Source organism: Pyxicephalus adspersus, chromosome 11, assembly GCF_032062135.1.
Source record: "Pyxicephalus adspersus chromosome 11, UCB_Pads_2.0, whole genome shotgun sequence".
NCBI lineage: Eukaryota > Metazoa > Chordata > Amphibia > Anura > Pyxicephalidae > Pyxicephalus > Pyxicephalus adspersus.
Window position 1 is genome coordinate 53,549,977 of NC_092868.1, and position 72,089 is coordinate 53,622,065.

The following is a 72,089-nucleotide window of genomic DNA, read 5'->3' on the forward strand; positions in this document are numbered from 1 at the left end:
CCTGGCTATGGGCATGTAAGCATTAGAACTGGACCATAAAGCAATTGAAACCTACCCCACCTCTTAGTTTGTAAGCTCTTTTGTCCTCTCCTCCTCCTGTGTCATTGTTTTTACATCTGTCATTTGAATCTCCTATTTAATGTACAGCGCTGCGTAATATGTTGGCGCTATATAAACACAGTATAATAATAAATTAATTGAAGGTGATCTGATTTATTATTAATAATAAACAGGATTTATAGAGCGCCCACATATTACTCAGCGATGTACATTGAATATGGGGTTGCAAATGTCAGCCAGGTGTAGACAGTGACACAGGAGGAGGAAAGGAATCTGCCCTGAATAGCTGAAAATCAAGGGGATCTGATCTGATACATCATGGTTTATTTTAGATCATGTAGAAGAATTGCTGTGTTTGCTTTGTTTACCTGAAGAAGAAATGGCAGCCAGATGCCCTGCAGGCAGAAGGCAGGCCAGTGACGATACCATGACTTAAAGAACATTTCAGTTTCAGATACCACGGACACCTTCAGAAGTCTTATGCAGTCCATAGCTTAACAGTCCACAGCTGTTCTGTTGGCAGAATAGGACCTATACAATAATAGGCAGAAAGCTTTAATGTTTGTGTACGGATCAGTGTATGTTATAAAAACTGAAATCGGCAATTAGTAACTAAATTCAAGGATGCCTCATAGCAGTGTTTTTCAACCAGGACTGCTCTAGAAGTTGCTAGGGGTTCCATGAGCAATGCGCAGCTTGTCACTCTCAGGCCAGTTTAACTGACACCAATGATCATTTATCTGTAAAGGTGACATTATTCCCACTGCCCAGCAGTGTAAAAGGATATCTTGCCGCTGACCACCACAATAATGTACTGTGATAAAGTAATTATAGAAGGGGTTTCCTGAAGACGTGAACTAAATTTCAAGGGTTACCCCATGTTAAAAAGGTTAAAAAAAGAATAAATTATTGTGAAAGTCAGGTTTTAATGAATCAATAACAATTGTTCCAAGTAAATGTATTTTTAGCAAACATTCTTACCTAGACATAGACTCTGCAAGCATTGTACACAGTTTCGCTGCCTTGAGTCCATATCTAAATCAAAATGTATATAAAATACATTGCAAACTACCAGAGTTTAGATATGGTAGTTAATTTAATTTTCTGTGTAATGTTTTGTTTTTTGTTTTTTTTTACTTTTGCTTTCACTTCCTGACCAAGGAATTCTTTATAGGAGCAGAATTGTCACACTTGGACAGGAAGTATGCTAGGAATGGGGAACATCTATCTTCTACTTTCGTCTTATTTATAACATATAAGGGGGGGCTTTTTGAAATTTCAGGGGTAACTTAGGTAGGGCTGATATGATTTTTTCACAGAAGTGAATTTTTAGTGGAGCAGGGAGTAATTTTTTTTGAACAGATATACCAGTCAGTATTACTTTAAAAATACCAAAAATGGAGAAATATAATTAGTACATTGACTTTACATATGCTTTTTCTGCTTTTGGATTAATAAACATACTCAAAAACAAGATATTTCAGTGACAGATATATTAAAATGCATTAAATATCTACATTGAATTGATAAAAATCAGAAAATTAGTGATAACAGTGCCCCTAGTGGACAAACTGATGTATAGAATGGTACAATGTTTTCCTTCATCATGACAGTAGCTCTCAAGCCCTGGTTCAGCCTTGCTGTACTGCTGAAGGTTTGCAATTGCTTTTCTGCATTTATAACAAACTGTTACCAGGGAGATCCGCAATACAACACAGAGAAACAGAGATGACGATGCATGCAGAATAACATTAAGGCTCTAACTCTCAAATGTCCTCCGGTAATCTGGACTAATTCTTTTGTACAGCTCATGCAGGGATACATTCACCCTAATGCTGCCATGCCCTGGGGTTTGCCCAAACACTGATCAGTCAGGAGTGTAATAGGATTATTTCAAAGCATGAGGCTGCAAGTTACATGACAGTCAGTACTTTGTATAACACTGACTTATATACAATTCCCTTAGCTCTTCTTCATTATTTCTATATATTCTATATAGGAGTACACATCACCTACACTAGTCTATGGACTAGGACTATGTCCTCTTCTAAACTTCTTCCATATGACCTATACTAGGTTATCTTCTTTATGACTAGTTTTCTACCTTGTGGTCAGATACATAGTTAATACACAGTAAAATATTGCTTTCATATGGCATATGCACCCAAATATCCACCACGTTTACTGATACAGGTAGTCCCCGGGTTACATACGAGATAGGGACTGTAGGTCTGTTCTTAAGTGGAATTTGTATGTAAGTGGGAACAGGTACATTATTTTAATAAATGCAATTAGGAGAGATGATTGGTGTCTCAACATATTATTAGGCAGCGTGGTGTCAGTTACTGTATAAAATTCTCACTGTGAGCTAATCACAATCAAAGCAAAAAAGAAAACTTTATAGAGCCTAGACATTCGTTAACTTCTGGAGCAAGCTGTGCTTTGATATGCAAAAATAAATAACTGCAGGGTTTGTCTTGGTGAAGAGTTACAAGTCTTTAAGATCACCCACAACCTCAACTGTGTTTAGCAAAAGATTTCTTCTGCAAATCATGCGAACTGCCCCCCTCCAGCTTTGTCCTGCACAGCAGAAAGCAGGGACGTCTTGTTTGTATCTAGGAGGCGTCCGTATGTCGGATGTCCTTAACCCGGAGACAACCCGTATCTTCTTCTTTATTCCTTAATTATGACCTGTACAAAATACACTATACTCCTTCTATATGGCCGATACCCAGTATTCAAAACTTCTTCCATATGACCCATATCCAACATTCTACACTCCTCCTCTATATGTCCTGAACCTTACATACAATGCTCCTTCCATATGGCCTGTACTCTACATTCTACACTCCATCCATATGCCCAGAACCAGATATGCTATGCTCTTTCCATAAAGCCTGTACCAAACATTCTATACTAGGGGTGGGCAAACTCAGGGTCCACAAAATTGACAGAGGGGCCAGGCCAATGGGAGAGTGGACGGGGCTATGCCATCATGATGCCACTGAACGTGACGTCATGATGACATAACCCCGTCCACTTTCCAATCGCGGATCTGAGCCTGCAATAGGAGAGTAGGCGGGTTGTGTGCAGTGGCACAGCCTGCCCACTCTTCCAACACAAGCTCAGATCCAGGGGACGTGTTCTGCGGCTCTGGCCGGTGCACCTCCCCCAGCGGGGTCCTTCTCCTGACCCTGCTCGCGGTGGAATTGGCCAGGGCTGGAGAAACATCCCTATTGGGCCCTATACGGCCCACAGGCCGTAGTTTGTAAATGCCTGTTCTATACTATACTATACTAATAAAAAATACTATATTCTACACAAGTCCATATGACTTGTATCCGACATACTAGACCCTTTCAATTTGTCCTGTATACATGCTATGCTCTGCACCCAAAAACAAACCTTTTTATGGCCTATACCTTACATTCAATATTCATTTCATATGTCTTGTATCCAACATTATATACTCCATCCACATGACCTGTATTCAATATTACATACTTCCATCTATATTTCCTGTACCTGACATTCTATACTCCTTTCATATGTCCTGTACCCAAAATTCTATATTGCTTCCATATGTCCTTCGCCTTATATTCTATACTCTTCCCAAATGTCATGTACTCAACATTCTTTGGAGCAAAGTTTCTCAGCCAGGGTTCCTGCAAAGGTTGCTGGGGGTTCCTTAATTATTGTGCTGTTTGTACCTCTCAGGTTAGTTTAGGTGACACCAATAATGTTTTTGGCTATCTCTAAGGGTGACATTCTTCCCAATGACCAGCAATACAAAAGGAATTCTTCTCACTTACTACCACACTAATATACTGTGAGCTGTGGATATAGTAAATATAGGAAGGTTTCCTCAAAGACATAAAAGTTATTTCAAGGGTTCCCCAATATTAAAAAGGTTGCAAAACACTAGAGTAGAGAATATTTAAAATCAGTGTTGACACTAAATAGATAAAAAATGGGAATAGTAATTATAGCAGGGGGTTCCCAGGACATGAAAATTAATTCAAGGGTTCCCTCCATGTTAAAAAAAAAAACTCAAGATAGACTGCTTTGGGACATATATATTTACTGTGCCCAATTTTACACAACCTGACCCTGCACTCAGTGTCCTTTGTATGCCTTTCCTAAACTCTGTTAATGTGAGCTACTTCTCCCACCTCTTAGATTGTAAGCTTTTTGGGGCAGGGTCCTCCCCTCCTCCTGTGTCACCGTCTGTATCTATCTTTCATTTGCATCCTCTATTTAATGTACAGCGCTACATATTATGTTGGAGCAATATAAATACTAATATTAATTTCTACCACTTCTATACTCCTTCCATATTCCCTGTGCCACATTATCCACAAACTACAATGTCGCCTTTCATATATAATGTACCTGATATTCTTACTACTACAATACATCCAGCACCTAACAGTCTATCGATCAACAGCATTATGTTATTTTATCTCCTCCAAATTTGACCTGAGACTGTATTAATGACATATGACTATGGTAGGGACATCAGATTGTGAGCTTTTTGAGGCACAGTTAGTGGCATGACTATGGACATTGTACAGCACTGCGTAATAAGTCGGCGCTATATAAATACTGTGTAGTAAAATTAATAATGTTACCTCTATTAATACATTCATATTACGTTATGTTGGTAATTTGAATGTCATCATCATGGGGTGCCCAAAGGGGAATGAGTTGTGTTATAGTCTGTAAAGAGTGACTGCACAGTGAAAAGAGAAGAAGAACGTTTATGAATTCACCCATCACTCTGTTGTTTTCTCCTATTAACAAGTTCCTTGGTAAAACATAAGTGTCTCACTAAATGGCAGCACTTTCTCCTGGTTCTGTTTCCTGTTCTAACCCAAATTCTGCTACACAGGTGACTGCATGAAAGCAGATACCAGATCAAATTCAGATACTTACATGGAAACATACGTAATGATGATTCAACGGACCTGATTTATTAAAGCTCTGCAAGGCTAGGGAGGATAGACTTTCAGCAGCGAAGCTGGATGATTCAGCAAACTGTAATGAATCTGGTCCAGGATTGAAAACAATTGCTAACAAATAGAAAATGACTTAAGAAATCCATTGCAGGTTTGCTGGATCACCTAGATTCACTGCTGAAAGTGTATTCTCTCCAGCCATGGAAATCTTTAAAAAATCAGGCCCAATGAGAGAGATTTCAGCTTTGCGTTGCTAGTAATTATGAAGCCATCTCCAGCAATTCAAAGCCTGCTCATTTCTTGTTTCTAACCATTTTATAAGGTCCCTGGCTGGGTCAAAAATTAAAGACCCCCAAATACATCATAAATATTGACTACATATAACAATATTTTAAGTATGAAAAGCGCTTTTGCTGCAGTTCTTGGTTACTTTGGATAGTCGCACACTATTAATCAGCTCATTATATTGTTCTAGAATCTCCCTACGCGGTGATCCTTTCACTGTGCCAAAGAGATAAAACGCAGACAGGGCTAAAATTCTCCAGACGAAACGCCAACAGATTTGCATGCAACACAGTAATCTTATATTGCAGCTACAAGCCGCTAAACAGGGATTACACTTCCCCCTGGTGTACAGGGACAGTTTAATTGCTTCTTAGAGATGGGATTTTGTACTTTTATTTGTACTGCCTTGTAATAAAATAAGCCCGTGTGAGATTTTCCGTTATCTATTTGTTTCATTGTCGGATGATGGTCAAAGCTAAATTAATCACAGATTTAAAAAAATAAAGCAACAGCTCAGCAACACAATTTATAGGAACTAAAAGGAAGAGGGAAGGTATGTTTACAACAGATGACTTCCAAAAGCACAGAGTACTATGAAAATTTCTGTTTTCATATAATTTTGATATATTTTCTAAACAACTGTACATATACAGACTAATAACCACTAGAGGGAGCATTTGTACAGCAAATGACATCCAAAATGCAAAGGTACAAATATACCGTGTTTCACCGAAAATAAGACCTACCCCGAAAGTAAGCCCTAGCATGCTAATCATGCAAAGGTGAAGCCCTCCCCCGAAAGTAAGACCTATTGTCGTCTTTGGAGGGTGGGGTAACGTGGTACACAAAGGGATACCAAGAGGAAAAAGAGAGCAGGAGATTTTCAAAGCACTGGTGCAAGGGGTGAAAAAATTGCAGGGTTAATTAACCTGTGACACTACAAACTAATAGGAGTTTGGTGGATTCTCTTTTCAAAGGGTCCTTGCTAGTATTTCATTCATTAGCCATACTTCTTTTTTTGTTTTTTTTTGCTTTTACTCTTAAATACTTTTATTGGTTACTGCTTGTGGTCAACCAAGCTTTGGAAGTTTTGATTCTGTAGTCTGCATGTTACTCTGTGAGTCATATGTTAATTGTCAGCACATTTTCTTGTTATGTTGCACTTGTTTGCTTATAAAGCTGTGTTTTTTTCATTAATCATTTTTGTCCATTCTTATTCATGATTTCTTGTACATAACAGAAAAAATCTGTGATTTTGACAGGTCACAGGTAGCGGAGGTTACAATGCTAAAGACTTTTTTTATACATGAATAAAAACAGATTTTGTACATGAATAAATATAGATTTTTTTTTTTGTACATGAAAAATAAGACGACTCCTGAAAATAAGCCCTAATGCGATTTTCGGAGGTAAAATAAATATAAGATCCTGTCTTATTTTTGGGGAAACACGGTAGCTTAAAACAGGGCTAAAAAAGTAATAATATTTATTTTATAATATTGTAGCTTACCAGTCCAAGGTTGAGGTGGCTACATTTTATCTATTTTTCAAGCTGGTTTCCACTTTGTCATCCTGCAAATAACACTTCCTTTCCTAGGGCTGCTACACCTATGGATGCCACACAGGTAGGACTTTAAATATATCTGCCTTTGTTCAGCTCTAATATATATTAGTTGATGCAATTAGTAGTTTACAAAAGATAGCATTGCAAGGGTTTTTTTGGCATTCCTAAAGGTTCTTTACCAAAAAAGGAAACTAATGCAGCCAGCCCATATAAGGTAAGCTGCAATATTTTATATATTTGTTTTAGATCCAGTTCAAAAGGAGATAATTCACACTTGAATTACTTATGAATTAGTTATGAATTGAATTAGTTATGGCATCCATGCCATAACTAAATCTATATTTGGCTCTGGAGCTAAATTAAATCATTGACATAAAGGAATAAGTAAATAACGCAGCATAAAGGGCATGTTCAGACTTACTGCTCCCAGGCATGTACTGGCAACCTCTAGACACCCAGGAGGGGTACCTGTTTGGCTTTTTCAGACATTAGTAAGCAGCTGCCAAAGCCTAGCACAGCAAGAAGTGTTTTGTTTTTCTTTTAAATAATTAAAACACCTAATAAGCGGAAACAAGCAAATCTAATTCATTGGAGGCAGCTGGGGTGGCACATCACCCTTTTACGCTACATGTAGGATCTGAAATGCCTGATGCTGCCACCACCTGAACAAATGTTTAAAAATTAGAACCATTCATTACAATATACCATTTATATAAGTATTTAACAGGGAAAAAAGAAAGCTAGATTCTTCTCTAATGTATGATTGCACGCTTTAAGCGAGCCATATTGTAAAAGATATTTGTGGTTTTAGAAAGAGAATAGACAAAGAAAGGCTTTTTGGCATGAATTTAAATGGTATTTACTTTAAGCAAATAAAATTGATATAAGTATAAGTACTTCTCTTTTATTTCAAGCTAATGTAAACAAGTATAGGAGTTGACATGTTAAAGTACCTTGGACTACTTTCTGTTTTAGCTGTAGTTTGTTCAAAGGAAAAAAACAATGTAATTTAAGCCTTGGCAGCATGGTGGATCAGAGATTAGCACTCTGGCCTATGCAGTGCTGGGTCCCTGGTTTAAATTTTGGCCAGGACATTATCTGCATGGAGTTTGCAGGTTCTCCCCGTGGCTGTGTGGGTTACCTCTGGGTACTCCGGTTTTCATCCCACATTCCAGAAACATGCAGTTAGGTTAATTGCCCCTACCCCTCCCCCAAAATTGACCTTGGACTGTGGTAATGACATATGACTATGGTAGGGATATTAGAGTGTGAGCTCCTTTGAGAGACAGCTAGTCACATGACTATGGACTTTTAACAGCGCTGCATAATATGTCAGCGCTATATAAATACTGTGCAATAATAATATTAGGCAACACAATGGAAAACCACATGAGTAGGTGCATGCTTCCATGCATGTACAAGCACAGCAGCCAGCTACTATTCCATGATCAGTGTCCCCCGAGCCCCTTTTAGTCAGATGCACCACCAGGCTGTTCTGAGTGGTTACTGATAAGTTGGGTGATTGTTGGGTAAAAATACAAAGATGATAAAATGGGACATACAGTACTAAGAGGGTGGGCATTAAAAAGTTGAAAAAAAAAATTGTACAACTGTTTCCATCACACTACATGGTACCTCGAAAGAGAATTAACAAATGACCCCCTATTGTTATGTAACTTCTAGTTTGGTCTATTTTACTGTAATACCATTAATGCGACAAGTATTGACCTATTTCAGGGTTTACCATAAAAACATGTGTAATTTTTATACTAGCGTTGCAAATGTTATATTGTCTATTTTGTTTTCTTTTATTCATGTTTGCTGGTTGTAAAATACAAAAGAAATGTCTAATTTATTTTTATACTGTTAACCTTTATAAAAATATATTTAAAAGAAAAACAGTTGAAAAAAGTATAGGGGGAGCAGTTGAAAGACAGAATTATAGGGGTTACTAGATTCTAATGGCAACAGCTGGGAAAACTAAATTTGTCACATGTTGCCTTTTTGATCACCTTGCCTGCAGCTTCTTCCCATCCAGCTTAAACATTTTTGGGGGAGAACACTGGATGATCACTGTTACCTCTTGAAAACTATTTACAAAGTTTCACTAAAAAATAATGGAGATAAGCTGCTCCGGGTTATATTCAGATGGAGTTTTATTAAAAAAAAAATGATCATCCATAGCATTAGTCTCCTATATCCGTAAGGCTACAAATACAGTTACCAAGCAACAAAGTGAACATAAAATCAACAATTGATTTTAAGTAAAAAGCTAGTGCCTATACACTCACCCAAAAAGCTGAACCCAATGTTAATGCATTAGCATGCAGTCATTTAGACAGTAAGTAAGCTTCTTCATTGTCTCCTATGTTAAATTTGGATAATGGTCCTACTCTGCATTACTCTGACTTCACAGACGCTGGCTATGCAAACTCAGTAGGCGTCCACCTGAATAAGGATTTAAAGAAAACATACAATGAAAAAAAAAGTTAAGGAAAATTGAAAATGAATTTCCTTTTAAAAATCCTTTACTTCAACTTTGCACCATAAATTTCCCAACCCATTGTTTTAAACTAGTGTTTACTTTTTTTACACTCTGTCCATAATTTACAGCCTCCTCTCTATGTTATGTTTTATTTTTATACTTCAGGTCATTGGCACAATAGCCTGGGTGCTTTTTTACTTAAGGGGTGGGCCATGGCACCCTGAAGTCTATATATTCTCAATCTTTACTGTTGAGTATATTACCAAACCAGAATAAGCAGTGTCAATGCATGTACAGAGCTAGAGGTGGAAATGGCAGGTGTTAGGCATTAAGATAATACCTGATGATCCTGCCATAAGGTTTCCTGTTTGGAGGTATCCTGTTATGGGGTGACAATACTCTACATTTCAAATGTGTTTTGTTGCCGCTAACATGTACCCATGGGGGAGACCGCAAGAGGCAGCATGACAACAGAGCATTATCAAGAATTTATAGTCAGGTACATGCAGTGCAGTCACAGTACTGGTGCTACATGTATCAAGGATCTTCACTTGCTGTAGTGGCAAATACAGCCAAATGACAAACAGATCATGTGCTTTGTGCATTAAAGTGGCCTTCTGACTCCAAAGCTTTCTGAGCTGATGAAATTAAGCACTGCACCACCCATTTACCTCCCTATTGGCCATTTTAACATCTCTGAAACCATCACAAGTACACCAACACATATTACTTAACTATATGGCCAAGGGCATCTTCTGGCCACAGGACAGTAGTATAATAGTCAGAAAAATCCACACAGACACACAGCAATGTTGTCAACATTTATTTTATTTCCAGAGTCCAGAACCTATCAAGGAGGTGAAATTCAATGGAAAACTGAAAATAAAAGAGGGGGCACACTCCTGTAATTTTTCTTTACAGGTTTCCCTGCCATTCCACATAAAGGTAGTCCAGGAATTCAAGTATGCTGTGGAGGGCAGTAATACAAAAGGGTTTTGTTAAAAAAATAATAAAGCAGAGAGAAGAAAGGAAAGAAAAAGAAAGGACGAGGACAGCTTGCCCTTGCCAGATTTCCTGGCACCAGTCACTTTGGTAAGGCTAGACACGGGTGCATACTGGAGATCTCTCCTTCCTGGTGCAGGACGAGGAGTAAAGCAAGGACAGCGAAGGGTGCAACCAACAAGTCACATACTATGTCTGAACATGTTTTTCAATATAAAATAGCTCCCATGGTGGATCTTCCAAAGCATCTTATCTTGCATGAATGTCAGCAGAAAAGAATAACTTATTTTTGCTGGAAAAGAAACTGTGTACTATCTTTAAAGTTGGAAGGACCCTCACTGGCTTCCTAAAACTCTTCATGTAGGCGAGATCCCTTTGTCCCACTCCGAGATCCCAGCTCCACCCCTTGAACATATGTTATTCTGCTTTATGTATTCTGACCTGTGCGTTCACACAGCTCAGGGTATTTATAAATTTAAAACTGCCAAACTAACTCTGGTTACAGGAATACCCATTTGGTAACCACTTCAGGCAGACTCACCCTTCAAATCAAAAATATATAATGTACATTAGATACATTATTATTATACACATAACATATGTTGTATATGAAACCAATATATAACATACATTACATTATAATATATATATATCTGTAGGAACAATAAAAAAACTTGGCTCTGGCCATCGCATTTCACTCCTCAGTCCCTGAATCTTATTAAGTGGTTAATAGAAGAGTGGCAGGAACTTTGTATTTCAATCATTCTCTATATCCTTTATTGTCAACACTGGTATCCAGGCAGGAAGAAAAGGGGGATTAAAAAAAGAAACAAAAAAACATAATAGCAGCAGAAGTAAAAAAAAAAAATATTTAAAAGACCCTCTGGAAGTTGGTACACTGGTACAGTTGGCTTGTCAAAGAACCTTGATTTCGTCTATGGACCACTCCACGTTTTGATGCAAAGGCGGTCTCCTCTTTCCGTCCAGTAATGCTGACCCTTAAGAAAATATAATCCCCTTGGTTTTTAAGTTTTTTTTCTTTTAGCTATCCATCCGATGAGCACATCAATGCTTGCAATATTTAAATATTTATGTACAAGGTTCCATCTTCAGCGGCATCTTCTAGTAATGCAAACATCACAGTTATGTGCTATGGTGTCACTGGTCATTGTTATGCTTCTCTCGCATCCACGCATGGATCCGCTCCTTCAGTTCTGGCACTGAGAAAACAGAAACAAGACCCGTTTTAAGAGACAGAATTTAGGTGGGTGGTAGAACAGATTCATTTTAAAGCTGAACTCCATCCTGGTTTTACAACTGAGAAATCACGAGACATTTACCTAGTATTTTTTTTCTTTCATTTATCAGCTGAAAAATATTAGTTCTACACACTGCAGGGAAGTACAAGACCCACAGAATGTTGAGTCTCGGCCAACTGAGGTGCCGATATAGTTTCCTCTTATCTGCTCACTTTATCAGGGCAAAAAAGTTTTTATTTTTTGGATGATTAACTTTTTGCTACCCTCTTTTTTTGAATGTCCTCTTTTTTCTAATTCACACTCTTTTCTGCATGAATGCAGGGCAAATGTAGTCCCTGCAGGACAGCAAACATCCCAGGACTGTAACCATAATAAGATAGATGCCCTCTTCTCCAGGCCTTGATGAAAGGTATAGGAAACGCTGTCTGTAAATGTCACAAGACAGCTAGCAGAAATTAAGGGTAACCAAGTAACAATTTTAACACTTAAGGTTATAATTGGCACTAAAAATATATAGTGTTAATAAGGTTTTTGTGAATTACCATACCCTTGTTACATTGCTTTTAAAAGTAATGTACAAGCAAACAGCCAGAGCAAACTTTGCAAAATAAAACGGACTCAGCTATTCATTAAAGATAGTAAAATTGAACTAAACTCTGCTGCAGTGATGTGAGGTCCCGAGCTCTGTTGCGTTTGACAACATATTTTACCTGGCTTCTTTGCTCAATTTGATTGGCTGCTCTGGGATACCCAAACTCCCATTTGAAATGTAGTTTATTCATCCTGGCACATACCAGTATAGATGCAGGGGACACCATGCAGTTTGCAATTCTTTAAAAACATGTATAGTTCCACCACTGTTAATAGGTACAGACATGTTCATTTGGATGCCCAACTACAAGCATTGCTGGGAGCTGTACCTGGTTCAAGCATATTCTCAGTTAGCGTCTGTCTGTTAAAGGGATCTGTGGAGGAGTTTAGGAGGTGTCTCAGAATAATCGACCTATCCATTATGGTTCCGGATGGTAGTCTCACTGGCTCCAACATCAACGTATCCATTAGTGGATCTGAAAGAGAAACAGGTAACATTAATTTAAAAAAAGGCTAGCAGATATTTACAATACAAGCATCTAGTCATGTACATAGACTTAAAAATCAAGAGGTACTGGATGCAGTCATGAGTCAGCACACCTGGGAATCATAGCAAACAGGAACTGGCAATAATAAAAAAAAAAAAAATACAACACAATGTAGGGATCTGCAATTTAAACTGTGTGAAATGCATCAAAGAAGGAGGACTCTTGGCAGGGGTTTCCACTATCCACTATGCATGTTCTGATTAATCATAAAATAATCTGTGCTTGATATTGTGTGGAGGGTGGATGTTTTTGTTTGCAGTACATATAGAAAAGGAACAACCCCAAATCACTATTGCACTGGACAGGACAGTTTTGTAAGGCTTTGTCATTCTTCTGTCAACCGTTTACACATTGCAGTGTTCTAACAGCCCCTTTTAGCCGGGGGCACCACCAGGCACTTTTCAGTAACCACCCCGCTGTTACTGCAGAGATGGGTCACAATACAGGGTGGCTGCAATCCAACTTCAATTCTTCCTACCCGGCGCAAAACAATTTCTGGGTCAAGCACCACATTGGCAGTAGACAGCTCGTATACGCGCACTCTGATCCATGTGGGCATTATATCCTGTCGGTGTATAACCTAATATTACAATATACTGGAGTCACATAAAACAATATCAGGGAAATGAAACCGAAATCTACATTGGCCAACCAAAGGGTGGGAGCATAATACTGTACTATACCTCGAAACTCATCTGGTGCATCACTATAATCGATCTCCGCCCGTGCATTTCGTGCAACAATTTCCTCCACCTTCTCAGCAAGCAGCTTGAATTTCTCAATGGCAATGGTAGATTTAATCCCAGCTTTTCTCATCTTGGAAATAACCTCTTCAAACAGTTCTTTGCTGTATGATCTCTGCAGGAGAAGAAATTAATTTTAATGAGTAGGGGAAGACACATTCCACCTTGCCACCAAGGTAAAACCTAAGCAAATTTAACTTCAGCTTTAATAAGTTATAAGTGTTATATACATGACAAAAATACATATTAGCTATCAGAAAATTCTGCAAAATATCAGCCACGGGGCTGCCAATCTAAGATAAAGCTTTAGCAAACAGTGTCAGGTGTCAAATAGTGAAAACATTTCAGTGTGAGAGCATTGGAGGGACAGCCAACAAACCTGGTCATCTGCTATAGCCTTTGCAAACCGTGCACAGTCTAAATGAAGGTAGATATCTGTGAGCTGGTCCAGGAGCTTCTTTGGTTCAAACCCGTATTTCTCTGGATTTTCCACCTTCAAGTCTCGACATTTGGGCCCACAAAGTTGCTGCAGGTTAAAGTTTAGCATTGCCGCTAACCGAGGTCCAAGTTCCTAGACAGGAGAAAAGCATATAATTACTAGGGATCCGTTATGAGATGACCAGATGCTTTTATTTGGACATTTGAACTTACGGGTCTCAGGAAAGGCTTCTGAACTTGCTTGGTAAGAATGTGAAACATGTCCACCGTTTCTGTGGCTAAAGCGAGATAGGAGCGAGAGACTCGCTCATCTTGAGTCAGTTGGGACTGGCGTGCTTGCTGTTGATCCTGCAACGATAGAAAATACACAGAACGTCTATTAAAAAATATATAAAGTAGTGCTTGTAGGGGATTTTCAAAAGAAACGAAAAAAGATTCACTAGAGAGGGATGAAAGGGAGGCATAAATTAAGTGCTATATGCCCAGAGATCGCTTTTCCACAAAACAGACATATGTGACACTTGAATTTCAGTCTGTATTTAGGTTTGCCTTAGATAAAAGCTAACGTTCAACTGATTGCTGGAAGCAGAAATTTAGTTGCCCAACGTCAAACTGGCCTGTATTTCCCATTAATGTTGAATTTTACTTTTAGCAATACTATACTTTAATATCAAAATGATGTACAAAACAGCCATCTCTTATTTGTGTAACTATTTCAACACAAAAAGCTCTAACCCGAGGGAGCTGATCCCAGTGTTCCTTGTTCCTCATCTCTTCCTGCACCTCATGGATGCGCTTTAGGGACTCCAGGCTCTCGTCCAGCAGGAACGTGGTGTCATTTATCAGCATGTTTATGTAACGCACAAACTGCTTCCCCGAGCTGTAAATACAAAAGGATTTTGATTTTATATGGTTATGGTACTAAAAAAAATGCACTCAAAATTGAAACATTGCATGTTAAACCCTTGCTTATTGCTTGATACAAGGTGTGTACAAATACAAGAGAGTAACTCTCTTCATGGGCAGCTCAGAAAAATGGGACAGGTAGGTGACCATCAAGTAGGCAAGAATAGCTAATGCAGAAGGGACTACTGACTTTCTGCAATAATACCTGCATGATTGTCTCTTATCTTTAGTTCCACTTTCAAACCAAAAACTTATATATAGGGGTACTAAGATCCTAAGGACTATAAAGTCCTCAGTGCTTTGGTGCCTTTAGTAGTATCACAGGAGAACATTATATATTCATTGTTTGGTTACTGTATGTATATATGTTCTTCATAACTTTAAATTCACATTATTAGTCATACTCTGTGGGTCACTTACTTGAATTCCTCCATAAAAGTGCCGTGGTGCCCTGGGTTCTGCCAGAGGCTTTTGAAAATGGTGCTTATATGGTAGCGGATGGTGAATTTGTCATAAAACTCGCTGGTTGCACCCGTGTGCTCAACATCTGCAAAAATAAACACAAACAGCACACTCAATAGGAAGGTTGAGCAGATCATAAGTGTCAGTATTCGGTAACTCATGCACACGAACAGATCTTGCCAATGGCAACTGATAAGCTGCAGGCCGAGAGAAGACCAAAAAAGTCAACACAGTGGAACTAAAAGAAAGAATCACTCTTGCAGAAGACAGAAGAATTATGGCATCATTACAAGGTCATGGCTCGCACACAGAGGCATCACATTACTGCCTGTTGGCTATCCTAGCGTGCTTTTTACTTATGCTGAGTTTGTTTCAAAAGCATTTTACCCACAGAGATTGATAAATATACAGCTGCAGAAATACATCACCATTACACACCTAGACTGCATGGCTGTGTTCAATGGGTACATTTTAAGGATTTATTTTGTTTACTTAAAAAAAAAAAAAAGTAACATTTTAGCTAAATATTGAAACCGGGCATAATAGCCCAATTTTGGCAAAGACTTTAGCATTAGATTTTAACTTCTGTCTTGAATTCTGTTGCAAAGAATACACTAATTTCCTGTCTTATATTAGCAAAGCAGAATCCTACACCCTATGTTCTCCTTTATAGCCGTGTATTAACATAATAATTTGCTATTTTCTTTATTGCATTCAAAGTAACATATGCACCATGTGTAATGGTTTAAAAACAAAAAAAGTCACATAGTAGTGAAGGCACCTAAAATATTCACACTTGAGGACAGGTTATGAAACGTACTTAAAGAATAATACATTTTGCTCTCCGGAGCAAAAATATTTCCTTACCGGTGTAGAACTTCATCAGTGAGGGCACAAGGAGTTTGAATGATAAAGGGTGGCCTTCAATCATTTCAAAGAATTTCTGGGTCCGATGCTGTATGGCAGGATTAGTGACAAACATAACCTCTACTAGCTTGGCCACAAGGTAAGGGTTTCGGATATAGTTCTGGTTGCATAGCAGCACCACCAGGAACGTTGCAATATCCTGTGTGCAGGATTCAAAGAGGACCTGAGGAGCGTATCTGGGGGGGAAAAAAAACATCAGCAAACACACTACAATAGCATCACTTTGTTTCTGAATTATCATTTCATGATAATAAACTCTTACTTCCAAAATTAAATATTTTTCTACAGATTTAAATTTTAAGTGTATATCACTATAGAGTATATCACTCTAGCCCCTAGAAAGTGAACTTCACACCCTTGTACTCAAGACTAGATTGAGTGAAGCTCAGAAAAAGCACAGCAGTCCACATGGTTCAACCACTCATCACATTACTGTGTTCTTAATGTTGCAAAACCTTGGTAAAAGAGCCTGTTAGAAGCTGAAGATGGGAGAATAGTATATAAAGAATTGGCTAATTTGGGGATGTGGGGGATTTTGTATACACAGGTATTTTATACCTGTGGCTACAAAACATGTATGTGGTTGGCCCAAAATTAAAAAAAAAATCTGACCAAGGTTTTAAGCATTGAATACTTTACCCAAAAAAACATATGTACAGTACACTTAAACATATAACTATCTATTGCCCTGTCAGCATTACATTCACAATCATTATAACTGAAGCTCTTTGCTCATTTCCATCTTTAAAAAAAATTTAAATAAACATTGACTGTTAAATTGGATTATGGTGAATGACAAACTTACTCTATTTACTCTTACTAAAGAACTCGGATAAATTTGATGATATTTGGGAACCTTGGATTTCTTTCAACAGCATATAGCTGGCACATTATATAACATTGATTTTGGGCTTAGAGAACGGATTAGACTCTCCGTTTGCACTTCCACCCCCCCCCCCCTTTTTTTTTTCTCCTATCCTTACTGGTTTGTTTGTCTGTTGTTTCCCTTGTCTTATGTTCCATTCCCTTGTCCTATGTGTCTTGTTTATCTTGTCCTATGTTTAGGACACGAGTTTGGTTTCTGCACTGTTCTGCCAAAGATTGTTAATGTTATCTTTTTCCATTCCCAGTATATATGTACTGTTTCTTAATACGCAATATATTTAATGTATAAATGGAGGGAATGAATACTTATGGTTGGGCAATGCTGACTGTTCAATGTCCTAATGAACATGCATACATGATGTGTCCGTTACTTTTTCTAATAATACCGTTGTATTTGATTTGTTTTTCCATCTGAAAACTTTAATAAAAATATTGAAATATAAACATAATAAACATTGACTGACATTTTAGCAACCAAAAATGTTTACTTACTGCACAATAAAAAACAAGAACTCTGCTACGTCTTCTACATAGAACTCGGGCAGTGCAGCAAACATCTTAGGAATGTCTGGGTTTAAAGGCAGCGTTATACTGTCACCACAAAAAAAGCACAAATTCAGAATTAGTATTTGCAGTTTTCAAATATACCAACATAGAGAATTCCTTTGCTAACTTTCATTACATGAACATATCTCTACAAAATGATAGAAAGTGAAATTGTTGAAATAGCTTTAAACAGCCAGATATGTACCTTGGGTATGCAGGATCCATTATGCGTAAGAGGAGTTGAATAAGCATTCCATAAAAGCTGAGGCATCTTCTTAAGAAGTTTTCATCTAGTAGGCCAGCATCAGCACACGCCTTACATCGTACTAATTTCTGCAAAAAATAAAAAAAAAAAAATGTTTTTTTTTTTTTGTTTTTTTTACACACACAACAAAATTCTTTGCACCCCTGTCCATCCTTTACATTAACAAAAGGTTCTGCCCCACAAGATATGGCACCACTGACAAACACACGCTAAATAATTGTTGCCAGAGATGAACGATTATAAGGAAACCTAGCATGTGTCCATCCTGGGGTGGAGGAAGGAAAGATCTCTGTACTTTCTATAGAGGAGAAATCATCTCCAGAGAGAACAGGGATCATTTTAAGCAACAGGAAGCTAACGTTTGCCTATAATTCCAGTACATTTGGAAAATAATCCAATCACTGCAGATATCATATTTATATTGATATTACGTTCAACTGAACAAACCTTAAGTTGTGTTTTAAAACGTTTCAGCATTTCTCTGTGCCTTGCAGCCAAGGGGGAGTCCTTCCACTGACTCTCATTGTTCTTTAGCTCCTCCACTGTCCTGCAGTTGGTAAAAACAGAGGAATTAAGATTGGATGTAGGATGGCATACAAAACAAAAGAATCCTTTCACACTGAAGCCAGCCTGGTTTGCATTTTCCTTACAAAGCATATTATTCAGAATATCACAATATGGCCAAACTAAACCAGAACCTAACTCTATAAAGCATTTTTAAACTTTGATGGCAAAACTGCAAATATTTAGTTTAAAAATAAGCTTTAGCGAGATAAACACTGCCACTGTTAATTCCTTAAAAATTATAGTGGACAGACTTTACTCTAAAGTTTTCCATCATGGTGAGAGATATCAGCTGAAGAATCAGGTAACCAACAGTTTAAATCCAGCCCTCACCTCTGCTGCAGGTATTTTGCAGCAAATCTTCTTCAAAGTTCTCAACATTAGAAGTACACATTCACATATTTCTATCTGTAGGCCTACCTATCCCAGATCTATTGAACTGTTTTTATATTAGGAACATTAGGAAGATTAGGAACAGGCTGAACTGAGTCACTGGGTAAAGAGCAGGGTGAGTTAAGAAATTGAAACACTGATGGTAGGGAGGATCTGGATGCCAATTCTTATAAGGCAGAAATCACATTGCTGACAGAATGACTATTAATGACTGTTAGTGTTGACAGTGCTCTGTTAACCTTAAATGAATATGAGTTGCTTCACAGTACCTGCAGGTACCGGGATCACCTGAGAGAATATTGTAAAAGCTAATTTCATGCTTGCTAAAAATTCATAAATAACTAAATGTATGTAGTTTGTCCACAGGTTGATTTAAAAAGTTTATAGTCAAGCAAGCAGATGCCCCCAAATTGCTATCTGGAAACAACTTCATTTTTCCTGTAACCACAGAATTTGTCTTGAAATAATGCTTTCGTCTCAAAAATGCTTTAAATGTAAAACTCATCAAATTAAGAGCCATAAATGCCAAAATATATAATTCTACTTTACAGTCTAAGCTACCTGGGAAGTCCTCTCTACAAACTGAGCGGCGAAACTCTTGCTTAGGTGCAGGATGATGTTACCTACCTGTTCAGCTCACGGATTGCTCGGAGGCGACGGATATAGCGACGACAGCTTGGTAAGATAGCAAGGTGATGAGTGTGTAACGTCAAGAAAAAGCACTCTGTGGGAAACTTGGGATCGGAAAATGCAGATGGATCTTGATCTAGAAGTGTTTAAATGACAAGTTAAAAAAAAACTCTCACACTTCTTCTAGCATGTGAAAAAAACCATATACCATGTACCTTCCTTCAGGTAAAACAAATGTACCAATTGCCATATCTTTGAAATACTTAGGCATTCACTATTTTAAGTGCCTTAAATTAACTGTGCTTCCCTTAAAGTGTTTTCATTAAAAGTCTAAAACATGGATAACATTTTGTTACAGAATGATCAACTTAAAATAATTATGCCTTTACACCTTTATATGAAATAAAATGCTTTGGTGATTAACAAATACTATTTTAGGGTTACTAAAAAGATCTTAAGCACTTACTTTGCACAAGAAACTAGTATGAATCAAATGAGAACTCCAAATGCCACAGAGATGGTAATACTCTCTTTAACCCCTGTATATCACATATAGGAGCCCAACTTGAATTTATAGCTGGTTGGCAGATGTCCAACTAAAGCACAGAGCAGTCCCAACTTTCTACTACTATCCAACCACTAAACCAGCAGCTGGTAATTGCACTGTGCATGTGAGCTCAGTGTATGATAATAGGGTATACTAGGTATAGTGGCATAAACTGAATTAACTACCTGCGCTGTAGTTACATCATCCTGTGCAATCACAAGATGACTGAAAATCAGGAACCCGGAGAAGACCAGGTGAAGAAGGCAGCGCCCAAGGCAAAAGAACAAGGTGAATAATCATGGCTTTGTAAACACTCACTGAGATCGGCCATCCAGCTAGTCACCTCCTCCATAGAAGCTTTTATGCGGGTTTCATCATTGGGCAGCGCAATGCGACATCTAGGGTGGAAAATGTACATGGGGTCCACAGTCTCCAGCTTAATCTTGGTGCTGAGCTGCTGCAGCACCCACAGGAAGTTCAGCATGAAGCCATCAGTGGACACAAGACGGTCATCTGCCTGCAGAATACAATATGGGGTAGAACTAAGAATTCATACTTAAAGTTAGGTTCAAAGCAAAGTGGAGATGGAGTACACTGTACCTGAAGCTGAGCCTTTTTCATGTTGCCGGTAACAACTGCAGCCATGTAACTCAGGGCAGCCTCTCTAGTTTCACCATTTAACAAGATGCTGTGCAGAATCTTAAACAATTCTTGCTGGAAAAAAAAAATTACATGAAACAACAAGTGTTAAAACATTTTTTCTGATTAGCACAGAAAAGGGAGTATAAAAAGAAATAAGACTTAAAGGTTTCAGATTAAAAACTAAACAAGCATCCAAACCCTAAATTGGGACTTTTACCATCTGCCTATCCAAAACAAAAAGAAAAAAATAGGTAAAGATATATGTTTTTTAAAACAAAGTTTATTAATACTCCATAACATCTTTAACAATAAATGCAGGATATTTCAGCTCACCACTCTACATGGTTACATCAAGCATGTTTCTAGAGCCCATTGATGTAAACTAATGCAGAGAACATTTGGCTATAGGGTCCCTGGGCAGATGAATCTTACCCGCGCTGACTCCAAGTAATGCTGCAGAGACTGGCTGACCACTCTCGTATTCTCTAGAGTAATTGCTGGTCCGGAGAAGTATTTCTCCACAACTTTATTCTAAGGAGAAAAAAAAACTTTTTTTAGTTTAGAACAGCTAGGTAAGTCTGAATATAAACAGTGCAATTCTATTGTGATTTGCCAACCTAGTGTAACATTTGAGCAATGGATGGGCTGCCAAGTAGGAAAAAAAAAATTCATTTATAACATTGTAATTGTTTTATATCCAGGACAGATTTTTTTTTTTTTTTTTAGGAAAATATTACAAAGGCTATACATTGTTTTTTTTCCCCAACATATTAGATGTTTGAATCAATGAAAACATCTAATCTACTAGAAATATATTGAAAAATAGGGCATTACCGATCAATGTTGCAACACTAAACATGTAAAAAGTGTTTTTTACCCTATTCAGTTTCTTTCCACCTGTTTCCTGCTCCCTCTGACAGGCTAATAAAAATCAGCAGGGAGGGTTTCTAACAGCCAGCAGCCATGGAGAACATGCTGCCTATTATTGTCAATAGAGGGAGACGCACCAAGTCTTAGGTTGCATACACATGTTAAGACTTTTGTCGTTAAGAGGATCTTTCATGATCCTTTCCAACAACATAAAACTGAAAGATGCATGAAAAGGCGCTGTACATACAGCACTTTTGTGCTCTATGGAGAAGAGAAGGGGGGAACGAGCGAGCGGTACCCAGCTGTGCTCACTCTCCTTCACTTGTATTGCAGCCGTTGCAGTCGTCATGGATTCAACAAGACAGATCCATGAAAGACGTTGGACTAATGTCTTAATCAATTGAGGCTCTTGTTTTTACACTGCATATTATTTATCTTGATTGAAATCAAATTTAGAAAAAAAAAAAAAAGAAATGATTTAAAGTTACTACAAATGATTATATAGTGTTACTACAAGCAACCAACCCACCTAACAAACTGTTAAGAAAAGTCAGAAGGGGAAATCTGATAAGGTACTGGGGAAAACAAACATGTTCTTTTTCTTCTACATTATATCCAAGACCTAAAGTACCAGAACACTCAAAAATAACTTACATCGTCTTCTGCAAACACCGAAAGGCTGAAAAAAGATCCCAGGTAAGACAGACGCTGCAGTTCACGACCGCTGGCTGGACTTAGAGATTTAGGCAGCCAAAGTGGCAAAGATGATATCTGAAATTAACAAAACACATCAAAGTCTCACAATAGAATATCTGCATGGTATATAACGGTTTGGGATATGAAATGGAGGATCCAGCAAAAGGATATATAAACTACTGCATACAGATGTTACTCACTTATAGTCATTGGAACGGAACTTGGTAATTAAGTAAAGAACACAGTATGTAGCTGGTCTGCAGAGCTGTGCTCGTGCATTAGTGAAAGATGTACTGACAGTCTGCACACCAAGATTAAGGAGAACTGCTACTAGGGGCAAAGGATGAAGCCAAGAAGACCATTGTCCAGTACGGGGTACAATTATTGTAGTGTACCAGTCAGAGTCGGTCATAAGTGCAAACCATTGTTAAACAGTTAAGTCGATAAGTAAGGAATACCTGTATTGAGAAAAGTTTTTTTAATTGCTCAAAATTCACAATAAACTTATTAGTAGAAACAATAGAAGCAGAATAGCTTACCAAAGTGCATACAGGATGATTTTTCCCAAACTTAATCTCACAGAGCTCACCTAACGCCTGCAAAAAAAAAAAAGTGTTATTTGTGACAACGCACAATGGCCAAAACAAAGTACAGGTACTGAGTAAGTCCTCATTCCACTATAAGAGATTGTATTTCCATGTGTTATACTGCAATGCTCAGTCACTTGCATGTTGTCTATTGTGATGCTGACCCTATTCATTACACTGATTGGGAAAGAACAAAAAAGGACAAACTTCTGCTGCAGTGTGTTGACAAAACGCATTGTTGAGCAATGCAATTGCTAACATCAGACACTGCTTTCTGCAGAAAGTCCTTGTGTATTGCAGACTATGTGACCAGAACTGCATCGCACATAGTCAGAACGAGTAGTTTGTGCTACTTTTCTTATTAACTATCCAACTGTCTGAAGTTAGTGAAGTCAGAGTAAACAATCTCCAGTCCAGGAGAAAAGCCTGTACAACTTATTGTAAAACTAGATTTCAGCTGTAAGTGCATGGCGTATATCAATTTCCATTTTATTCCTATCATCATGATTGGAAAGTAGCCCAACAGGACAAACATTGACAAGGTCGAAATACAGAATGAATTACAAAAATAAATAAATAAAAATTTGTGGCTCAAACAACTTTTTATGCTGTACTGCTCAATGTGCAGCACTGACATGAAGCAATTTTCCCCAATATTTATAGGAAAGACAAACATTACACAATATAATAATGAATAGGACTTGGAAAGAACTATAAAATATGGGGGTGTAGTGTACACCAATATTCAAAATGATAAACAGTCCAACAGTGGTTGTCATCTTTTTCCTGTTCTAGTACTTTATTTTTCCAATTGATAGGATACAAAATTATGGTAGAGGGAAAGCAATGGATCATTTCACTATTTACTTATAGGTAGCAATCTTACCATTAGTGGATATTTGAAGTTATCACTGTCCAGAGAACAGTCTTTAGCAGCTAGAGCCAAACCATGCAGGACTGGAACGAAGATCTACGGAACAGATACAGGTTAATGTTTCTGCACAGAGAAATAAGTTCATAGGTACTCGGATAAAAAGATATATGTTTATAGATTTTACAACATTAGTACTCCACAGTATTAAAACAAAAACACTACCCCACCACACTACAAGGGTCAAATTACCTTTTTTTGCTTGGGTAGGGAGAGATAAAAAGGAGAAAGAAAAGAACCTAACTAGGCAGGCACGAAATCACATGGTCATGTCAAAGCACTGATCACATGAAGAATGAGACAGTCCAGCTTTTTGTTTTGCAAAACCCACTTAAAGCAGGTCAATGCACATGTCAATTAATTCTGACTGATCTCAGAACAGTCTCAAAACAAATGCCAATGACACTGATGAACTAAAACATAGAAAAGAAAAATGGTAAATATGCCTTATAATGGCTATGATCTCCTATTGCCTCACCTGCCTGAACACCTCGTCATCCTGATAGGTTGTCCTCACAAGTTCCTGCATAAAGCCGAACGGTAGATTCCTACAGAGCATGTATGGCACCAGGAGAGACGGCTGCTGTACAGACCTGTACCAAAGAGGGGAACAGTTTATCACAACTCCTGCCGAACACTTCACTAAAAGAAAAAAAGCTAAAATCAGCATTTACCTTGGCTGGGTGAGTGCTCCCTGCAACACTAGAGCAGCATGGCAGATACACTGAGACCGAATGTTGCTCAGCAGCTGACTCACATCTGGCTGGCTGCACATCTACAGGGAGAGAACAGAACTACATTAAAAACTCATAATTATCCCTGCTATAATCACAACTTGCTTTCACTGACGTCAGCAAAGAGTGTTTCCAATTGACACTAAACAGGTTTAAATAGACAAAAGCCTTACCTTGTGGTTTACCATTATTATATCACAGGACATCCCATTTTTTTCAACTGAATCTAATTTAGTTGAATTTTGTGTAAAACAGACCCCAAAGATGATGTTCTATTCCTTAAAGTTTAAGACAAAAACAAAAAAGTGTCCCCATTGACAGATTCCACCCATGTTTTGTTTTTCTGACAGCTATACAACTTTGAATTTCTTAACTAGGGACAATGGTCACAAAAACAAATAGAAGGTGTGCAACCCCTCAACAGGTACCTAAACAGCTAAATATCATTAAAATGTGCAGAACACTTGTTTGTCTCAGAATGGACTCTTACCTTTGGTGCTTTTCTCTCCTCTATTCCCACTCTGTCAAAGCATTCAATGAGGTAGTTAAGCATCTCTGTCTCTTTGCAGGCTTCAATTGTAAAGTGATCACCGCATGATTCCGTACTGCTAGTTCCACTAGAAGACATAGGACATATACAATCAGATAATACCAAACTCCCAGAATCCTCCATTCCGGTTCACAGTGAGCATTCAGTAAACACGAGTGATTACCACTCCTTTAGGCTGTTAGTGGCGTCATCAAAACACAGGCCGAAAAACAAACTGTTATAATCAATAGTAGTAGCACACTTCTAAAAGCAACTGGAAAAACTTTGTAACTGTAGGTTTATCACAATTCAAATCTGAAATATCACAAAGTCCATGTTAAAGAATTTAAAGTGAAAGGTTGAGTATGAAGTGCTCACTCGCAAAAATATATATTTATATCTACAAGTAAATGTGTTCGTTCTTTAAATGCAGTGTTTGAAAACCACACTCATTGACAATTATCCTTGGGGCACCTTCCCAATATAGCTTTGCACCGCTTTTGTAAAAATGCAATGAGCTGCATTAAGTGCATGGAGTGCATGCCAAGCTTATAAAGAAGCAGCGAATTGGAAAACTAGAAAGTTAGTTGCTGCGCACTGTGGTACAGTGCACAGGTAAGGTGTATTTGGAGTACCATTAAAATAAATGCCAACCCAGAGCAGCCATTACACATCTTGCTTGCTGTGTTGCTGCGAACATTTCCAAAACATAGGCTCAAAATCCTCTTGAAGAAAAAATTACCTACTTCTGTGCTGAAACAAATCAACTTTTTTACAACCGAGACAAATCTGAGAACACAGCATTTTACAATAGCACCCACAAAGCCCCATGTGATGCAAACGGGTTTTAAAAGCCTTAGCACAAGCTAAACAGAAATGCAGTATACTTTGGTTATGTAGAGGTATTGCAAAACCGAAAAGGTAAAGCAGCTTTTAATGTCAGGTCACCTACCCATCATTTAAAATGGCATATTAACTTTAAATTGTGCCTTTCTAGGAGGCAAGATGATACAAGCCTTTGTAAGTTCTTTTACCCACCACAGTTATATCATGGGTTAACAGTACCCGGAAATAGTTAAACCGAAGCTCAAGGAGAACAAAGAAGGAAAAAAAAAAAACAAAAACAAAAGCTACATTAGCAGTGGGTCTCCCTCAGTATCAGTATGTATGTACTCAGTATGTACTCCTCTTCTATCTCATTCTCCAGGTTGTGGGCATGTACATAGTGTCCTAAATGCAGGAATATTGGTCCTACATTGCAGGAGATGCTGTCAGTTTCAGCAAATTGAGTAGCTTTAGAGAAAAGGCATTTGGAGGGACCCATCACACAGAGGAGCCCCACAAGGGAATAAGGCACTTAAAAAGGTTCTTACATCCCCTAGACCTAAACAAGCGTTTAACATTTCAGTACAGAAGGTAAGCCCACTTCTAGGATATCTCCTTCCTTCCATACAGACATCAGATAGAAGTCAAATTTCTGTTACTGGAAATTATCTTTTTTAATTGTTTCCAATGTCAGGTGTACACAGCTCTGTTCTATGAGGAGGGGCGGAAGAAAGACGAACAAACAGCACCCCAATGTGCTCCCTCCCATAGAAAAGCACAGTCGTCAATCCCAATCGGTCATTTATCTATGCACCAGTGTATGTTTGTACATCCCACTAGATTTGTAGTAAGTAGTATTTGCAATAACAGCTACTGGCCACATTAGACTTCAGATTTCATCAGAAAACAGACCAATTGCTAGAAGTTCTGCCATACATACATATTTAGTCTAGGCATCTAGGAAATAAAACTTTTAATAGTAATTTGCGATTTTGGACAAAGCTTAGCTTTAGACAGCTGCATGCGAGTGTCAAAAAGTGTCAGCCAAGGGCTAACAATCCCTAAACAAACACAAACTCACAAGCAAATGGCCATTCTAGCACTTCACAAAAACCTGTAGGCTTACAGATTACTTTTAAATTGTTAAAGAAAATGCCACAATTTCCTGCCCAAACACAGCAACCAGTATCTGTGATTGTTAGTGAGTGCAAGGACACTCGAGCATGCCACACTGATCGGTACCTGGACCCAAACTGCACATTAGAAAAATCCTCTTCGTTGCTGTCATCGTCACTGCTGTCCTCGGCCTCCTCAGCATGGGAGGCGAAGAGGAGGGACAGCGGACTGTCGTACGCACTGGCATGATGTAAAAACATACAGTTAATGAGTGGCTGGGAGTACAGGGCATCCCAAAACAAACACTATGTTAAACTACATCACATGCTGCCGGTGCACACTAAAGGTTTTCCCTTGAGAGGTGGACAAATAATAGAAATTAGGAGCCAGTGCATAGTCACCAACAGAAAGCGCCTAAAACAGTAAGCAGTTGTGATTGTCTATGCATAATCACTACTGCTTCTAGAATATGCCCACCCAAAACAAATAAAGAACATGAAGAAATGCTGGTCTATTGGGAATGGAGGTAGTTTTGTGGTCAATATGTAGCAAAATTATATACTCTGATCTATTGAATGTACAGGTTGTATTTTCAGTTGTGCTAATCAATAGGCTCTGTAATTAGTGATGTTGTTAGTCTTTAGTGAACAAATAGGCTGCATCATTCCTGCCGTCACTGGTCTCCAGTGTATGTAGAGGCTGCTTTCTCAATGCTACTTGTTGTCATTTTCCTTTGTTTTAGGTGCAACCAGTATGCAGTGTAATTGAACCTTTAATGATAAAATAAAACAAATTTCATTAAAAAAGGGCAGATATACACTGTCGCTTTATAAAATCTATTTTAAAATGTAACTTTCACATAAATTTTACCATTTTTGTATGAGACAACAGCATGAATCCAGACCTAGGGGGAATCCCAAGGTACATTTTCTCATGTGACCCACACTGTAAGGAACCTGGAGCACCAATTTCCACTAGAATATTAAAACTCTAAACATTTAGAGTAGCGTTTCTCAACTAGGGTTCCTCCAGAGGTTTCTATGGGCCCCCTAATTCATGGGCACTTTGTGCCTCTCAAGTCAGTTATTTATATTTTTGGCTATTTGTAAGGGTGACATTCTTCCCAATAACCGTCAATGTAAGAAGAAAAATGTGAATACGGTAAGTATAAAAGGGGTTCCCTGAAGACCTGAAAATTTCCCGTATGGTATGAAGATTGATAAACACTGATTTAGGGGGTATAAGGCCATGTTCAGAGTGGCCATGAAGTTGCAATGCAGTTACCGATTCCTCATACCAGTGAACTGATGCCTTGGGGAAGATGCTACAAGTAATGTCTCCCCATTGCAGCCCTATTGAGAATGAATGGCTATGGCAATGAGCAGTACTAGTACCACACTGCTGCCAGCTGTCAATTCTGCAGAAACTGCAAAGTGAGCAACCGAATGGCTGACAAAGAGCCAGCCACCAGAAGCTATACAGAATCATTCAATCCTAAGCAGATCTGAACCTGTTGTAAAGGTATAGGGTCAGGATAGACATGACTTCTTGTCCCATGGATACAACATGAAGATAACTTGAACTGTTCCAGTTCCTAAAATTTTTGATTTTTTTGATGGTCACCTAGATACCAGGGGTGTAAATTTCACTATTGGAGACATGCACAAAGTAGAATAAAAAAACCTTACCTAGAACAAAAACAAAAGTTTAGATACATTGCTAAATACATATATTAAATACGTATTCATTAGCGAACCATGCAGAGGTTAACTTGTAATAGCTGCTAATTTCCACAAGGAGGCAGCCTTAGGGTTAGGAAATATACACGCAAAAAATCCTCAAGGAAGTCAGTAATGTAAGAATACAATAAGGTCATGCATGAGCAAACCGCATAGGAAAAAAATACCTAAGTGGTACCCGACTTTGTCTTGAGGACAGTCTAGGAGATAACAGTAGCCTCTGTCTGGGAGAGCTGCCAGGAATTGCACGTGGGCTGCTGGTAAAGGTTTGTGGGCTTGGTGAAAGATGCATGGGGGAAAGACCGACCATCCGAGGACTGGAAGGAATAGGCATTGGTCGTGAATGTGTTATTGTGTAAGGACGATAGCGCGGAGAAGAAGCGTGAATTACAGAAGGACCTCTCTGTGTCATGAATGGGCTAGGGGGCACAGTTCGCCCAGTGACGCTTGACGGAGTGGCCGAAACAGGAATGGTGGATGGAGCAGTCATACGTGCTCCAGAAGCCAGACTGGTGGTTAGAACCGGACTAGTACCATATAAACTGGATCAGAAAAAAAAATATCATCGAATAAGAGCACACATTAAAAAAAAAACTTTAATAAACTATTATGTTTACATTTAAGTACTAATTTTAGAATTAACTCATGACAATACTTCCCCACCAAGCAATATCTAAGGATTCATTTTTGTTTGTCATAATTGCCTTTTTTTTTCAGTTTGGGTGATGACCCCGCAGAAGTAGAACTATGATGAGACTTAAAGTAAATGCTCAGTCTTCCAATGTTGGAACTCATTAAAATAGGAAGACTGAGGACGTTTTGTTGCAGAAAAGCCAAAATCCCTTGGGACCTGCTTCACAAAGCTTTCAACTATTAATTATCTCAGCCAAGTTCTAGAAGTGCCCTTATTTTGCACAGGGTCATCACAGAGTTTAAACTATAGAACCAAGGCAGAATAGTCAAATGAGAAAAGAAGCATGGACTCTGATGCTGTACAACTCCAATGGTGGCTGTTTGCTATAGGTATTTGCTACAGGATCCTATGCACCCCTTATACCGAAACCATCACCCGACAAAAATTTCTTTGTAAAATAGCAACTAAAGAGAGACCTCTGGTCATTTTGTAGAGAATTCCTCTTACCGACTCCTTATAAAGAAAGTGAAAGTAACTTTACGCACAGGACAAAGAGCAGAACAAATCAACTGATGGGTAATAAAACTCTATTTATGAAAAAAAAAACAAAAAAAAAAAAAACACATTTTGGACATACATACACTAACACAAAACAGTATTAACAGTATAACACAAAACAGTAGTGACAGTGTTATACAGTATGTGTAAAGTGCTGTAGTCCATATAAACCTTTACTATAGCTAACGCATCAGAGAATGTGCTTGATTGGTTGCTATGGATTAACAGTGTTTTCTTTCAATTAGCGTTAAATGTACTTACCTGGATACAGAGCTGGCACCAAATGATCCTGAACTACAGAACATGGGACTGGTGCCAAGACTCGACCCCGAATTCAGCGTTAAAGTCTTTTCAGGTAGTCTTGTTGTGGCAATCGGCTGTGATGTAGCTGTCAGGCTAGCGAATGGGTTATCATCTTTTGACTGCGTGGACATCATCAAGACCTCCATTAAAATCTGTCCAATTAGGTCTTTAAAATTGGAAAAGACTACAGCAAAAGAGAAAAGAAGTCTTACAATCTCAGCTGCTAACCATTTGGTTGTCAGTTGTTTCAGATGTAATTGTTTTTGGAGATCTCAGCAAAAATTACCAAATGACATAGAAGTTTCGGACTAACAAATCATGTTTAAAAAAAATCACAGGAACTAAATACCTTCTTTAGGATTCTGTCTGAACTGAGCAGACAGACTTCTCAGAAAAATGACATCCCGATCGCGGTCCTTCCAAGATACCCGGAAAATTTTGCAGACCAGCTGCAGTGACTGCTCCTCGGATACCTCAGTGCCTGAAGACTGTTCCTACAAAAGATCAGAAACATTTACAATATATTCCATACAAAAACTAAATCCATGTATCAGGTCCATTTTAAATAAAGAAAAACAAACCCAGGAAAAACCAGACACAAAACACAGGGTTCATCCAGATAATTTCACTCCCCCTATCTAGTGGTTACGTGCCTAGACATTTATTCCAGAACTTATTACTGCCCCTTCTTCTGGTATCCTAGCAGCATGAATCCTTTAAATTTGCAGGCTAGAGGGATGTTCATTACTACAGACCAAACTTGGTTTATGAAAAACAGAATGAGTAATAAAGTGCTGGATAAGGATCAGGTAAGTGACAGCTAAGCATAGTGGCAGCAAACATCAAAGTAGATAACTGCTAAAACCAGGAACTAACGACCAAACCCAAAAAATGATTGTAGTCCCCTTCTGATCCAGTGAGTGACAGGCATAACTTCACTGCCAAGTCTAGGAATGTTAAATCACCTATATATTTTTGTAAGGTCCTATCTAATTTACAATTTACAGTTTTGTACAGACACCTATTTTTTTTTTTTTTTAGTTTTAGAACAGAATAAGTGAAATTGGAAGTCCACCAAAAGCATCACTCACATGTACACAAACAAAGACAAATATTAGGAAAAGCAGAATTTGTCAAATCACCTTGTCTGTCAGACTTTTCTCCCTGCGATCATTCTCATCCACCTCCATGTTCTCAATCCCTGAGTCCACATCTACCTGGGACATGCTGGTAAAAAAAAAAAAAAAAAAAAGCACATGATGTCACAACACAGAGTCCTGCCAAGACATTTTTCCTTTGTAAAGTCAGTGGTTGAGAGCCAGACAATCTTTACGGTAACAGAACTATTGACTCTTATGCAGTATGTTTTACGTTCATGATGCAAACATTGTGCCCTGGCTGGGTTAAACCTCCCCAGAGTTAACCACAAGTGTGACTCGGGGTAAAAGAAACAAGTTCAAAGCGGTCAGACTCGGGGTAGTTAAAGTAAAAAAAAACAAAAACAAACACTTACCGTATTTTTTGCCGTATAAGAGGCACTCTTCCCAAAACTGGGGGGGGGGAAGTTAGTGCATCCTATACGACAAATGTTTTCTAAAATAATTAAAATAATATACTCACCCGATACCTGATCCTGCGTGTGTCTCTGGCTGCATGCAGCGTCTGTCTCTTCTCTCCTCTGCCAGCATCGTGTCTTCTCCTGTCTGTAAAGCAAAGCGAAAGAAGCCGGCACAGCGCCACCTGCTGTTCCCTGTCCTAACTGCCGTACAGTGGAAAAGGGGGAATTTGAATGACACAGAGTGATCAGAAAGGGAATTTGAAAGGCACAGAGTGATCAGAAAGGGAATTTGAAAGGCACAGAGTGATCAGAAAGGGAATTTGAATGGCACATGAGTGATCAGAAGGGGAATACCGATATGAATGGCACATGAGTGATCAGAAGGGGAATAATCTTTCAGAATCTTTTTTTTTCTAGATTTTCCTTCTTTAAAATTGGGTGCGTCTTATATTCCGGAGCGTCTTATACGGCGAAAAATACGGTACCTGGTCCCATCAGTGTCTTCCAGCCGGCTCCTGCCATCCTCTGGCAGTGTCTTCTTCCTCGATCCGTCCCCCGGCGAGTGTGCTGACGTTCCCCAGAAGTTCCCGGTAACGTCAGCGCGTACAGCCGCCTTTAGGGGCACAGCAAGAATTTCAAATGATTTTGTATTGCATTCAATACAAAATAACTGTACATTGAATTTCCATGTCTAAAAGCGGTACATTGTCTTTCAAGAAAATTTATTTTACAGTATACCATAATTGTATGAGTATAATAAAGTTTGAAACACAAAATCATGTCAAAGTTCATCTTTTATCATTAAATTTATCAATAAATGTATTTTATTTTTTTTTAATTTATTTATTATTGTTACATGATTTTGTGTTTCAAACTGTATTACTCATACTATTGTATTATACTGTACAATACATTTTAATGAAAAACAATGTACCGCTTTTAGACATAAATCCAAACAGAAATGAACTGCCCAGGAGGTTAATCATGAACAAGTAATACCTACAAAAATAAAAAACCTTTGTCTGGTGTACAAAGCAGTCATATCTCTGCTTTCACAGATTTTAGCTGTGTTTAAGCTCTGGGCTACCCCATCCTCTGCCTCACATTTGGTCAACAAAGCTACACAACACAATTATCAGCCAAAATTATGGCTGGGGAATTTGTAGGGAAAATGTGCACGGTTTAATCTCTACTCTGATTTCCAATAAAAACGTGTTGGTTAGGTGGAGCGGCAGAGCATAATCTTTTTCGATAGGTTTCTAGTATACACCTTGTAATGTTTTATGTTAGTTCTAGATTACCCCCCACCCCATCTTTTTTTATACCACATCAACAAGTAAACACATTTCTTATTAATAATCCCAATAAAAATTACATGCTTGAAAAAAAATATGTGCGGTGTGTGAAATTTTCCACTACTCTTGCTACAAGGGATGTGATAAGGGGATGTACTTCAAAGAGGAGAAACAAGAAGGTTTGCTCACAGCAATGTCTGGCTTCTCACCATAACAGGATGTTTTGGCTGGAAATCTGAATACAAAAGGTTAAAGATTGCACTAATAAGAACTCAAAGAATGGGGATAAATATGTGACCATTGCATTCCTCTAAATTTTACATTTATACGGTTAGTGACATGTCTATGTTGTCTAGATAAAAAAATGTATCAATCTTTATATAAAAAAACATGAAACCATAGCACAGAAAGCATTTAAAAAATAATATTGCTCCATATACTCATGGCCTCTTTTCTCCTTAGCCGCTATGTTCAGACTCTTCAGCCAAAAGAAGATGCCTTGAAAAAGTTTCAGATCACTGACTGGAGGGCATGCAGGGCTCAGGGCTCTCTCCATACCCCCATGTAACATGCTGGGCATTTGAGCAGCCAATCACCAAGCAGCATCACTGCACATGTGGAAGGACAGCAAGTCACATGCTCCCCATTATAAGAATTGTTGGTTATTTTTGTAAGCTATCAACGCCGAGAGTGAAGGTAAGGCGAAAATATGCATGCAATTAAAAAAAGAGAAAAAAGTGCGTTACCTTTTCTCACATGCAACACTGTCAATGTCCATGCTCTGGGAACGTGACAGCGACTGAGACTGTGTTTCAAGGCTGTTCGAAGGGGAACTGCTGAGCGAACTGACCCCCTCACTGCTCTGGCTGCGATGGGCCACCCCTGCAAGAGACCAGAGCAAAACAAATAAAACATCCCAATGAACTGTACATTAATGCATATAAAGTTAATGCCAAAGATAATATTCATCAGTCACAATGCACAATAGAAATGAAGTCACTCTGCAATTTAAAATTAGTTTATGAGATGCTGAGAGTCCTGACATAAGCAAGAAAAATGACAGCTGCAATCGAATTAGATGGTATAGGTAACAGAAGTTCTTACTGCATTGATCCTGGGCCATTTTCTATAGCTGGCTGGAGATATCTTTTACTTTGTTAGCTTTCTACTGAGCAAGAAAGAAAAATAATTTCTGAGCAGCCCAGTGATTCACAGGGTACATGAGGACACCTAAACCTGACTGTCGCAATTGTCAACTCAAATTGATGTAAATTTGTTACAGCTGAAGTCAGAATTCACCCTATTACAGGCTGAAAGGAATTGAAAGCTCCGACCCGCAGACATGCACAGTACTGACACCTCAGCAGGGGAAGAGCACAGCTATGACTGGAGCTTCTACATTCTGGAATGATGGCAGATAGTTATATCAGACAGACACTGGTTAATGGCTGCTGGTGAGGTTGCTACACAACAAGCATCTTTTCTATTCTTATATGACAAAGCATGAAAAGATGTCCACTATTAAAACTGACTTTATAATTTAATAAAAAAAAAAGTTTTGAAATACAGCTGGTGAAAGCATCTGAATCCTTTTGTACCTCAGTCAAGCTCCACAGCATTGCAGAGTGCTCTTTAAACCTGTGAGAGCGTAGGAAGAACAGAGTGATGATCAGCTGCTCATCAATTGTCCATCCATAGGCTGGGATGGATCCTTGAAGAATTTTTGTTACTCAGCTGTAATATATTCTGCAGAGAGATCCTTAAGAACTACGTGGACAATGCTGCATGACTTCGGGTGCATTAGTTTGCCTCTGTATTCCTCATTATCTGAGAAAACATTATAGGTGCAGACAAATGCAGGGTTGTCCAGTTCAGAAAATCAGAATAGTATTTAAAGAAACCCCTTTGTTATTAAAGCTTATGCACTGTTTCTTCAAACTCAGATTTGGAGGAAGCTTCACATGTGCTCACTGTTCTCCTTGCAGTAGAGGAAGCTATAACTGAGGTCTTGTAAAGCAAGTAACCCCCTGCTTCTGTTTTTTTATTAATTTCTGGCAATCAGTGCTTTCTTCCAGCTTTCTCGCTGCTTCCTAAATTTTTACCCACCAGTCATCAAGCCACTAGTTATAATGAAGGTGCGTCTGATGGGGATAGGACACAAACACATTGCATAGCAAGCCAATAACGAGGAAAGAAATCTGCTGCAGGTAGCCCACAGATAATACTCCTGACTAGTAGAAAAGCCTTCAGAGTTCATGTACACTTCAGCAGGAACATGACACTAATGTTTGTGATGGCGATACCCAAATATCCAAAATTTAGATGCTAAACTACAACAAAAGCAAACAAATCTTCCTCACAAAACAATGCAGTCTATCACCTTCCTGTAGTTCTTTCCAAAGCACAATCGCCTGCCTGTAAATGCCAGCAGTTCACTTTCTGTATGTACACATTAGAAATGGCAGGGCACAGCAAGCAAAGCAAGCTGTTGAAGGGTATTGAGGAGCAACAGGAATAGACTTGCTGCTCTATAACTGTATGTAGAGAATCTCTGAGATAACAAATCTAGCCTTGTAATTGTATTCAACAGTTGCCTTTTAATAGTTTCTATGGCAACCATCATTTATTGAGGCCCGTCTCTCTTATGCAAAGACAAAGTTGTGCAGACACAAAAGCACACAAGTGCCGCCATATCGCACAGATTTCTGCTCACTACAAGCAATGCAAAGCTATCCGTAGATTCTGATGAATGCTTCTGTTATTTACCCCTAAACTCTGCAAAAATACTCTGAAAATGTTTTATTTGATGCTGTTTAGAATATCCCTCTGTGTAGGTTGTTAAAGGAGAAAAAGAACACACAAAATGTCACGTTTGCTTATAGAATGGCAGCCCATTGATAAATTGTGTTAGAGAATACTGATTGACTTAAAAGCAAAACTCTCACCATGCAGCGAAATTAGTATGCCGGAATTCTTTTACCAAATTAGGACTACAAGGTACTAAATGCAATACAATATTGATTTAAAATCCCCTTCTACTACACCTAAAAAAACATCACAAAAAATAGAAATAATTACAAGTGTTTTCCAATAATAATCAGGTGATTAATTTGTAGATTCTGAACCTCCACCTAGCTTTCAGAATGATTTGTATTCCATGTCCTATTATATTAACCACCCTGAAACATGACGTAAAGCCATTACTGCAACGCATGTACAAAGTTCAAAGCTGCAAAGAGGTGGGAGGAGGGGGTCAGTAGTCCTGGAATGCACCAAGTATTAAAAAAAAAAAAAAATATTTTAATAAAATAAAAAAGGAAACCTTTTATGACGCACCATTTTAGCCAGGTAAAAGTCATCAGTTATGGTTCATATATACTTTAAATACAGCCAATGATCATAGACGTGTTCAGCTTAGGACTTAAAACTGGGCCGACTGTTGTTACGACTACATTCCGAGAATAGCAGACGGATTTAAGCAAGAGTTGCATAAAAGCAGGTCGAAGGACCGGTCATGAACATACCACGGCAGCTCTGCAATGGGGATCAGCTGGTTCGTTTTGTAGGGTACATTTCTCATTAGGGAGCAGAATATTTGTCACCCGAGGACAGAAATTATTAGCTATTCTTTAAAAAAGAGAAACATGCACTTTTTTGTGTGTGTAGTGGTGCTCTAGGCAGCAATAAGAATGGAAAGGAACTACATTTAAAAAAAAAAAAAAACACAGCAATAGTTGAAGTGGCCCATAAAACACATCTATAGCCAAAACATTAAAGGCCCACCATATTTTTTTTATTGCTACTGGGAAGATATTTGTCTTACTGGAAATAGGAAACCTCAGTGGGAATTTTGGGTCACCCCATATCGATTTTCTTTCATTTCCTGTTGTGTCTCTAGAACAGAACATAAAGGAAATCTACCCAATCGTATAAAAAAAAAAAAAAAAAAGTTTTATTCAAAACTGAAAGGCTAAAGTCAGAATCTGCACATCATTACAGTCGCGTTTATTCTGGTTGAGATGCATGTATAAAAGAAGTATGTTTATAACAGGAGGACATTGAAGGCACCACCATGGTTTTTGGAAAGTTCACTTAGAGCAGAACTAAACCCTTTTTACACTCACCTATCCCGGTTCCATTTCGGGCTCGACCATCCTATTAGTTCTTTACTTCCCAATTTTGGTTTTTGGCCAACCTGATTGGTTAGGCCGGGATGACTTATGCAGACATGTGAGTTTAATCACATTTCAGTGATTTCGACAACTAAAACCAGGCAGTGTCAGTGTTTGATTGCATATGGGACATTGCCTGTCCATTAACTTATCCCAATTTTACTTTTAATGTGGAACTTTAGTTCCTAATGAAGATGTCAAGCTCTTGGTTAGGGTTCCCACCAAAACCCACACAGGCATTCAGCTTTAGGTACATAAGGTATCCCAAATATATACTAAGAAATGGCATTCATGGAGGCTCTGTAGTGTCCAAACTTCTTTACCATGCCAATGTGCGGACATTATTGATCCTACTTTCTGCTTATTTAAAAGAGCTGTGAAAACCCATTTATTTCAAACTTGCCTACTCATCTTCTTCTGTCTTTTGAAAACGTCACTACTTCCCACCACTACATACCTCCCATGCTATGGTGTGTTAATTCCCACACCTAATAGATTGTAAGCTCTTCAGGGCAGGGTCATCTCCTCCAGTGTCCCAGCCTGTATTAGTTTTGTCGTTTGCAACCCCTATTAAATGTTACATAAAGTTGGCGCTATATAAATCCTGTTTATTAATAATAATAATTATTATTATTTTATATTAGAACATCACACAGCACTTTTTTATTCACTGGTTCCTGATGTGTTTTAATTTGCTGGATATACATGTGCACAGGCATGGGGTCAGCTCATAGAAAAGTTTTTAAAAACGTTTTACTAGAGTTATATGTTGTAACCATTATGTATACAGCCTGAGCTTAGTGCAACTTATTGCTCCCAGAATAACACACAATGTTCCTGTTTGACACCCATTGCAGGTGATCCCAGTATGTCAGCTCATCTATATAATCATGTGACCACATGGAGCAAAGCACCAAGTTTAGACATAGAAGCAGCAGTCAGTAATGTAAACAGAACAGCTTGTCCCGGCAGGAGGCTGTGATGTGTTATCCTCGTGGCAGTGTTTTTCCAGCTCGCAAACAGCTTTGGAAGCCGAGCCCCTGGATGGCTCACATGTTCACGTGCTTTTATTGACGTGAGCTAATTTCAGTTTAGGTTTTTTTCTTCATCTTTTCCCCAGCCCAAACTGGTAGGGATTTCAGTCACATTATTTCAAGACTCCCCAGACCCGAGCAGGGGTATCAGGTGGGTGGTGGTGTTTTTTTTTGTATTGTTTTTAATGCCATATTACAGTGCAGTTTTATTTAGAATGGATCCATTTTTTTTTTTTTGCCCATAACATGTAACAACCCAATGTAACTCATTGCCATGGGTCAAAAAAATAAAAAAACACATTTTTTTTTTTTCCCCCAATCGAGTTGGTTTAAACTAGAAATATCATGGAATTAATGCCCGGTATACTGGCCTTGTTGCAATCTTTGGTCATCTTGATTGGCCAGGCTAAGATGGCATAACTACCATGCCATGCAGGCATTCATTCATTCAGTCCCGGCACTCGCAGCAGAAAGCCAGGATGTGCTCTACTAACATTGCGCTGACCATTCACTTTGACTGCTCGAGCAAGGAGGAAGGCCTTCGCGGAAGGAAAGCCTTTGCCTATCCCTTTCTACAAAGCCTTACCTGATCCAAAAGCCAGGCGTCAACATCTTTGCTTCTTTTCTTCCGCGTTCTTTTTCTCCTAAGTCACCCGATCTTGCACAGAGTAGGCACGAGATTGGGTGATGTGGATTGGGAAAAAACTTCCCGATCATACTGCACATGCGTGAGATTGGCAATTTTCCTATTAATGAAAGGGCTCCTTTTGCGCATGTCCAATATTCTTGGACATGCGCAGAAGGAGCAGCCAAGAGCCTCCCGCTCCGCGACACGTGGGTATCCTGGAAGGGTCTGCACTCACCTAGGCAATCAAGAAATAATACGACAGAGCTGATCCTTAAAAAAGAAAAAAATACTAACAAACAAAATGTTTACTTTAAATTAAAGGGTTGTCTACCCTTTTAGGCAAAGTAAAAATTCTGAGCTTAGGTACGCTTTAATTTGATTTTAGTTCTGCTTTAATTCAAGCCTTAAACGGTTTTGTCCTTGCACAAGGGCTGTATTGAAGAACATATTCCAACAAAAGATGTGTGAACCAACCCTCCAGGCTCAACCTCCCTTGGCAGCGGTTCCAGTAAACATTGGCAGAGGTGAAGGTTGCTTTAAATGAAAGCAAGAATAAAAATGTGAGGACACCATAAAGCAATATTCTGCTTCTTTGTAAACTGTGCTCACAATCTGCGAACTCCAAAAGGTAACAAACGTTTTGGCTCTAGATATATATTAAAGAAAATGGATTTCATTGTGCATAGGTAGCACAAACCCTAATAAAAAAAAAGGCATATTGTATAGGGGGATGCCTGGCACTGGCTTTGTTTATCTGTTGTTGTCACTCAAAGGTAATTGAGGCAAATTGTCAAACTAGTTATACGAGACACGATTGTGACATACAACACAAAAACAAGTCAGTCAGACATTCAAAAAAAGAGAAAATGATTATCATCATTTATTAAAGTAGCGACAACATATTACGCAGCCCCATACAAAGCACTTATACCACTTACTTTAAATAGAGAGAAATCAACATATACATTCTATCACACCTCTTAACATTTCATAAAAACACAAGCAAGTCGCAACCTTGTTCTAAGAATAACTGCCAGAGAGTACAGACCTGCCTGTGACTCAGCATTTTCCCCGCACAAATCCAAAGAACATTTGGGCTTTTTTAAAGGGGTAATTTCCTGTTTATTGAATCTCCTCTTTGAGAATACCACTTTTTACTGCCTCCAATGTTCACTCTTCGAAGGATCAGAGGATCAACTGCACTTTGCATTCCAATGACATTGCTGCTACCAGAAGTTTGTTAGACTTCTGTTCTATACAATACCGTGAAATCTTAAAATAGAAATGCAACACGAAGCATTGGTAAACATAGATCTACCATTGGACACTTTGAAAAAAATTACCAAAGTCTGCACATGGAGTTGAACTCCAGATAAAAAGTTTCATAGCTGAACGCACAAACAAGTAAAATAGTTTCATCTCAAGAAATTTGTCATCCAGTTCAGCTTTTTCTGTGATCCGATAACCCCTGGCAGACTTATTTAGGCATGTTGATAAAGTAAGATTACACAAAGCAATTAAGTACTGACTAGGTTAGCGTGCTGCTCCTTTGCTAGTGCCGTTTTGTGTACGGGAATTCATAAAGACAAGTTTCAGTATAAAGCAACCCTGACGTTCGGTTAACCAGGGAAAGTTGCTGATCTATTTTAGAATAGTCTATGAAAAGAACACACTATGTTCTTTTCACTTTAGGTTCTGAAGAGCCCTGTACTGGCTCTAAACATTATGCCCAGCACTGCAAATGATAGCAGGGAAGTGGAAAATTCAATCATGAATTACAAGAACATTTCACGCATTAAATGTGTAATGTTTACAGGGGGAGTATAAGCAGCATTTGCTATGTAGAACTTTATTTCAATTGTGTGGGTGTTTTCTTTGCTTGGAATTTAGTTTCTTTATTAATCATTTTATCAACAATTATAGCAATAAAAAACTTAAGGATAGGATAGAAACTTTGAAAAAAAAAAAAAAAACTCCTAATACAGGTCAGTGAAATGAGAAAATGGTGCAGCGAGTTGCTCTTTTGTTGACTTACCTGACCCTCCGATGGGTGAGGTAGCTGGGGTTATGCCCTGAACATTTAAGCCAAGCTGGTGAGAGGCAACAGGTGGCGGCGCTGCTGCTGGTGGTCCTGGAGGATTCTCTCGTTGAGGAGAAGTAAGCGGCGTTGTGGGTTGCGAGGATGGCCCACCAGCAAGTCGAGCCAGGCGCCTACGCCTTATCTGTAAAAAAAAAAAAAAAAAAAAAAAAAAAGAAAAGGCCATGAACACATGCCGAACACAAGCATAGCGCATATGTACATAGTCAAAACAATTTGAGAAAAGACGACCATACAGATGCCTACGGATGGGGTGGAAGTCCCTAAATGGGTCACGTCACATTGAAATCTTTAAAAGGAAAGATGGAAATATGTGAGCTGCGTAAATTGTTTCTGAAGGTTTACACTCCAAGATCATCTTACACAGCAAGCACCCAACAAAGTAACACAGACCACCAAACTCCTCGTACACACTTATCTCTTGTCTGGACTACTGTAACCTCCTCCTCTCTGGTATTCCACTAACCCGACTCTCTCCTCTACAATCTATTATGAATGCTGCAGCCAGACTCATCCATCCTTCCCACGGCTCCTCTTCTTCTGCATCCCTTTGTAGTTCTCTTCATTGGCTTCCATTTCACCTTAGAATAAAATATAAGCTCCCATGCTTTGCCTTCAAGTCTCTCCACAGTTCTCCACAGAAAAATCCTCCCCTAGCCTCTTCACTCCTCCAATGACCTACTACTGACTTCCTCACTCATAACCTCATCACACGCACAGCTCCAAGACTTTTCTAGAGCTGCCTGGACTCTCTGGAATGGTCTTGCTCATCCTTTTCGGCTTGCTCATTTATAGGACCCCCAAAAACCCATCTTTTCAAATTTGCCTATCCATCTTCTTCTGTCTTTTGAAACCGTCACTACTTCCCACCATCACATATTTTCCTTTCTATTGTGTGTTACTTCCTCCACCTCCTAGACTGTAAGCTCTTCTGGGCAGGGTCCTCTCCTCCTCCTGTGTCACTGTCTGTCATTTGAAACCCCTATTTATTGTACAGCGCTGCGTAATATGTTGGCGCTATATAAAGCGTGTTTAATAATAACAATAACCGTAACCGACTTTTGAAGAATGCAAGTTTGATGGCCATAGAGCTTCAATGCAAACATAAAACTCCTTACATCTCTATGGTTACTTATTTGCATTAGTAATTTTAGGTATATGTCAACCACCCCGAATACTTGATACTGGGAAATATTCTCCTATCAGATCAGTGCAGTGACCGGGGTACAAAGGAAAAGCACATAGGGTGCCAATGCATGGGGTACATTAAGGAAACCTGTTGCCCTGTCCTTTATTGGCAAAGTGCAGGTTTGCACTTTTTGAATCATTAAAAAAACTTCACAGAAGCGTGTGTGTGTGTGTGTATGTGTGTGTGTGTATGTGTGTGTGTGTGTTCATTCCTGCTACTAAGGCACCTTTTTATTCTAATTTGTCAATGACATTGCTGATTAATATATATAAGGACTGATCTTTATGGATAGGTCACCTTTAACGTCCTCTCCTGTAGTGACCTCTGGAATGTTCTTCACTTACATGCTTATTCAGCATGCTACAAAAGATGTCCAGTGAACAAGCTTCATGTTTATCTAACACATGACAGCAGCTATAGGATAATACATCCTATGCATTATACAGTGTACACGTACGTGCTGACACGGCATCCAAATGAAATGATTCCCAGCAAACGAAAGCAGAAAAACAAAAGCAAACAGACAACAAAAACAACATGGTGTCAAGTGTTTTGTATATACAGCAGGGAAGTCACTGTACTCGGATCTGATGACCTTTCACCCGCTCCTCACCGCCTTTAGAAACTGGCACATCAGATGTGATTTTATATTACTTGTGAGAATTTTTTTTACTTTTATTTCCAGACTTAAAAGTTAAAAAGAAAATGAGGATTTCATGGAATTATAAATTTTCAGCAAATGGTTTGTAATTGAAAAAGCAGACAAAATAAACTATTTACAGAACTCCATAGAATCCGTAAAGCTTCCTGGAGTGGGTGCCAGCTCAGCACCAGATGTAGGGAAACTTCTACCCCAGTTATCCTGCGATATAACACATTACTGCCAGAAGGAAAATAAAGAAACGCACCAAAAAACACAACAACATTTCAAAGCAGGTTTAAAGAAAACATTTCTTAGGAACAGTATGCTCGGCTGCAAGCCCCCCAGCCCCCAAAGTCAACAAAAGGAGCTTTAATATTAAACTGGATTTAAATAGCGCCAACATATTATGCAGCGCTGTACATTAAAAAGGGGTTGCAAATGACAGACGATCACAGACAGTAACACAGGAGGAGAGGACCCTGCCCCGAAGAGCTTACAATCTTAAAATTACTCTGGCCCCAGATTTCAATGCTTACAAGAGGCATGAGCGATATAATAGTGCGCTGCCTTTTGGGAAAGCAGAAAAAGCTAAATGTTGCAACATCGTACATCAGGCAAATGCAACCCTATTTCCTGTCCAAATCAACACAAAGATCTCTGCAAACAGATATCAGCGAAAATATCCTTGCTGTTGTCATTATTTGCAAAATTCAAAAACAAATTTGTTCTGCAATTTCAAAGACTTCTCCTAGTGGCTTCCTCAGTTTAAACAAGTGTCAGGAACATAGCTGAACATAAACAGAAGAGGGGATTTAGATGCTAGAGAATGTTTTCCAAAAAACAAATCAGAACAAAGGAAGCTGAAGGAGTTAGAAAAAGGTTACAAAAAAGTTCCATTCAATATGACTAACTATTACTACTAGTAGCTATACCGTGACCTGATTAATGAAAATCCTTATCATGCTTCTTAGACAAACTTATGAATGTACACCACCACTTAAACAAGATAAAATGAATTGCATGAGAAAAGAAAGAGAACCAGTTTTTGCTGCAATACTTTAATACTTGGTTTCCCAGAAGCACTTTTTTCTGCCACTAGATGTCCCCGTCTGATGTCCAGCATCATTCAACCCACTTCCTTTGAGCCCAGGTAACCATGGTGTTTGACAGTGAAAGAAGAAAAAGCATGTTAAAGCTGAACTAAAGCTCCAGTTTTTAAAATGATGGATCAGGCAGGGCTATACTGCAGAAAAGGAAAGGTGATGTTCCTTTTACATAACTATTTTTACCTGCTTGATCGCAACATGGGGCCTTCAAAGTAGCTGAGCTGCACGTCTGGCTTCCCCTGCATTTGCAGGGCCTCCAAGAGCTCCCACATGGATACACAGGAGTTACGTCATTCTGACCCAGGGTCAAGTTGGCCGAAGAGCAAAAGAAGATGGTAGAGCCATACAATGATAAAAGGACAGGCAAGTATAACAGGGTTTAGTTACGCTTAAAGGGGTCACTTGCTCTTCCATCAGCATGCCATTCTTACCAGATTATGATTTAATTGGCTCCTTGTGCTGCTGCTTCCTCTTATGCTACATCTCTGCTTTGCCAGGGCCTATGGACATGGCCAATTTGTTTTGTTCACAAAGCTCATTCTCTATAGTCACATAATCGTTGCTATTTTCAGGTGACATTCACATTAGTAGAAAAGTAGGTCAATATTTTCCAACAGTCATCACTTAATAATGAACATCCAAGAGTCACATTCTTAGCTAATTTTGTTTTAACTAAAATATATCTGCCCTGGCAGACATTCCTCTAAACACAAAGTGTACATTCACCACAGTGATTAGTGCCATGGTATTTACTGTACATATGGATGGATGACAAAACATATAATAAAAAAAAAAAAAAGGTCTGGTGCTGGTTATTACTAATCAAATTATAGAGCAGCCATGGCATTCACAACACACGACGGCTTCACAGCATCAGGAAATAAATCATGTCTGGTTTTATTTTCCCAAAGGAAAATGGATTATTAAATGTTGATATTGGTCAGCACGATGTAATCTGAAAGTCTAAATCAGACTGTGTACATAGAATGACAGTCAGGTTTTAGATTAACCTATTTAGTCAGTGTTGGCTGATAAGAAATCAGGAAATACCTTGCTTTATACTGAAGAACCTTCCTGAAAATAAAATACGGGGGTTTCCATTCGATTTATATTATACACACATGTAAACAGGTAACAGACCCGTCAAGATTTAACATCATCACAAAGAGATAAATCACTGGTGGGATTAAAGGACACCAAGGAGAAAAATGGAAGATTCCATAGCAGACCGTCTCCTGAAAATGCTTTTTGGCATGGATAATGGAGTCACTGACTTAAAATTAGGATCCATGACTGGTTCAACCAGAAGGAATGGGCAGCATGGTCAGCAATTGGAAAAGACCAGGACCACTGTAGCTTTTAAAGTTACAAAACTGCATGATCAGGCAGGTCTTTTGTGCAGAAATGGACAGGTGACATCCATTCTGCAATAATCCTTACCTGCCTGATCACTCTGGGTCAAAAAACAAAACAAAAACTGAGCTGTGCAGTTCTGCCTTTGTTGAACGAATACCCAGCAATTCCGGCTTCCCCTGCTCATGGCAGGAATGAGTAAACTCCCGCATGCCTGCACATGAGTTCCATCACATTGGCCCATCAAGACTGACGAAAATCACGTCCAGGAAAGGAAGAAGTATCGTGGGAATGTTAGGTGACCCAAAGGTAATGGATCACCTTGACAAACTGTGCATCAACATGCTGCACATTAACGTGAATAAGTTAGGGCACACAGTCTAAGAAAATGTGCAGGTGTCCAGGGGCTAGAGGGTAAGTTTTCCAGGACAGGTGGGAGGGGCAATAGAGGAAGCCTTCCAGAGCAGATGGGGGGGAGCAATAGTGGAAGCCTTCCAGAGCAGATGGGGGGTGCAATAGAAGAAGACTACCGGGGCATTAGAGGAAGCCTTTCAGTGCAGGTGGGGGGCGGCAATAGAAGACTACCAGGGCAGGTGGGGGGGCAATAGAGGAAGCCTTCCAGGGCAGATGGGGGGGAGGGGCAATAGAGGTGACAGATGTTAAAAATTTCTTGGCTTCCCTCCCTCACCTGGTTCCTAGTAATAGTGCCAGTTCCAGGACAATGCACCAGAGCAACACATTTCCCGGTAACTGGAACAGCCAAGTTGGCAATGACCAACTTGATAAAAGAACGAAGCCCTTATTATGCCAGGAAAAAGCCATCTTAACCTTTTCCCCTTAAATATTAACTGAATAGGGCTATCTTAGTTTTGCTTATAACATTACAAAACATTTCTGACGGAAAAAGAGTGAGATTTGAACTTTGATCATGTTGAGGATTTTTCCCTTGCCTTTGTACCTTATGTAGGCACTGTTGTGCTTTATTGTTCTATAAAAATAAAAAGTAAACACATATAAAAATTTAATTTGCAAGCCTTTGTTACCTGAAAGCATGTTGAAAGGCTTCTAATACTTAATTCACCTGAGCACCGAGGATTTATGTACACAACTGTGTAATGTAATGACACATAATAAACGATTACAATTCTTCATATTAATCTGTTACCAATTGGATACAAACTAGCAGCAGAACTGTAAAAACTTCACTCTGATTTGCTATCTTTTTTGGCATAAACCCCTAATCTTGGTTTAAAAAAATAACAGAAGTGCGTAAAGGAGAACAATAGAATCCTTATGAATATGTTTGGGTTTTTTTTTTCTCTTTAGCGTCAGTTGAGGTGGGAAGACACAAGATGAATTCAACTGCATAGCAGACAGAGAAAACTTCTTTCTATATAAATCAATCAGAGATGCTCATAGAATTAATTAGGATCCCAGTACAGGTTGGAGAAAGAGATGGAATCTGATTGGCTACTAAGGGGATTTTTTTTCAAAACTTCTCCCATGATTGTTTAACTAAAGTGCAACTCCTGCATTTATGGCTTTTTTTTGTTAAATGTTCACTTATTTTAGCTGTGGTAGTTTTTAGTAAATATGCTTACACCCACATTGTTGCCAAAACAGCATCTTCCTTCCAGAAACTGTAGGCAGGTGGTGGCCCCTGTATTGTGACCCAACTTTTCAGTAACCACCCCAAAACAGCTGGGTGGTTACTCAAAAGTGATGAGAGGCTGGAGAGAACGCAGCAGACTCCTCCAATGGCAACAACCTATTGTTGCAATTGGCAACAACCTATTTCAGTGTTCTCCTCAACTCCTTTTAGCCAGGCACACCACCCGGCACTTTTTTTAGTGGTTACTGAAAAATTGGGTCACAGTACAGGGGCTGCCACCCGCCTACAATTTCTTCTCTCCGGTTTTAAAAAATTTCTGGTTTGAACACATGAAAATGCCCAGGCCCCTTAGCACATGCAGAATATTGGGTGCTAGGTCACTAGAAAGTGGTGCTCACTCTTGCACATGCTAAGGGAAAGATCGGCGTGACGGATAGGTAAATGCCCAAAGAGGCCGTTGGTGACAAGCAGAATGGAGGGTGGGTTTTCTGGAAACCAAAACTATTCCATCATACTGTGCTCTGCAGAATGCAACTTCTTTGGCATCTGCACAATATTCGAATGAAGATGGGCCAAATTTTATTTTTATTTTTTTAAACTATAAACAAGTAACGATTGATCTATAAGTATGATGTTTTCTTGCCAGAAAAGCCAACTGAGTAGTAGTGGTACCAATGAACTAATTTTCAGCAGGAACAAATCTGTACAGGACTGATAAGACTTAACAAAATATAAAAAGAAACAGATGGTATTTACGATATGGAGTCGCAGGTATTAAGGGTTATTCCTTGAGCAGGGACTGTATTTAAAATTGTTCAAGGGCTGTTTAATGTATACTGATCTACACAACATGTGAGGACAAATGTGCGGGGTTATTTACTGGTATCGTTGAAGTCTGTAGAATAAAATTGCAGATTCCTACAGATATCAGCAATTAATTATGTAAAGGCAGAAATGAAAACAAACAGGCATATGATATAGTGAATTAGGTGAGCCCATCTGTCTGTAGGACTAATAACAGGGTAAATCAGTACTAATTAGTGTGACGATAAGAGTAGGATATTGGTTACTGAGATGACATGTCATTAGTCTACAGGTGTTTTAACACCATATAGAAACTGGTGGGTCTGTGATCACCTTTCCAGGCAAACTGATCCACATAATCCAGTGTTTCTCAGAGGTTGCAAGGGGTTCCTTCAGCATTTTGTCCCACTCAGGTCTATGACCGCTGACTCTAATAATGTTTTTGGCTATCTGTAAGGGTGACATTCTTCCCAATGGTCAGCAATGTAAAAGGAATTCTTCCCACTGACCACCAGACTAATATACTGCGATTTGTGGATATAGTAATTATAGGAGGGGTTACCTGAAAGTTATTTCAAGGGTTTCCCCCCATGTTATAAGGATTGAGAAAATCTGACAGAACCTATATGACTGCAAAAACAAAATATTCCTAGACATTAAAAAGATGCGTTGCTGGATAAAAGAATCAGGGAGAAAGGTCATCCACCTGAAAGCACGATAATAATCGATATTAGTAAACAAGTCAGTGACACAGTGCGGGGGCCAGTCAGGTATGTAAATCACTGACCAAACTCTTCATCTTACTTACGTACAGCTGTGATAACATCATATTAGATCAGTTGTTTTTAGAAAATATTTACAGACAGAAAATACTACATAGGTCTACTGTAGCACATAAAAACACAAATATTCTTATACAAATCCGCAGATCAGTGTGTGAGGATTGCAGCAATCAGGTTGATTGTTCACCTGTCTATATGTATCATAATAATGTCCAGTGTTCTTCCTAGAATTTTTTTAAGTTGGGTGGGAAGAAGCTGTAGGTTGGTGGTGGTTACTGTTTTGTGATCCAACTTTTCAGTACCCATCCACAAACAACTGGGTGTTTTTTGAAAAGTGCTGGGTGGTCTGCCCGGCTAAAAGGGGCTGGGGAGGACCAAGATGTCTATATATTAGAGCAGTGGTTCCTCTAGGGTTTCCTAGGGGTTTCTTAAGCAGTTTGTACCTCTCATGTCAGTTTAAGTGACACCAATGATGTTTTTGGCTATCTGTAAGGGTGACATTCTTCCCAATGGCCAGCAATGTAACAGGAATTCTTCCCACTGACCACCACACTAATGTACTGTGAGCTGTGGATATAATAATTATAGCAGGGGTTCACTGAAGACCTGAAAGTTATTTCAAGGGTTCTTCCAAATTAAAAAGTTGTGAAAGGATGGTCTGGTGCAAGGTTTCTCTACCAGGGTTCCTTTCAGGAGTTCCTTGAGCAATTTGTACCTCTTAGCCAAAAACATCATTGGTGTCAATAGTAGTTGACCTCTCTGTAAGGGTGACATTCTTCCCAATGGCCAGCAATGTAAGAGGATTTCCTCCTACTGAGCACCACACTAATATACTGTGAGCTATGGATATAGAATTTATAGCGCAAGTTTCCTGAAGACCTGAAAGTGATTTCAAAGGTTCTCCTATGTTAAAGCGGACCTAAACTCTTTAAATTTCTCTTTACATAAAAAGGTAGACAATCCTTTTACGTAAAGTAAAAATTCTATTGATTTTTAAGTACAACACGCTTTTTTAAATAAAAAAAAAAAATGGGTGCAGTACTGGCCCTTTTTTCTCGATTGCCTTGAAAATGAATGGGAGCCTCCTGAGCATCTCAGGCATGCGCAGAAGGAGCCTTTTCGTGAATCGCAAAAAAAATTGCCTATAATACGCATGCGCTGTGAGATTGGCAATTTTTTTCTAACCTACGTCACCCGATCTCACGCCAGGGTCAGTTGACGTAGGAAGAAGAACACAGAAGAAGAAGAGAAGATGGCGCCACCCGGCTCTCCAGCTCTGAGACGAATGCTGGGACGATGCGGGACCCGATGGAAAAGACCTCCGAACCGATCAACTGCCCTGAGGGATTGAAGGTAAGTGGATTTTGTTTTTGGCATTTTTCAGTTTACTTCCTCTATAAATATGTAGAGAAACAATGTATTAGGTATACAGTGATCAGGCAGGGCTATAATAGACTATAAAAAAACTGCAGTTTACTTAGCTATAGGGAAAACAACACCAAATATAAGAGCAGTGAAAAGTGAAGACAGGCTGGATTACTTCCCAGCCGTGTATGGTATGGTTGGCCTATAAGTCCGGCAATACAGCCGTATGGTATATGTGTATGGTACGGTTGGCCTATAAGTCCGGCAATACCGTATGGTATATGTGTATGGTATGGTTGGCCTATAAATTCGCCAATACAGCCATATGGTTGCCAATGACCACGTACAATAAATATGATGATATCATTATTAAATAGGATTTATATAGTGCCAACATATTACGCAGCGCTGTACATTAAATAGGGGTTGCAAATGACAGATACAGACAGTGACACAGGAGGAGGAGAGGACTCTGCCCCATAGAGCTTACAATCTAAGATATCCAAGTAATACTTAGCAAAACATTATATTTATTTTTAGTAAAGTGTCAGTCTCACCTCATCAGCGCTCAGCTCCTCCATGTTTCTCCTCTTAATGGTGGCAGAGTTGTCGGGGGTAACAATAGGGGGTCGGTGAGGGCTGGCAGAGTTCAGGTGTTCGATGTGAGATCCTGGAGGTCCCTAAAGATAAGGGGGGGGGGGATGGAAATGGAAGCAAACCGGTCCAGGGGCCCAGATGAGACAATTCCAGTCTGGGGGGCAGAGTAAGGACTGACCTAGGGGGGACAGATGACTAAAAACAGGGGCCCTTATGGAGCTTATAGTTTAGCAAGGTGATAAAGAAAAGGGGACCCTAAATGGAGTAACAGGGTAAGAGTTTGGTGCCTCAGACAGTAAATGAGCAAATAATTAAGAATCAGGTTTTAAGGATGGACAGGCAGAGTTCAGGGGCCAAATGATGGATAGGCAAAGCCCAGGGGCCCAAAGGATGGATAGGCAGAGTCCAGGGACCCAAAGGATGGACAGGCAGAGTTTAGAGGTTAAAGGAACGCAGGAAGAGTCTAGGGGCCAAAACAATAAAGGGGAGCCAGAAAGTCGAGGGACAAAGTCGAAGGGGGCAGAGAAAGGCCAGGCAGCGTTTGAGGGCCCTTAATGGGGTGCAGAGTCCAGGGTCCCAGGATGTGAGAGACAGGCGGCCTCAGTTCCTCATTGTCAGCAGCAAGGCCTCGGGCACACCGTTCTACCGTCTCTCACACAGGCACCGGAAGAGATAACAACCTCCGCCGCCGCTTCACACAGGATTATTCATCAAAACAACCGGGCAGCCATCTTGCCAGCGCGTTCTCGTCACCTCAGGAAAGCCCAGTCCCCCCGTGCGCGCTCCAAGAACCAATCAGCACGCTCTGTGGGCGGGGATTGAGGCGGGAGGGGCGGAACCGGGAGCGAGCAGAGAAAGGGAGGGCGCCTGGCAACAGGGAAGAGTCTGGTATCTATGGCAACCTGAGTTGGGCCTTCCTGCCTGGTAGAGCCTGGGGGAGCCATTTCCTGGAAAGAGGCAAACTCACTGTACAGTGGGTTCCAGGAGCCGGGCAAACACAGTGCCTGGGATCTATCTACTAACCATGCCCAGTGCTCCTTATTTACCTCTTCTAAGTATGAGAAGTGACTGTGTATATCCTAACCCCATAACAATATTGATAGACCATCACAAATCAGCATTTCCAGGTGGCCTACTTTATCTGTTTTCACTTGAAGTCACAAGAAATCAGTAATTTCCTGAGAAATTGCTATCTAAAATTTTATAATAAATCATAGCCCTGCAATTAAGTTTCTACAGCGTATCGCTTCGTCACGACGATTGATCGGCATTTGCGCTTCTGTTGCCTAGTTACAAATCACAGAAGGAGAGACATTTGTAGCAACAAACGTAATAATATAACACAAAACTGACCTGTAGCTACGTCGCTGTTCACAAATCAGTGATAATCGCTGGCAATTGTGTTTTCAGCAGTAAAAAATCGCTACTAGGAAATCGCCAATATGGTATTATCTTTAGGGCCCCATACAATGGCCACATAACATTGGTGATCCTCCTGGCGATGGGCTTTCCAATGATCACTAAGGTGCAGCTGACACGTTACCAAGAAAACTTCCTCAGTGTCTCAGATCCTGCAAAATGTCGATCACTTGCGGCTTGCTGCAGCTCCCGTATTCGCCCTACAAGCATGCAATGCCATAGGAGGAGATGGCGGGCTCTTAGCAAATCTACCCTGGCATGTTTTTGAGAACAGCTGGTGTCACATGGGCCTAACACAAAGACATTTAAATTAATCTTTATTTTTACCAAAAATTCATATCATAAGAAAAAACCTACACAATATATTTGTATCCAGACTATATCATGTATAGTTATCCCTACATAATGATGACCCTTGTACATACAATTACTAACGCGTTTCGCTCTGTTCTTCAAATGACCCAAACAGGCAAACACAGACCAATCTTTGGGTTTTATCTCCAATCTTGGCACTGCTATGTCTAGGCACAATGAAGGGATTTTTCTGTGGCACTGGCACACCCCATCTCCCTTCCCCCGATAGGGCCATTATTGGTTTGTAGGAGTTATGTTTAGTGAGCCTCAGAGGAAGTGCAACAGCTGTCACCTCAATCCGGACATTACTATCAAGTGACTTGAAAAAGGAATGCAGAAATCAGACATTGCAAATGTAAAATGAACCCATGCTTTGTTTATGCATTGCAAAATGACAGGTTCACTTCAATACCCCTCTCCCATTCGGATATTAACCTTTTCCTTGCTCCACCCACAGCTCCATTCCTTATATTTTACACAGGGCTATGGAGTGATAGTGCTGGTGGTTGGTACCTGGCCCAGTGCTTCTTCATACATGGAAGTACTGAATGTTTCCTTCACTCCCGGCAGGTGATTGGAGTCATTAACAATGAGTTAGTATTGCAATTTCGGCCTGAAAAATATTTCCAAATTCTACTTTCACATTTTCACTTGTTCCAACATTTTCACGACAGCAAGTTATACAGATCGTACAGATTTTTACTCTAGTTGCAATATAATGATCAGAAATATTATTCACATCCACAAAATTGCTGAAATATCAGAAAAAGTCACATACAGTATTGCTTTCAGTCTGAAGTCCAATGAAGTGAGGAGCAGTGAAGCTCAACAGTACAATTCTACTGCTATGGTAACGTTTATTACCATTTGATAAACCAATAAAGTCCCCAGATACCATTATCCTGTTTTCCCAAAAATAAGACAGTGTCCATTATTAATTTTTGCTCCAAAAAATGCACTAGGGCCTATTTTCAGGGGATGTCTTATTTTTACATAAACAACAATTACATTTATTCTTAAACAAAAAAATGAACATTTATTAGAAAACATTCATGTCATCATTTTATGAATCATCATCATAACTCTCCAAACCCTGATTTCCATCTTGAATTTCTTGTGACTTTCCTTTAGAACCATTTACATCAATTCCTCATGTCCAGCAATAGCACTTTTCCTTAAATGAGCACCTCTCGTCCATGTATTTATATATTTTGTAGTTTATTTTCAAGGTAGGGCTAAAATTTTGAGCATCCTTAAAAATACAGAAAAATCATGATAGGGCTTATTTTCGGGGTAGGTCCTATTTTCGGGGAAACAGTATTTTATGTGGAACAAATTGGATTTTTTGTTCCGATATTTACACATTGCTCATGTACTTTAAGATCAGATTTTAAAATGATAATATATTCTCTATTATATATTGAAACTGTAATCTCTAATAGGTCATCAGTGCCAGAGGTGTAAGAGCACCTGTCCTTACAAAGAGGAAAGATCTGCTAGAGGGGGTGTGGTCATCGCATAAGACTTCATCCACTTCTTTTGTTGAAAGATCTGTGGGAGGCCCCAGCTGAGAGGATGAATGTTTGGCCTCAGGTACATGGACAGTTGGCTATCATGTTGCTTAAATTGCCTGTGACTAATCTATAAGCTGTCCGTCACCAACAGATGGAAATTATTTACGAAGCAAATAATTGCAGCATTCTGCTACACTGTAATAGTATACTGGTGTAGTTTACACCAAAGGAAGCCACCCACTGCAACTATTTGCTGCAGTTTCTCAACCAGGGTCCCTTCATAGATTGCTGGGGGTATTGAGCAATTTGTGCCCCTTAGGTCAATTTATATTTCAGACTTTTAATTAGGGTTTTTAATAACATTTAACAGTACCACCCCTTTATCATTTAACATGCCCTATGTGGGCTTACAAACTCTGATGGAGAGTAAACATCATTAAACATATTTGACACCTAACAAAATATTGACAGGACTAGAAACACGGTAAACAAGACCTACCAAACCCATATTCTTTAAGCAATAGTCAGAACTGACAGACACAATGGGCCTGATTTATTAAAGCTCTCCGAGACAAGAAAGGATACACTTTCATCAGAAAAGCTGGGTAATCCAGCAAACCTGGAATGAGTTTCTTCAAAGTCATTTTCTATTTGCTAGCAAATGTTTCGAATCCTGGACCAGATCCATTCCAGATTTGCTGGATCACCCAGCTTCACTGATGAAAGTGTATCCTTTTCAGTCTCTGAGAGCTTTAATAAATCAGGCCTTTTGTGTCAGACAGAACTGACAATTACTTAAAGAATACAAGTTTGTTAGGTCTTATTATTTGTAAGAAAAGAAAAGCAAATATGTCTGGGTTAGTATCCTACCAGGTTCCTGAGGGGTTTTGACAAAGTGTATTCTCTCCACCATCTATTATTAAATATTAGTATTATTATTATTATTATTAATATTAATAATAATAATAAACAGGTTTTTTGAAACGCCAACACATAACACAGCGCTGTACATTAAATAGGGGTTGCAAATGACAAACAAATACAGACAGTGACATTGGAGGAGAGGACCCTGCCCCGAAGAGCTTACAATCTAGTAGGTGGGGAAATTTTACACACAATAGGAGGTGAGATATGTTGTGATGGGAAGTAGTGACAGGTTCAAAAGACAGAAGAAGATGGGTAGGCAAGTTTGAAAAAACGTCTTTTGAGTTCCCTCCAGCCTTGGAAAGCTTTATAAAATCAGGGTCAATGGGAGGGGATGGGGTTGAAGGAAGAAGACTCACATTATAGTTTGAAATAATTAGGAAATTGTCTAACTATGTGGCCCTAAAAGCCATCCAGGGTTTCCAGATGCGGTCAAATGTATCTAGGACAACAAAACAAAATTATATTTGTATATATACTGTACATACAAATACCACAAACCTACACAGCTGTGGCAAAGTCTTCACATGCTTCAGGCAGCAATGCACCAAAAAACAGGGAATGCATTCAAACACCACAATGCATTTAATACATTCTGACATATCAGGTGCTTTGCTGTCATGGCATGCTGCATTAGAATTAAATAAAACCTGAAACATCCACAAAGCCTGCACAACTGCTTGCTATAGAAACGTTGGCAGTGTGTTTGACAACATCCAAATTTGTAGCATCCCACCAGAAGGGACCAAACCTTAGGGCTAGGCAAATAAATACGAAGATGGGACATACTGAAGATCTTTATGATCAGGTATTGGCAGACCACTGAGGTTTCATCATTGGAGCCCCATCTTATGACAACTAAAGTCCCTCTCTATATCCAAAAGCCTGAAGACAAATAAGCTGCTGCTGTTGGCAACAATATTACATTTCATTTAAAGGAGGAGCTTTGATTTGAAAACTAGCGAAACAGATTTACAGGATGGACTACAAAAGGTGATTGTGTAGGCTTTACAAATACAGAGGAGATCACAATTATATTAAGTTGTGTTTTAATGTGTGAAAAGTTTTGTTATGTGCATTCATTTTTAAGGTATTTAAGGATATCTATATCCTTTTGATACATAATGAAGCTGTGGCTCCTGCTGTAAAATGCTATACCACTACAAGCAGGCATGGTCTTTCCAAGGAAAGAGTTATGTGTGTTCTAAGAAGTGGCAACTTCAGACCAGAGGATTTATCTTTTGTACATGAAAGAAGATTCTTTTTGTTTGCCATTGAACCACCTCTGTGCTAATAATTATGCTGCAGCCCCAGATTCGTGGGTAACATTAGTTTGTCATAACCAGACCTATTCTGCAATGTAAAGACTTTCTTAGCTTCATTTCTAATGAGGTCAGGGATATTCTCTAGCATTTAAATCTTCACAGTTATACAGTCCCCTTTAATTGGATCTCCTTTGTATATATAATATAATATTTCACATTTCTCACCCTGTTCTTAGACAGTGTAAAAAACAATTGGGTCATTGGACTTAACCCAGAGAAATAGGAAGCTGTGTGGCATGATCCCATCATCAGATAGATAAACATTTTCAATAACACTTTATTTCAAACATGAATTAAAAAAAAAAATTGTTCCAACAATTTGTAAAACGGCTTATCTAAATCAGAAACATCAACATCTAATGTAAAGTGATCCAAAAATGGGTGGGGACGTTTGTTAGTTCCAACTCTCCAAAGAAAGAGTTATGTGTGTTCTAAGAAGTGGCAACTTCAGACCAGAGGATTTATCTTTTGTACATGAAAGAAGATTTTTTTTTGCCATTGAACCACCTCTGTGCTAAATTTTATGCTGCAGCTCTGGATTTGTGGGTAACATTAGTTTGTCAAAAACCCGACCTGTTCTGCAATGTAAAGACTTTCTTAGCTTCATTTCTAAGGAGGTCAGGGATATCCTCTAGCATTTAAATCTTCTCAGTTAATACAACCCCCTTTTATTGGATCATCATGAAAAGTGTCATAATTAATCTCATAGTTATGTATGGAGTGTATTCCAGACTCCCTTGGAGACACCCTCCTTTTGTACTCTCTTTTGAGGGGGTCATACTTTTTCATCCAAATTTAAAATACTGGGCATTTATTATTGGTTTGGAGAAAATTCCCCTTTGGTATTCAACATACTCAAATTCCCCAATCTGGAGATTTGAGGGTTCTCCCATGGTCCTTCCTTACAACTGGGTACTTTCTATCCTGCTATAGCAGTCTCCTATGTGCTTGTACCATCTCTTACCAGGTTTGCACTGATCTATCGTGGTGTACATTGTATTCCTCCTATAGGTATACAATCATTCCCTGATGAAGCAAATTTAATTTGCGAAATACGTTGGTCCTAACAAGACTGCTTCTGAATTCTTGCTATAGGCTGTTACATATTAAACAAATCAGTGTAACTAAATTTGTTCAGGCAGGTTTGTATACCGAGATTATACATTAGGAGACGGATTTTTAGATTGTATTTTGTCATGTTTTTAAATATATGACTGCAATAAAATGATTTTATATATTTGTTGTTCTAAGTGTGCTGCCTTAAAAGTCCCAACATGTTTTTTACTGTTTGGTTCCAATTGAAATAGGGATGTTGGCAGCAAGTTCAAATCTTGTGGATTTGACAAATAAGTCATTTCATTTTATATATAATACAATATTTCACATCTCTCAGCCTGCTTTTGGACAGAGTAAAAAGAATTTGGTCATTGGATTTAACCCAGAGAAAGTAGGAAGTTGTTTGGCATGATCGCGTCATCAGATAATTAAACATTTGCAATAACACTTTATTTCAAACATGAATTAAAAAAAAAAAATTGTTCCAACAATTTGTAAAAGGGCTTATTTTAATCCGAAACATCAACATCTAATGTAAAGTTATCCAAAAAATGGGTGGGGTCGTTTGTTAGTTCCAACACGTTCAGCAGGATAAACTTGCTTCCTCGGGGGAACATCACAAATGTATAGTGGTAGTTTCACAAAAGCTTGTAAAGAGGCAAAAGACAAAAGCTCATGGGAGCTTGTATTGGACAGGTAGGTATATCCTTACAGGTTAAAAGTGTTATTGAAAAGTTTAATTATTTGATGATGTGATCATGCCACATAATTCCCAACTTTCTCTGGGTTATATCCAATGAATAGTTTTCAGTGAGGACCATATCCTTAATGCCTGTTTTTGGGCAGTCAAATTCAACTTGGAATCTTTCTTGGCCATTGGATTAGGGAAACCAAGTTGCCTGTGAGGTTATAATTGCTGACATATGTTCCAGACACTTATTAAAACTGAAAAAGTGCTTGAATGAGCAGAACATTTTTCTTTGGATTTTTATAGGGATTTTAAAATTGACTTGTTCTGTAGAGAATATTTGCTAACGTATGTTAAATTTAGAAGCTTCATATGTCTCTTTACCATTCTCCCCCATTACCAGCCACAAAGACTGTTCATTCCCAAGTCTGAGGAGTCAGTGAAATAGCCAATAATGGAGAATTTATCCTCCACCAAAGTTTCCAAACTAGCTTGCTCCTTTCACCTCTCCATCCAAAGTCAGAGGCTAAAGTATGTTTTTTTACCATTAAGTTTTAGGGATCACAGAGATATTTATATTGTTAGGTATTGCCCCTCTATGGGCTCCATTTATAAAACAGGGAATCAGACTTTCTCTCATGGAATTGATTCCCACCAAGGAATGTTTGAGAGAATGCCAGATTCCCTGTTGTATAAACAGAGCCCTATGTGTTTTTGTTCTATCTGTAGAATTGATAATTCAGAGATCACCATATGTATTTACCTCGTCTGTACAAGACAACTACAATCTCTTCATTATTAAATTTACCTTGTGGACGAGGCCATTCACCTGCAGAAGTCTAAAGTAGTCATGAAAAACAGCAAGGAAAATACAATTTCTTGGTATATTTTATATTTTAAATTACAGACCATTCATAAATCTTTGCCAGATAACTAACATACCCCATTACAAAGCAATACAGGGGCTTTATAAAAAATAAATATACACTGGAAATAAACAATTCTTGCATAGATAATTGTTCAAAACACTTGTTTGTCTTCAGGCGACCCCCAGACAGATTCAGGACACGTCAACAGGCTTCCTGCACTCGCCGGTACACTTGTCTGCATACCTGGTCCTCACATCTCAGCTCCTGCGGGAAGGGAGAGCGTAAGTCACCATAATAACTAATAATATTAGAATTATGCTCACCATTCAGTGGTTTCAGAAAGCTTCATGCTAGGACAATAGATCAATTGAATAATGCATTTAAACCTGACAGGTGCACTTCATACAATAACAAAAAATGAATTTATTATTATTAAATATTATTATTATTATTATTAATAAACAGTATTTATATAGCGCCAACATATTACGCAGCGATGTACATTAAATAGGGGTTGCAAATGACAGATACAGACAGTGACACAGGATGAGGAGAGGACTCTGCCCCATAGAGCTTACAATCTAAGATATCTAAGTAATTCTTAGCAAAACATTATATTTATTTTTAGTAAAGTGTCAGTCTCACCTCATCAGCGCTCAGCTCCTCCATGTTTCTCCATGTTTCTGGTGGCAGAGTAAATAGGGATTGCAAATGACAGACATATACAGACAGTGACACAAGAGCAGGAGAGGACCCTGCCCAGAAGAGCTTACAATCTAAGAGGTGGGGGAAGTATCACACAATAGGAGGGGAGATATGGAATGGTGGGAAGTAGTGAGGGTTTAGGAGACAGAGGAAGACGGGTAGGTGAGGTTGAAGCGTTGGGTTATGAGTGATCTTTTAAATGTGCAGAAAGTAGGAGCAAGCCGAATAGGATGAGGGAGACCATTCCAGAGAGTGGGGGCAGCTCTAGAAAAATCTTGGAGACGTGCGTGGGATGAGGTTATAAGTGAGGAAGTCATTGGTAGGATCAAAGAGAGCAGTTAGGGGAGTAAGAATCTAGAACACCAATTTGTCAGATTTAATCCCCTGTACAGATGCACTTAGTCTGGGAGGGCCAAAAAGAAGTCCTGTTTAATGTGAAGTCCTGTTTAATCCCCAATAAGGGAACAGTCCAATGTGTTCAGATCAAAATTAATAACCCCTAACGACTTTTTACTGTAGTGGCATTTTGCCATGATGCATTACTGGTACAGTTTTACATAAGTATACATTGTAACCAAAATAAATAGATAATGGCTTCATGTTGACTCTTCCTGCATTTTTTCAAGATGCCTTGCACCTAAATTTTCTTTTACTGTAGTCAATTACCATACATGTGTTTATCTGTAGGGAGGAAATCACAGTGAGGAATTTAATGGTCACGTGTGCCATGTGGGGTGACAGTTGCCAAGGTCAGGGCAGATCTATGCAATCTGTAGTGTGTGATGGAGTTAACAGGCTGAACAAGAAATGTAACAGCTGCAGCCACTCCTCTCCATAGCATGGCGTTTTCCTGGCATACCAACAGCGACCTACTCACACATCTAACTGCACCCACACATTGGAATGGAACTCCAAGACTGGCATCTTAATGACTGATTACAATGATTCAGTGCAGTCCAAGTTTTTTTTCTAATGCTTGGCCATCTTTAAAGGATTTAAAGGAGACCAATAAATAGAAAAATTATTTGCTGCTATAACTGGATACCTGTTGAAAGTGCTAGTTGCCTGACCTATCCAAAATCTATAATACATCCTTCAGCAAGTAAGACAATGTAAAGTCTGGACTCCACCTTCTTGGGATAGGTTTTCTACTTTGCCACAGCTATTACACCCCACAAGGATAACCTGTGGTTGTATGTAGGGCCAATAGACATTGATCAGGATATTTCTTTAGTGGGAGTGAGTGGGGCATAAGTAACAGTCATCCAATGTCTGTGTAGCTTTAAAATTGGCTTACAATGAAATGGTAATAGGCCAATATGCTGCCATGTTCTTACAGTCGAGCTTACAAAGCCAATGCTGCCAAAGGTTCTTTCCTGTCCAGCTTACATGGGAATCAGGAGATGGGCAGCATGGTGGCTCAGTGGTTAGTACTCTGGCCCTTGCAGCATTAGGTCCCAGGTTCGTAGTTCGGCCAGGACACTATCTGCATGCAGTTTGATGGTTCTCCCTATGTTTACGTGGGTATCCTCCGGGTGGGTTAGTTAACTTCACCCCAAAATTGACCTTAGACTGTATTGACATATGACTATGGTAGAGACATTAGATTGTGAGCCCTATGAGGAACAGTTAGTGACATGACTATGGACTTTGTACAGCGCTGCGTAATATGTCGACGCTATATGAATACTGTGTAATAATAATTAGGAGATTTGTTCTCCATTAGGGAGATGATCCAAGTTCTAGCATTTTATGTGAGCAATACTACTGAAGGGGGTCTGGATCAATAGATAATAAGTTTAACCCTTCTATTCCTGACAAATGGCTGCATTAAAGGACATACATACCAGATGCAGATGATCCCCATCCAGCCAGTGAATCCAACCCCGATTCTTCTTTTCCCCCTTCTGAACGCAGACCAGTCGTCCATTGTCACAGGTGACTACACTCTGCTCAGAGACAGAAAATATACTTTTAAAAGAACGAAAAAAAAATATAGTATGACATTTCATAAAGTGAGTCTTAAAGTGCCAACCCAATATCTTACTCAGCTAAGACAGAATTGTACCAATATCAAAATATGAAAAATGTCAATAATGACTAACAAATTAACTAGATAGTTTAATGTATATAATAAATCAGGAGTCACATGATTTATAAAAGCAGACCAGCATGAAGGACATATGGTATGATGTTATAGTGCAGTGTTTCCCAACCTTTCCTAAATCGTGGCATATATTTTACATTAGAAAAATCCCACGGAACACCACTAAACAAAAATGTCACAGATTAATTAGCTACCTGCTGCCATCTAGTGGAAGAGTACTTCTTTGTTCTGCCTATCGCTATACATTGCTGGTATAGCCAAATGAAGACAAATTATTTGCAGTAAATAAATAATTTTCACACCAATTAACCAACGTTGGATAATTTCTCATGGTACACCTGAAGATCGCTCATGGCACACTAGTGTGCCGCGGCACAGTGGTTGAAAATCACTGTTATAGTGGATAGGTCTTTATAAAGATAATTGGTTTAAACTAGTGTTAGACTACCACCTGCTGGTGAATTTTATTATAGCATTTATTTAAATTACAAAGTCATGTTTCTCCAAATGTTTTATGAAGGTCTAACTATAAGTTTAAACATCAACAAAATACATTCTAGGTATTTCAAGACAAAAAAATGTCTTTTTTTTTTTTTAAGCACATCCAACACCTACACAGCAATGGCCCCGACCATGAAGAAGGGTGGACAATCATCTGCTATGTGAATACTAACTACAAAAAGCTAAACAAAAAAAAGGAACTGCAGGCCCAGGGATCTTAGGGAATATGAATCAATAGTGGGTATTAAGAACTTGCAAGCACAGGTATCATCTTGAGAAGCTTTACAGCTGGTTTTCATTAGAAAGCAGCCATACCCCATGTATAAAAGCCTATCCCCTGCCAGCATGTTGCAAAGACGACACTTGTCCTGTGTGTGGAAGTAATGACTTTTCTTTAGAGGTCCAACAACCCTCATTGAGTCAGACCTAAAGCTCCTAAATATGCAGGAATTGTATGTCTGACTCCTTATGGGGTGTGCCAGACCTCTGCAGAGAGACCACCCATTTCACAAGGGAATGCAAGGCTCTGTTTCTACATCATGCTGATAGAGGACAGTTTTTTCTACTAATAACTAATTCTTTAAACACATGATTTAAACCCTGATTTATTAAAGCTCTCCAAGACTGGAGAAGATACGCATTTATCAGTGAAGCTGGGTGATCCAGCAAACCTGGAATGAATTTCTTCAAAGTCGTTTGCTATTTCCTAGTAAATGTTTTGAATCCTGGACCAGATCTATTCCGGGTTTGCTGGATCACCCAGCTTCACTGATGAAAGTGTATCCTCTCCAGTAATGGAGCTTTGATAAATCAGACCCATTTTGTTAAGCAGTACCTGGAATGCATAAAGACATTTAAATAGGCTTCAAGCAAGAACAATTTTAAAGGGCCGTAGTTGTAAAGTACAAAATATAATGTAAAAAAATGAAACCTTGCCAAGTAAAATAATATTAATAATAATAAATTAAACAAATCATTTTCTAAATACTGGTATAACAATTTGCCAATCCTTCAAACAGACATGTAAAAATTAGTCTCTGGACGACACCCTGGCACTATCCATACCTTGCATTTTCGGTTATCCAGGCCCTTCAAGTCTTCATCAAACTCTCGTCCCAGGGTAAACTGGACTCGATAATTGCGAATGTTGCTGAGTGTCCGAATGACAAAGTTGTCACCATCTTGTTCTATGACTTTCTGAGGCTTGACAAATTTGGCCAAGTTCCTGGTGAAAATATCTATATCTAAAAGAAGGATAAAAGGGTTTAAAGATGAATTCCTAAATCACGCATTTCGCTCTGACATCTTCTGCAGCACTTTACAGAATTTATATTAATCAATGAGTAACTCACAAGCTTTGCTGAATTGTCCATAAAATATAAATTTATGAGATTGATATCCATTGCACCAAGCTTTAAAGGCGAATTAGTCTGAGAAGACACACGTCAAGGATTAGAAGCAAGATATCCTAAGCATATCACAATACAGGCCTTTAGCTTTTTGTCTGAAACAGCCGTGTATCCTGTCATGAGTAAAGTGCTTTTGGCTTGAAACCAGTACTGTAACAAGGCAGATTTATTCCCAGCTACACAGTGATTCATAGGAATTATCCCAGACAGTCCATTGCCCAAATGCAAATCCTAAACTGTATAATAGAGCAAAAGCCTGCAAACCTGGCCACAGGTGAGCAGATACCTCCAAGAGGGAACAGATCTTTCCCTTCTTGAGAGAGGTGGAGCTCTAGAATTAGGAACAATCCTATATGAACCATTACAACACAGGCAGTGCTTTCCATTCTACCTACTTACTTTTAATAATAAAATCAGATCCCACCTGCACAGATTGACCAATTTGTGGAAAGTCTTTGTGGTAATGAGCTTTGCAAGGTGTCCAAAGGTATGCATTTTTATCCCAGGTATGGAAGACATAGCTCAGGTTCTGCAGTCAGGAGCAATTACATATTAATGGGCTTATTATGGTAACCCTTATTATTATTTTCTACCGGTACCAATGATCAGAAGTTGACTTACTGGTTATCTGCATGAAAAGAGCTGATATTTAGGTTGTAGAGGTTCAGTTGGTGGTGCAGAGGGAGTCACAGTACTTCTAAGTAGTTTGCAGATGTGACGTTCTAATTTATTTGCTGCAAACTTGTTCTGGGTTAGCATATTAAAGCACTGGGGGTAATAAAACAGCTAAATGTAATGAAAAAAGTAAATGAGAGTTTTTAGAAGAGAATTATCATTGTCAGCCATGTGTTCTGCTCATCGGGATGATGTTTTAAAAAACCCATATACAATCATAGGAGGTGCGACCAGTGCAGCCACTTTTAGGCCCAATTCACACATCTGCATTGTAATATGATAGGGCAGCTGCACAAAAAAAATTTTGAGGCAACTATATTTTAGAAGATTTTTAAGATAATGTGAACTGGGGGTGACAATCAAGATAAGTTACTCTGAAATTTGGTAACATGCAATGCATAGGTTTGAACGCAGCTATAATCAAATCTGTCAGCAGCCATAAAAAAATTCACCTTCTGAATAGCCACGCTGATCTTTCTATTCATTTCAATCCCTGACTCAAAGTATGGAGATCAGGATTCTCAGTAATCCAAAAGAGCATTGAAAATAAAAGCAGCCAGGCAACAAGCATTTGCAGAAGATGGACAACAACAGAATGTTATAAATTTGTTTACGGTACCAGATTCTGTAGCTCATAACTAAATCCTATGTACGTCCTCAATCGTTCCCTTGATGGTTTATTTGCTACCAGTAATAATAGTGGTATATGGACACACTGTGGAGATTTCCATAGAGCCTCATCCACAGAGACTACTCATATAACTTATATAACTCTATAGGCAAGTTAAAAAGACTTAGAATAATAGAGTTACATAGTTACATAGTAAGGTTAAAAAAAGACATAAGTACATCAACTTCAACCACTAGGGAAATAAACTTATCCCAGATATAAAATCCTATAGACATAGTTGGTCCAGAGGAAGGGAAAAAACCCTGGTACAATTTGCTTCAACAGGGGAAATAAATTCCTTCCTGATTACAGGAGACAATCAGATGTTCCCTGGATCCACAGTCTCTGTTATTTTACTTTAAAGCCTTAATCCCCAGTTATATTCTGTGCTTCTAGAAATCATCCAGCTTTTTCTTAAACCAATCTATAGAAATTGCTGAAACTACTTTCTGAGGGAGCCGATTCCACATTTTCACAGACCTTACAGAGAAGAATCCCTTCCTTATCTGGAACTTAAACTTCTTTTCCTTCAGATGCAGAGTGCCCTCTTGTCATTAGTAAAAGCAATCTTGTCATTGTTTTAAAAATCTAAAATGCTGCCATATTCATTCATTACACATGGAGGTTGTACTCACTGCTTAGTAGTGCAATACAGTGATTGCACTTTACAAATCCCCTCTTTTAAAATAATGCTGCCATTCTAGAATAATCTCTGTGATCCTTTTTAGTTCCACCAACACATTTTCTAATACAAAGTAGCCAGCAGAAAAAGAGAACAGATCTAGAATTGAAATGTCACTATGAAAATCAGAAAAAGCACCGACACTTATGAGTGTGACAAAAGTTACAAAAAATGTTTATTTACTTGGAAAAACATGGAGTAGATTCCCATTTGCATTCTTTTTCTTTTTCATACACTAGCTCTAAATATTAGAATTGTAACCTTTTTATTTGCTGTGAAAAATATCTCTTGTTCTCTCTGCCTTTCTTTTCATAGATCAGACCCCCTTTGTATTCAGTTTTCATACTGGATAACTTTAAGGTGATTTAAATTATAAGGTGAATTTACCTTATAATTTGCTAAATGAAGGACCTTGAAATCATGCAGCAATATCCACCATAGCTATAACAATTCAGCTACCCTAAAAAGCATTTTAATTTCTCCAAAAGCTTAACATTCTGACTGCTGACCACAAATGACCCACATTGGATCAAAGTCACGCAGCAAGCACCTGATAGAACAGGGATAGGATGTTTGATCTTGTTATCATCCTATAACACCAAGCACAAAGCAATCAGATGTACAGTGACAGGCACTTACCCAAACTCTGCATGTAACGTTCAAAGTTCTCATTGCTGACCATGTTCCAGGTGCCACTAAAGTTTGGAGGAGCCATAGGTAGATTATTGCAATGCAGCCTATCGGAGCTGGAGATGAAGAACAGTATGTGACAAGTCCCAGGCTGCCTATTTTTATACTGATGGTGGAGGAGTGTCGCCTATACCCAACACAGAGAGGTCCACCTACAATCTATTCTCTGTAACCCTTTCCTCTCTGATGCTGGAAAAACCTTTGTGCAGAGTCCAAAAAGCCCAAGGTCGCACAGTTCTAAAAATCTAATGTCATTGAGTTCTCCAATTAGTGTATAGTTATAACACAGGCAGAACAAGCCACAATAAAAAAATGTATTTGGTCATATGATTTAAAAAAAATGGCATGTAAAAAATGACTAGATCTCATGACTTTGTACATTATTCACATATTCAGGCACGAGCATACATTTGTTCCCATGGGGGTATTTCCAGGCATCACCTGTTGCAGTTTATCACAAGCCTTGCAACATTTCTGGGGCCAAAATAGAGAAAAAATGAACCATCTGAATTGATCCACATTATTCATGAAAGCGTTATAAAGTTGAATGATGGTACAAGGGGGAGATTTGTACCCTAAGGGTTGGGTCGATTTGTAACCTAGGATAGGGTCTATGAGCCCTTTATTTTGGCCAGCACCCACTGCTGTTAGAGTCAGCCAAAAAGGGGTTTTGGGTGGTGACATTTTTGACCAGAACTAACGCGTTTCAATACCTGTGAACCCTGCCATACACGTGGCCGTTTTAAGGTCATTTATCATCCAATATGAATTGCAAATCAAAAAGTAATCTGTTAGGAGATCTGTTAGGGAACCAACTGTGTACCCCGTAGTGTTCACTGGTTTCTTCCTGCTGACTTGCATATATTATTGTATACGGTAGTGTGGTGGAGGGCAGCAAGATAATTTACTGAGAGTTGTAGGGGAGTACAGTATAAAGTTTAGGTTTTTGGATTTTACTTCCCCCCATATTTGTTCCAATTAGGAGAATATATTAAAAAAACTTAAAGAGGAAGTCTGCTTCTTGCCTCTCCCACAACCATTTTAAACATATTTTCACTTAGGCACTTAGTTGAAACAATGCACCCCCAGCATTGCCATACTTGTATATCTGCGGGACTACAGAGTTTTTATTCTTACATTGTTAGTCAGGTTGAAAAAAAGACATACGTTCATTAAGTTCAATCACTAGGGAAATTAACATATCCCAGATACAAACCCTATGGACATAGATGATCCAGAGTAAGACAAAAAACCCCTGGTACAATTTGCTCCAACAGAGGAAAAAAAATCCTTCCTGATTTCATTAGGCAATCGGATGTTCCCTCGATCAACAGTCACTGTTATCTTTACTTTAAAGTTTTAATACCCAGTTATATTCTGTGCTTCCAGCTTTTTCTTAAATCACTCTATAGTAGTTGCTAAAAAAAACTTTGATAGACCTTACAGTGAAGAATCCCTTCCTTATCCGGAGCTTAAACATCTTTTCCTCCAGATGCAAAGAGCGCCCCCTTGTGCTTTGTAATGACCTTAAACTGAATAATTGGGAAGAGAGTTCTCTATATGGGCCATTTATATATTTATACAGGGTGATCATATCCCCCCTTATAAGTCTCTTCCCAAGGGACAATAGATTCAGTTCAGCTAATCTCTCCTCATAGCTGAGCTCCTTACATTCCTTTTATTAGTTTAGTTTCCCTTCTCTGCACTCTCTCCAATTCCACAATGTCCTTTTTGTGAACTGGTCCCCAAAACGGGAGCGCATATTCCAGATGTGGTCTGACCAATGCTTTGTACAGAGGCAGGATAATGTATCCACCTCTGCAGTCTATTGCTCTTTTAATACAAGATCAACAAGTGTGAGATATAAGGTACTTCTGCCTAAATATGTTAGTCTCAGGAGATTTGAAATTAGATTTGGGGATATCATTACTGTGCTATTCATTGCTTTGATTTGAGCTCTGATTTGAGGAAGCAAAGCCTTGCTTCTACCACAATGGCATCCTCCACACAGAAAATATGGAACAAAGGGACCGGTAGTCAGTATTGTGGAAAAGATCAGCTGCAGAGTCTAATACTAGTGTTTAGTCATTACCCTCTGCCTTTTTGGGCCAGAGTCCAGTTCTGATTTATATGCAGGCTTCTGGTGACAGGGCCATAGATATTGATCACTCATGGGTTCCTATTCTAAAAAAAACACCTTTCTATAAATTTTGCATTCTCAGGTCACCTAGATGTGTTTATTTTTATGTGCATATCTTGGAGAAAATATTGGAGATGAAGAGGACATTATAAGCCTGGAGTCCAATGAAGATGCAAGGTGCTCTTGGACCAAAGATCATTGGTGTCACCTAAACTGACCCAGGAAACACGTATTGCTCATTGCTCAAGGAACCCCAGCAACCTCTGGAGGAAGTCTAGTTGGGAAGTACTGTGCTAGAGGAACGTGAGATATAAATATTAGGTATTGTACACCATCAAAGTGCATTTCATAAAGACTCTACAGAACCAGAAAATGACATCTTCTAACATGGCCTTTGTAGTCTTACGACTATGTGACCAGACCAATGCTCAGCCTACATTATTATTTCCCAGTCACCCATACGGTTAATGTTTTACATACTGTACTGTATGAGCAATGCCAGCAGAAGGGCTTCCCAGGGGACACTTATTTGCTTAACCTGTCAAACACAGACAGGGCACCGGAGTTAATATTATTCAGCAGGGTGACTGATGACTCTATGGTGTGACAGGGTAGATTCATTACAACCAATAGCAGAAGGGATGCTGTCACACCAAAAGTTCTTGCAATTCCACCAAATACACAGAGGTAGTTAGAGACTGATGCAATACAGAATAGTTTATGTCCATGCAGGGAACAGAATCTCATACCTTCTTTTCCAGCAGAATCCAACAAAAGTGAGGAAAGAAAGGTCTGTGTAAAGTTATTCATTCAGTGATTAAACAGGGTTCAGGACTTTTCTGCTCCCTCCTTACAGTACTGAGCCAATCTACCTTAGCGGGGAAAATCTCTGGTTTTGACTCTTTTATCCTACCAGCAATACTTTTCTTGTTTTAGGGTTACAATGTACACTCCATGCATCATATCAATGAATGTTGCCACCATAAGACGGAAAGTTTGTTAGGACTACAAAATACATTTCCCTATCCTCATATCCATAACATAGAGGGAAGGGTTTTGTTCTATACACCACATTGGGGTGGCTACAAATGAAGACATTCAGAATATAGCGTGAAATGTAGCCCCTAGCCTTAAGGATATGCAGCTCTCTGCTAGGGGTAAACTGGATTTATGGAAACTAATTGAACACATACTAAACAACATGGGGATGTGTCATTAATACATAAAACAATTTATATTTTTAATTTTTACTTTAGCGATATGTTAATGAACCAAGAAGGAAAAAACAAGAGAAGTGATTTGTTGGAGGTATATACAAATACAAAGAAAAACTGGCCGACAAGTAGAAGGCAAAGAACGAGTCACTAGTATTAGCCGTGGTGTCCCTGCAGTTCATCTTTTCCCCGTGATTGAATCACCTTCCGTGTGTCAGAACCCCAACAGTGAACAACACAATAACAACATCAACAAATCTAATTTCAAAGATGCAGAGAGCAGCAGTCAGGGGCCGCAGTGATCTTACACTGCAGATATATGGCTGCAGGTGTAGGATTGCCTAGACACACTCACATACTAGGAAGTGCACGGCTTCTTCTTATTAAATAGTAATTATATAGCACCAACATATTACGCAGTGATGTATAATAAATAGAGGTTGTAAATGTGACACAGAAGGAGTAGAGGACCTTGACCAGAAGAGCTTACAGTCTGTGAGAGGGGGGAAGTATTACACAATAGGAGGGAAGATATGGAATGGTGGGTAAGTAGTGAGGGTTTAAGATACAGAAGAAGACAGGTAGGCAAATTTGAAAAGATGGGTTTCAGGCTCTTTTAAATGAGCAGAAAGTAGGGGCAAGCTGAATAGGATGAGGAAGACCATTCCAGAGAGTCAGCGCAGCTCTAGAAAAGTCTTGGAGCCGTACGTGTGAGGAGGTTATGAGGGAGGAAGACATTAGTAGGTCATTAGAGGAGCGAAGAGAGTGGATGAGGGGGGGGGTTCTATCAGGTCAGAAAGGAGACAAGAACTGTGGAGGGATTTGAAGGCAAAACACAGGAGCTTGAATTTGAATATATGGTAAAATGGAAGGTACATTTTTTTTTTAGGAGAAATCAGATAAAAGTACATTTTAGAGTAACAAATACATTTTCTAAACGTTCCCATATAACACTTTTTGAATTCAGGGCCACATTAGCTGTTTTCTAAATGTTAAAACAAACATTTCCATACCTTTATCTCACTTTACAATGCTTCTCATCCTGTATGTGTGTTTTTATATTTAAACAGAACATTTTAAAGGTTTGAATTGTTCCCCGCTGATTGTTTTGCCATTTATGAATTAAGTAACATCAACCCACTATTGTTAACTATCTGCCAGCGGTCAGTTCCCTGCCACGACGGGAATGTTATGCAAAAAGTAAGCAAAGATGCAGTACACGTCCTGGTGTGCACAATTCTATAGGAAATAGCAACATAACCTGCATACCATTGTCCTCTGATAAAGCTACAATATCAAATAATATTATAAATATATTGTCCTGATTTATCCCCAAAGTGGGTCACCAAACGGAGAAAATGGACATAATACACCATTCACACAGTAGTCTAAATGAGGCAGATATGTGCATTTCTCCAACATGGCAAACACTCCAAAATGAGAGAATGAGAATGTTTCACATCAAATCACAAAACTATAGCTACAAAGCTGGATAAAGTCACACTGCACCGTTTCCTGCACAGGTTCCATTAAAAATCCCTGAAGGTGTGGCCGATAAAAGGGTCATATTGATTATGCACTTGGTGCCAATTAGTCCCATTAACATTTAGGTTGTAGGCTTTTAAATATACCAAACTACCATGCAGTGGTGTGTTTGAGCCCATTTCTAGAACTCCCAATCATTACATTATCAACAATAAGCCATTTCATCCCCATTCATTACCAAACATATATTTTCAACCCAACTACGTACACCCTATTGTGGGCAGCACTGTGGCTCATTAGTCAGCACTCTGGCCCTTGCAGTGCTGGGTCCCAGGTTCGAATCCAAGCCAGGACACTATCTGCACGGAGTTTGCAGGTTCTTCCCGTGTTTGTGTGGGTTTTGTCTCCCACATTCCAAAAACATGCTGTTAATTGTCTTTGTAATTGACTCCCCCCTATTAGACTGTTACTAGACATTAGACTATGGTAGGTACATTAGATTGTGAGCTCCTTTGAGGGACAGTTAGTGACATGACTATGGACTTTGTACAGTGCTGCCTAATATGCCTGTGCTATATAAATACTGTGTAATAATAATATTGTACCTTATTTCCACCCTCCCATCTCTCTATTACCTAGTATTTACCTATTACTTTCCTCTGCAAAACCATAAACACTGTTTCAGCTTGTTCAAATCCAACCTCAGTGTTCATTTCTCATATGACTTTCACTAGATGATTATAATCACAAAGCAATTTCAGTTTTCTTGTTATAAAGCGGACACTATAGTGTAACTTGTTTTACTGGTTAGATTTTCTTAGCTTACCTAATAATACAGATTGAACCATCAATACGTTTTGGCATACTTTACTATTTTTTCCCTATTACAGCAATGTCAAGGCAAGATAAAGAACATGAGCAGTACATCTCTGCAATACATGCATATTTTGCTGCCTGTTATCCTTTTCAAGTACAGAAAAATGGGGGACAGGGGATTTAGTGCTACTACCTGTTTTAGTGGAGGTGTTTAATTGTATAAAGGGTAGTTTATGTATGTGCATTATGTAGAAAAATAGATGAGAAAACAGTAAATATACTACTGGGTGAGGTCTGTGTTGTGTTTTGGTGCCAGCATACTACTTCCAGATCTCTTGAGGCCAATTGTTTTTAGAGTGTAACTGTCCATCTATGGCCTTTTTGTGTC

The 72,089-nt window shown here is 38.9% G+C and overlaps 2 protein-coding genes across 4 annotated transcripts; both read right to left on the reverse strand.

Annotated features, from left to right (window-relative positions):
- Positions 1-10,160: 10,160 nt before the first annotated feature.
- On the reverse strand, positions 10,161-51,218 carry UBE4B (ubiquitination factor E4B). 3 transcript variants are annotated; one of them, XM_072427080.1, is made up of 29 exons: positions 50,419-51,218; positions 40,945-41,131; positions 33,822-33,957; positions 31,365-31,449; positions 30,572-30,716; positions 30,181-30,406; positions 28,895-29,269; positions 27,115-27,228; positions 25,009-25,135; positions 24,459-24,559; positions 24,263-24,377; positions 23,740-23,823; positions 22,806-22,862; positions 22,225-22,341; positions 21,133-21,231; positions 20,659-20,772; positions 20,377-20,575; positions 19,509-19,647; positions 18,372-18,471; positions 17,865-17,992; positions 17,606-17,704; positions 16,169-16,404; positions 15,260-15,386; positions 14,669-14,813; positions 14,147-14,281; positions 13,875-14,066; positions 13,436-13,610; positions 12,534-12,680; positions 10,161-11,574 (listed from the first exon to the last, which is right to left on the reverse strand). In XM_072427080.1, exons 1-29 carry the CDS (start codon positions 50,440-50,442, stop codon positions 11,513-11,515), a joined length of 3,990 nt encoding a protein of 1,329 aa, XP_072283181.1. In that variant the 5' UTR covers positions 50,443-51,218; the 3' UTR covers positions 10,161-11,512. The 3 variants fall into 3 exon arrangements, with proteins under 3 accessions (XP_072283181.1, XP_072283183.1, XP_072283184.1); XM_072427082.1 differs by lacking the exon at positions 28,895-29,269; XM_072427083.1 differs by lacking the exons at positions 27,115-27,228; positions 28,895-29,269.
- Positions 51,219-58,608: 7,390 nt separating this feature from the next.
- On the reverse strand, positions 58,609-66,154 carry RBP7 (retinol binding protein 7). The gene is made up of 4 exons (XM_072426060.1): positions 65,996-66,154; positions 62,986-63,164; positions 61,160-61,261; positions 58,609-58,871 (listed from the first exon to the last, which is right to left on the reverse strand). Exons 1-4 carry the CDS (start codon positions 66,069-66,071, stop codon positions 58,809-58,811), a joined length of 420 nt encoding a protein of 139 aa, XP_072282161.1. The 5' UTR covers positions 66,072-66,154; the 3' UTR covers positions 58,609-58,808.
- Between the last annotated feature and the right edge of the window lie 5,935 nt (positions 66,155-72,089).

Bases quoted from the DNA above. Each gene is read 5' to 3' on its own strand.
- RBP7 (XM_072426060.1), bottom strand. From the start codon at position 66,071: ATGGCTCCTCCAAACTTTAGTGGCACCTGGAACATGGTCAGCAATGAG. The intron at 63,165-65,995 runs GTAAGTGCCTGT...TCCTTCTTTTAG, and splicing joins ACGTTACATGCAGAGTTTGG to ATATAGATATTTTCACCAGG. The intron at 61,262-62,985 runs GTATGGATAGTG...GTCTCTGAGCAG, and splicing joins TGGATAACCGAAAATGCAAG to AGTGTAGTCACCTGTGACAA.
- UBE4B (XM_072427080.1), bottom strand. From the start codon at position 50,442: ATGGAGGAGCTGAGCGCTGATGAG. The intron at 24,560-25,008 runs GTAAGAGTCCAT...CTCTCCCTGTAG, and splicing joins AGGAGAGAAAAGCACCAAAG to ATGTGCAGCCAGCCAGATGT. The intron at 20,576-20,658 runs GTACAGTGTACT...TGTATTCTGCAG, and splicing joins TGAAAAAGGCTCAGCTTCAG to GCAGATGACCGTCTTGTGTC.